The 58,418-nt window shown below is 29.6% G+C and overlaps 1 protein-coding gene across 1 annotated transcript; it reads right to left on the bottom strand.

Annotated features, from left to right (window-relative positions):
• Window positions 1–13,656: 13,656 nt before the first annotated feature.
• Window positions 13,657–58,128, bottom strand: LOC107442105 (uncharacterized). The gene is made up of 4 exons (XM_016055576.4): window positions 57,936–58,128; window positions 36,272–38,039; window positions 17,401–17,524; window positions 13,657–14,870 (listed from the first exon to the last, which is right to left on the bottom strand). Exons 2-4 carry the CDS (start codon window positions 37,786–37,788, stop codon window positions 14,784–14,786), a joined length of 1,728 nt encoding a protein of 575 aa, XP_015911062.1. The 5' UTR covers window positions 37,789–38,039; window positions 57,936–58,128; the 3' UTR covers window positions 13,657–14,783.
• Between the last annotated feature and the right edge of the window lie 290 nt (window positions 58,129–58,418).

Below are 58,418 nucleotides of genomic sequence, written 5' to 3'. Positions count from 1 at the left end.
AACATTTACTTACCATGCACCTCCTCCTTAACTCTAGATTGCCCAAGGAAGTCATTTTGACTGCTTTTTAATTTCAATTAGAAAAACAAAGATGCATCAATGACACAATTTCTTAGAATTTGTGACTTTTTGTACCACATAAGATTTTTTTATTGTTAATATTTACTAATAACTTGTTATATAACTATAAATAGTATAAAAAATATTAAAAATAAATTGTAAACAAATTTCTTTACACATTAGTCATTCTTTCACAATCCAGTCATTTTGACTGCTTTTGGGCAATATAGTAGGTATACAGTGGCTCTCACGTACTTAAGGACTGTGTTTTCAAAATAAATGCGTCATTATATTGGATGAATATTATGTTTTAATCAAGATACCTATAATGACGAATTCAACCTTAGTTGAACTTCAATCCTCAAATAATTCATTCATGTTCAAAAGTGTTTCATAAAAGTTTATTTAAAAAATATAGTATTTTGTTAAGTTTCTTATACTTAAGGACAGTTTGTCTAATCATGAGTTATTGAATGATTACAATCAATTTATCGATCAATATAAGTGTTATTTACTACATTATCTTTGTTTGATGCTTTAAAACATTATATTAATACTTTTTATTCCTTTTTTTAGTACAAATTTCAACATTATGAGTAAAGGAAAAAATGTTAGCAATGAACAGAGATGTCGAATAGATACTCTGAGAAAAGAAAGTTTAACTATTAGAGAAATTGGTAGGCAGTTAAAATTATCAAAAACAGCAGTTTTCCAAGCATTGAAATCTATTCAAGTGACCAAAAGTATTGAAAAAGCATCCCGAAAACCACGTCCTCGCAAAACTACCGAACGAGAAGATCGAATTATTCATCGAATTTCTGAAGCTGATTGTCACAAAACCGCCCCGGACATCAGAAATGAATTCGCTGAATTAACAGGCGAGAACGTAAGCAATAATACCATCAAACGGCGTTTAAATGAGTTTCGGCTTATGGGTCGCGTATGTACGAAAAAACCGTTGATGTCAAAGAAGAATATAGCACAGCTCGCACTTTTTGCAGAAGCTCGATTAGCTTCTGCAAAAAGACACCGAAACTGGACATCGGCTGACTGGAATCGAGTTATATTTACAGACGAATCGAAGTTCAACAGAATAGGCTCAGATGGCAAAAGTTATGTGAGGCGTCGAGTCGGTGAAGATGTACGGTGTACAATGTACGGTGTGCAAAATCAACTGTTAAAGGTGGAGGTGGCTCGGTGAGGGTGTAGGGTGCCAAGACACTTTCAGGATGTGGTCCAATTCACAAAATCGAAAGCATCATGGATCAGCGTGTGTATGTGGACATTATCAAGACTGTTTTTCTGCCTTATTACAGGAAACTTCGCTCAAGAAAACCAATCATGCAAACCGATAATGATCCAAAGCACACGAGCAAAACTGCGAAGGCCTTCTTGTCAAGCAAGAAAATTGAGGTTTTGCAGGGGCCTTCTCAATCACGAGATGTCAACCCGATCGAGATGCTGTGGATAGATGTGGATAAATATGTGAAACAGCAAAAACCAAAAAATTTAGGTGATTTATGGAAATGTGTCCAAGAAGGCTGGGCAGCTATACCTCCTGAGCGATGTCAAAGATTAGTAGATTCGATGCCTCGTAGATTTGAAGCAGTAATTGCCGCAAATAGCTTACCGACTAAATACTAGCTCCAAATCTTTATTTCTTGTTACATTTTTTACATTGTTATTAATTTTATTAACGATTAAGAAATATTTACTTTGTTGTCCTTAAGTATGCGGAATGCATTTTTTTTCTAAAATGTTACATAATTTAAATATAACAGTTAGATAAATGATTTTCATTGTGAAAATATATTAAAAATATGCTATTTGTTCCAATACATAATTATCAATTCAATAAACTTACGCGTGAACATTAAATTTTGGAATTTCAATTTACTTTTCATAAAGACATGTCCTTAAGTACGTGAGCGCCACTGTATACTGAGTTTCAGTCTTTCTAGTGCTAAATCAGTCAAACAGGGTCGGTCCGAAATATAAGCCTACTAAGCAGCTGCGTAGAGCGCCGAGTAAGCCAGGAGACGGAGTCAAGTAAGGCTAGATTTAAAAAAAAAGAAACTTTGTACGGTTCTTTTCCGTTCTAAAACCTTTTTTTTCCTCTTGCTTGTTGCTGTTGTTGACGTATGCCTGTTTAGGCAGAAGGGGTGCGATTGTTCTTGTTTTCCAGTGGCGCCATCTATGGCCAAGAATTCGACTTCTGCCACACCATACGTCACACCAGTTTATAAGGCGGACCCATTCATACATCCATTCATTCATCTACAGATCGTAATTTTGACCTGAATCAGAAAACGATCGATCTCCAATCCAGTACCCCCAGACGTATTGATTTGTTATGGGAACATGGAGGACTTTTGAGACTCGACAGATTTTGCGTGCATCAGTCACTTCACTACATGGGGAGTCTTCGGCCGGCGGGGTTCGAACCCACGAACTCTCAGTCATGGGCCCAGCGCCCTACCGACCAGGCTATCCCGGCCTTCTTGCTTGTTGAAAAATAAAAGTTAAAATTATATTTTTTCCTAAAATACATGTTATTGCATGATATTTGATTCCTGCTCCAGTAAATCATCGTATTTGGGGAGAATCACCCAATTTTGTACTTACATAGGAAAACTTTTCTGTGTTCATAGTAAAGCAGTTTTTGAAATATTTAAATTAAACATTCTTTGGTATTATGGTTATGATGAATTTGATCTATGAAAGCAGCATGAAACATAAGTTTCAATTGAATGAAAATCCAAATTCACCAGGTTTAAAAGAAAATTCAACTGGCTGTATTCTGGTCAAATTTTATCTACCTTAAAAGTTTCCTGAAATATAGGACTGAGTTCATTCCTAAAAATTGTTAAAGCCAGTGTCCATTACATTGATGATATTAGATTTAATTAAATTAGTTAAAAATGTTTTAAGATTTTTTTTTTTCTGTTTGTATGCTTTTGCAAAACGATTGTCAGTGTAAAAATATAATTCGAATCACCCTAGAAGTAATTATTATTGAGGGCTTCAAAACTAAAAACCGGTTTGATAGCCTAATGAAACTTGTAACAGTTTTTAACCCATTAATACACAGCCACAAAGAGTGGTCAGTTCATGAAAAATTTCTGCATGTAAAAAGTGGTCGAATATATGTTGTAATACCAAATGGAAATTTCTTTCTGTTACACACCTCTTAAGCTTTTAAAAACATTTTACCTTGACGTAAGATCCAAATATAAATATTCTTACAATTAATAAATTATGGTAGGCGGAACTATCTTGTTTTAGCATAATAAATTCTGTAGTTCCTTTGCAAAAAAAAAAAAAAAAAAAAAAAAAAAAAAGAATTAAAATATTTTTATTAAATTACATCTATTTTTCGGAGATCTTCTCTCTTATTAATATACAAAAATCATTTCTTTTCTCCGTATTTTACTCTAACAGAAGGTTTAAAGTGCATACAAAGTATGAATCACTTTTACAATATGAATAATTTTTTTTTCTGCACGATTAATATATCTCAGAACGGTAGTAATTACTATCTTTCAGAGATATATTGGGCATTAAATGGCACATTAATGGTATACTATTTAATGGCTCCCAAGTGAATTTTAATTGTCAACTTAGTTTCCATGACCACTTAAAAAAGCTAAACTGATTAGGCCATTGAATGCAAAGGAGTTTCATACCATAGGCGATGTTCCATCATGCTCTCTGCTAAAAAAACATCGTTTCGTCTCTTTCTTAGGTTATGCCAAAACAATAGCAGCCTGGAACACTTAAATTGCATTGTTTTTTCACTGCTGAACAACATATCAATCCATTCATAGTTGCATGATGCATACTTGTGTGTGCGGGGCTCAATCTAACGCTTGTTTATGATGTATTTTAAGATAAAGAATTGGCCATCTTGGATTGTTTGCTGTATCTGATTTCATGATTTTGTCTATGGATGAGATCTTATGAAACAACATTGTCCATTTGATATTTGATGAAAATTTTGAATTTGAAAATTTTTGAAGTTGAATTTTGACATTTTCTTTTTTTCTCTGTAATGTCTTTCGTGGTTTTTCGCATCATAATTATGGTTTATAATTCTGACCATGATTTGAAATTCTGCATATATCTCGCCTGGAGTGATTCATTTAAACTAGGATTTCTGAGATAAACATTAATCTTAAATCTCCAAATTATAAAATTTCTTCATGCAGGAACTGCTTTGATCTTGCATTTGTTAATACAATTTAAAAGTAACCTCAAGGATCCATAATGACAACTGAATATGAAATAACTTTCTAACTTGGCTTTATTTGTTTAAAACCTGAATATATACACTCTTATGTCTAAACTTTTGGGACAGGTAAAATTTGTTTGCTTTATTTGTTTAAAACCTGAATATATCTACTCTTGTGTCTAAACTTTTGGGGCAGGTAAAATTTGTTTGATTTAGTTGTTTAAAACCTGAATATATCTACTCTTGTGTCTAAACTTTTGGGGCAGGTAAAATTTGAGCTTAATTTTTTCTCTTTTAATTTTTTAGCTATTGCTTTCATTTCACTTCGAATCTTCTCATATTTGTTTATTACACTCACGGTAAAATTATTGGAGAAAATCTGTATTATTTTTAAGCTGATTGAAGATTTCCAGATGTGCCTAAACTTTTGTGGCGTACTGTACAAGGTCAGGACTATATCAGGGATGTGACATTATTTTCCTTCCAAGTTCCAGTAAGTTCATACTGGTTGCTAAAGATGCGTGAAACTTTGCATTGTCGTGGAGGAACACCATTCGTATGCGATTTCCGTATCCCCATATTAGCTCGGCTCCGTACAGCTAAGAATGAAATGATTTTTGCTATTTCGTGTATGCCTATTACATATATTAGCTTTCACACATATATCCCGTTACGCATATTAGCTTTTAGCTCTGACCTGCATGGATATGTACATACCCTCCAACTGCTACGGAATTTCCGTAGTTTCAGAAATCTTCTTTTCAGACGGTAGCAAAATTAATGTCTTAATGTTTAAAAAAAATTAATTTTAGCGTAACTTGTCCACTATTACTTATAAAAGTGCAGGCCATATGGGGATATGTATATAAATAAGTAAGGAAAGAAGTAGTTAAAATATTTTAACGTTCACATAAGTTTAGATAGAATTTTAAAGTAGTCGGAGTTTAAATAGCTTTTTTAAAATAATGAGACTTGAAATTTAATTTGAAAGTAAGCGTAGTTTAAATTTAATTTTAGAGTAATCGGAGTGAAAGTTGAGAGCTTGAAAATGACGCCGCTTTTGACCTGAGGCATTACTAAATCAGTACCAGGAAAAAAGAGAAAAAGAAACTGGTCGTAATCTTATTTCATTTCTAGATCTTTTAAAAATTAAAGTAACAGCTATTTTAGTTTTTAATTATAAACAATCCTCATGATTTACTTTTTTTCCAAACTAGAGAAAGTCCTGTGAAAACGTTATAACTATAAAGAAATCTCGGTAATCAAGTATGTTTTATCCTTCCTAAAATAAATATGAATAACAAGATGTTTTATAATATAAATAGTATAAACTGATTTTATGTATATAAACTGATATTTACTCATTTTTTTCTTTTTCGGGGTAAAAACAGACCAATTGGATACGTATAAGAGTGAGTGTTATCAATTTATAAGGTAATAGCCACTAACAGAGGCCTTTTTGTCTATAAATCAGTTAATAATTTCAAATTTGATTTTTAGTAACTAAATAATTACAAATTTCTTGGTTTAAATTTTATTATTTTTAATACATTTCATTTTATTCATTCATTGTAAACATTATTACGCAATTTTAAATGTTTTATTCGCATTTTAAACAAAAAGCATTAAAATTTGTAATTTCTTAGAGTTTTCGAACAGCACAATAAATAAGCATAAAACAGCATCAAAAATAATAAATAAGTACTGATTGCCTATACAATTACGTTAAATTGATTGCCCATAAATTTAAGTGAAATTGAAAACATTCATGAGAAAAGCAATAAACAGTGGTCTTGCTGAGCCTAAATAATTTTTTTTTGTTAAAATACAAAAGGGTATGAAAATGTTCTATTTATGTTTCAAATATGTTTCTTGGAGTATATATATATATATATATATATATATATATATATATATATATATATATATATATATATATATATATATATATATATCTTTATATAGAATTTATGAATCGAATACTTTTGACTCAATTCACGAATATTGATTACTCTGCCTCGTAAGGCAAAGGTCTAGTATTGGCCCTGCTAATTGTTTTCGCTTCTTTTTAGCTCAATTGTTTACTAAAATCACAGCTCTCCATGTAAGTCGCGGCTTACATATATAATTGGTTGTAGTCCACGAGCTCCTCCACCCTGCAATATATAATATTTCGCAGTTCTCTTGGTAATATATAGAAAACATACCACCAAATACTATTTTTTATTGCATTTTATTGAAATTTCGAGTTTTGATAATCAACGGTAATTTTTTTTTTACAAGATGGGTATGCATTTTCTTGAGGACCACAATAGATATTTGATCCATGAACTGCGAATAACCGAAATCGGTGATTGTTGACTTCCAAAGGGGAATGTGTTGACAATCACATAGTCGCTTTGGTATAGATATACTAAGCCTAGTTAAGTGCCACTGCCTGGTATAAATTCGCTCGGTATGCCCTTTATCAATACTTTTTTAAGGTTCAGTACCACTGCCCGGTATACATTTGCCCAGTAAGCTCTACATCAATGTCTTTGAAGGTCAAGTGAACAGAATGCATTTAACCGGTACTCCGAACACTGATGTTTCTCCTAATCTATTCTCATCAGATATGAAAACACCGAATAAATATAATAGTATCAACGAATAAATTAATATCTAATCGGATATAACAAATATTTCGGACATTCACCAAAGCGACTAAGTGATTGTTGACATTCACCACCAGTAAAAGTCGGCATGCTCTTGATTTTGGTCATGCACGGTAACATATACACATCAAAGGTGCTTAACTGGTTAAATAAAGGGAGGCGCAACCACTCCTACCAAAATAGGAGAGTTAGTGCAGCTGCTGCTTATGAACAGATGAGGTATTGTTCATATGTTAAGAGAGATTATGCAGTGTTTAGACAAACTTATTAGAGGTTTACAAAAGTATAACACTTAATAAATAAAAAAAACAAACAAACAATAAAACAATCTATTCCGATAACAGCTAGCTCTCCTTTCTTTTTCTCCAATTGACATTCTTTTTATTTTATTTGGTTATCTCTTAAACATTAAGTTAAAACATTCTTTACTTAAACCATTCAAATATTATAATATTTGTTTACAAAAGTTTCGCAGCATTTAAATTGATAAAATTTTAATTTTCAGCTATTATTACTAATAACACTGGGGGGGGGGGAGGGCAATTTTTTTTCTTCTGCTGCAGCAAATTTTTTAACAGATCTTAGATACGTTTGAATCACTGATTTCAAATCTGTAATCAATCTCTTTCTACTACAGTTATTATGCAATTTATTGGTGTAGTAGTCCAAACGAGGATTTTCTTAAGTCTCAATTTCTTGGGTAAGTAGGGAAAGGTAGGAGGAAAGCGATAAAACATTTCAGTTTATGATGCGATAACTTAAGCTTTAACATATATGATTTTTGTCTTTAGGGCAGCGTTTCTCAACCTTTCAGTATTCGCTGTCCAGTTTTCAATCATAATTTTCATCGCGCCCCCCACTTGCAGTAAAATGTATGCAACAATAATGTATATTGAGTATTTTTAATTCCGTCTTTAAATTATTTTTAACTAACTACCAAAACAAACGTAAAGTAAAAATGAGCAGCAATTGAGATTGTAGAAACTATGTTTGGAGTTAATTTTTCAAAACAATTACAGTCCATACCTCTTTCAAATGATACTGTTGCTCGTCGAATTGGTGATACAGCTGAAACTGTTGTGTCAGCTTTTCTCGATGTTGCGTGACAAAATGTTTTCATTAAACTTTGAAACAAGAGATATTAATAAAGATGCTCATTTCATTGCCTATGTTTGATTTTGTGATAATATGTCAGTAGTAGAACTACTTTTCTGCAAATCAGTAGAACTCAAAACAACAGCGCTAGCATTATTTGCTATTTTAAATGATTCATAACATTTTAAATGATGTTATGAAGCACAGAATGCAAAAATTGCATCGGAATATGCACTGGAATATGCATCGGAATATGCTTGTTCAATATCCGGAAGGTTCGAAAGTATACAAACACTAGTAAAACAAAAATCGCCTCAATGCGTCTGGACACATTGCATGATCCACAGAGAAGCTTTGGGTTCGAAAGAAATAGGTCCTGGATTAAATATTGTATTAACTGCGGTTGTAACCATTTTAAATTATATAAAAATGAGAACCTTTTTGAGAAGGGTGATCGAGAATCTTTTCTGCTCTTTGTAATGACATGGGTTCAGTACATTCGGAGTTACTATTTAAATGTGAGGCAAGATGTTTATCACGTGAGAAATTTTTGCAACGTGCTCATGAATTAAGAGAAGAAATCGTCATTTTCTTAGAAGATAACAGACCGGAAACCGGGAATTTACACTATTGTTTATTTGTGATGAAATTGAGATACTTGGTCGTCATATTCGAGAAATTAAATAACTTGAATCTTAAACTCCAAGGAGCAAATACACATATGTTGGATACGAATGATGAAGTTAATGCTTTTTGTAGAAAACTAGAATTGTGGGGCAGAAATGTAAAGCAAAAAAACCTAACAATGCTTGCAAATGTGGATAATTGTACTAAAACTTATAAGGCTGAAGAAGAATATATGAAAGTTACGTTTGTAACCATTGAAAATCATTTAGCCATGCTGGCAAAGAATTTTAAAAAGTATTTTCCTGCTCATGACAAACTGCTATCAAGTTACGAGTGGGTTCGGAATCCATTTCATAAGACTCCCGATGGACTCTCAATTGATGAGGAAGAAAACTTCATAGACTTCACGACAAGTGGCGAAACTGAAATGCAATTTAGTAATAAATCACTATTTGAATTTTGGTAGGAGGAGGATTTTTCTGCACTGAAACAAAGGGCATTTCGCATTCTATTACCGTTTTCAATATCCTACTTTTGTGAAACTGGATTTTCTGCTGTGGCTTCTTTGAAGACACAATATAGATCACGGCTAAATATAGAAACAGGACTGACAGTGGCTATTTCTAATATTAAGCCTAACCTCAAAAAACTTTGCTCTGCAGGACAGACCCAAGGAAGTCACTAAAAATTATTAATTTTTTTAAAAAATTTAGTATGTTTGATTAAGTAAGGTGGGTAAGCCAAAGGTGGCCAGTGCTCCTAACGTAGCCCCCCCCCCAAAGTAAAATGAAATTTATTTTGAATCATAAGATGTCCCTTCTGCATTGTAAATCTTGTATCTGAGGTGCACGAGGCTGAATTGGAAGATATTTCCTTGAATGGCCTCCATTGTATGAAGTGATTTAATTATTTGCAGTTGTTCTAATTTCCAGGTGAGAAGATAATGTGTTTAAATTCTTAGAACTTTGAGTTATAATATGTTTTCTGAAAGTTTATTTCTTTTTCTTTAACCACATTACTTTAATTCGAATTAATCTATCAGATTAATAGTTTTATGTCGTGCAAATGGTAAGAGAGACCTTATGTATGTTCCCAAGTGGAGCGACACTCGGGCCACCTTCGGAAGCAAACGTGAAATCTATAAATGAGTTAATTATAAATCATTACGTAGCATATTATTTCTCAAAAAGGAATGCTTGAATTAAATGCCAATTGATTTATTTCATTTTAAGCAAATGTGGAACTTTGATATTTTTAAAATTTTTATAATATTTTGACGTTCTCTGCACTTTAGTAGACTTTGCGATATTTTGTTTCAAGTTTTTTGTTTTGTTCGCATTTTAAAGTCATTTTTCAGGTATTTTTTTATTTTTGTGGTAGTTATGAGTGTTTTTGTGGTCGATTCTGGTATTTTCTTGCAAATTTGGGTATTTTTAGATTAGTTATGGGTTTAGTTAGTTAACTCTAGTATGGTTATTTAACTCTCACTTGTTGGCTAATCCTTCTGAAAAAATTTACTCAATAATTCTTGATTAATTCTAATGAATGAACTCAAAAGAATCGCTAGTGACTTCACACAAGAACTATCAAAGTAAAATCAATAAACAAATTATACACTCTGAAAGCAAATATCTTTTTCAAAGTCGGGAAACTTGTTCCTACCAGCAAGACACTTAAAGTGCCTTTTTAAAAGAAGTTTGCCAGTCCAAGTGTTTTTTCTAAAGATAATTTGAGTAAGTGAAAAAGTGATTTCAAAACATGGCTCACCTTTGGAACCTGTGCGAAACCTTAGGTGCAGAAGCTAAAATTTTAAAATTGTACTAAACTGCTGTTTGTAGAAAATGCAACACCATGAAAGAATCATCAGAATCAAATGAAATTTAATGCAGAAACGACTTGTACTGATACAAATAAATGATGAAAATTTCAAAACAAAAGAAACAAATTAAGCGTCCGAAATCAGTATTTGGTGCAGCCACCACGCGCTGCAATAAGTGCTGCTATACGACGTGGCATGGAGTCAAACAGATGTTGAATATCTGCTTGAGGAAGAGAATTCCATATCGCTTGTATGCGCAACCAAAGTTCGTCTTTGGAAACTGCAGGACGCGGATCACGAGTGAGACACCGACCAACCATATCCCACACGTGCTCAATAGGCGACATATCCGGCGAATAAGCAGGCCAAGGAAGAAGTTGCATGCGTTGTGCTGAACAGAAGTCTCTAACAGTCCGCGCAACATGTGGGCGTGCATTATCCTGCTGAAAGATAGCTCCAGGGATGCCTTGAAGGAAAGGAACGACTTCGGGCTGTAGCACTTCACGGACGTATCTGTTGCTATTGAGATTACCCTCAATTCGTATCAAATTGGATCGTCCATGATACGAAATCGCACCCCAGACCATAACTCCGGGTGTTCGACCACTATGTCGTTCAATAATACACTCAGGAAGGCAGCGTTGACCGGCATAACGTCTAACACGAACACGGCCATCATGGGTTCACAAATTGAAGCGTGATTCATCTGAAAAGACAACTTGGTGCCAATCAGCTCGCCAGTCTCTGTGCTCAAGAGCCCACTGCCGACGCAGCCGTCGATGATCCGCCGTGAGGGGAATCCTGTATAATGGCACCCTTGCACGCAATCCACGGCGCAGCAGACGAAAACGAATTGACGAAGCCGACAATTGTACACCTGTAGCAGTAGACCAATGTGCTGCCAGCTGCCTGGAGGAAGCTGTGCGATCATTCACCGCCATGCGGAGCAGGTGTCGATCATCGCGCTCTGACGTCACCTTCTGTCGTCCAGTGCCTGTTTTTCGAGTTGTTCGGTGCTCGTCGGTCCACTGCTTCCAAACTCGCATCACTGTGGAACTGTTCCGCTGCATACGAGCTGCTATTGCGCGATAGGAAAATCCTCCTTCTCGAAGGCCGATTATCCTCCCTCGTTCAAACTCCGTAAGTTGCTTGAATTTCTTATTCTTCCGTCGTGGAGGCATACTCAGGTCTCACTAAACGTTTGCCACTAACAAATAATCATAGACTATTTTCAACGTCCCGCTACAGCACTTTATTTATACGCTTTCAGCATCAATTCAGAGGGCGCTGCGCGCGCCACGCACGCGCGATGGCTCTGAAACTTTATTAATTTGCATAATATCCTATAATTGACATTTGCTGCGAATTTCATTTGATTCTGATGATTCCTTCATGGTGTTGCATTTTCTACAAACAGCAGTTTATAAAATAAATGAAATTTTGTTTTACAATTAAAAATATACGTGATATATATTAGAGATAGGTGTAAGATGCTACAGAAAAAATTCAGATACACAGACTTAATCAGAAAATTATAAAAAAATCCTTAAGGCCAAGCCACCCTTGGCTCCCCACCTTAAATTTTGATTTAATAAGTTGTTTCACTTTAATAAGTTATTAAATATGTCAAAATGCATTTTGTTTTCTATGTATATGTGTGCTTTCCTTTCATCCAATTAATCAATTTTTTTAAATAATATTTTCTCTTGAATATTCTCGCGCCACCCCTCTGGTGTGCTTGCGCCCCCCTAGGGGGACGCGCCCCACAGGTTGAGAATCGCCGCTTTAGGGTTATTTTCAAAGTAGCTGACAAGTGTGTGGGTGAATATATATATATATATACATATATATATATATTATATATATTTTGGCTTCAACTTATACATTAATTAACATTTTTAATTTCCCCCTTTCGTGGAATAGTGAGAAAGACTTTTTCCCTCAACCTATTTGATAGACCAATTATAACTATTAAGATTCCCTTTATTCCCTAAAACGAAACATTTTATGGATCTATTTTGCAAGATATTCCCTAACTTTTATTCAGAAGCACTTCGACTTTGTGTCACTTGGATGTTACTCTTCCTGAATATGTCTTAAATAATAATTAGGTATAGCCTGGTGCCTGAAACCTGCTTATTTCCTCCTCTCGGTGACGACCTGATTTATATACATTCTATAAAACTTGTATATTTAGACAAAAACAAAATAAACTAAAACCATTATTTTGGAGAACAAAAATCTGTAGCTTATGGAAAAAAACTAATTTAAGATTTGAAATCTTCACAGCCAAATCAGGTAAGATTAAGTACTTGCATAAATGCACTACTTTACCTATATCCAGGTAAGTTCGGATCGATAGAATTGAGCGTTGGAAGTTAATAACTTCTTTCTAGCTTTAAAATCAACAATTTTGAAATCATCCACTAGGAGTTTAATACTTATATAAGAATGCTGTTTTAATTAGCTATTAACTTCTTGAGCTAATTTTTACAGTTGAAAATTTTTCATGGTTAAAAAATACATCATTTCTAAAAGTTTCAAGCATGATCTTTCAAATGATGTCAACAATTTTGCCATATAAATAGTTTTAAAGAATTTACTGGTAAAAAAAAAATTGGAGATAGTGTAGAAGTGTTGGAGATAGTGTAGAAGTGTTGGAGATAGTGTAGAAGTGTTTCCATTATTTTGATCAAAACCTGTATTAATGAAATCAACTTGCTTGTTCACTTCGCTAGAAGTAGATAATTTAAGTACTGTCCTTTCAAATATGAAATTTCATTTGTTTAGGGTTTCAAAAAATGATTAATAAAATTATTCAAGAAAAGTTTTTAAGAATTAGTATAAAGAAAGCATTTTAAAAATATCAGAAAATTGAGGAGTGATAAAAAATATTTTTTTGAAATCTAGGATCCCCACAATGTTTTACAAATAAAAGAATTTTTTTCTATTAGCATCAAAAGCGTAGGGAATTTTCACGATATCAAACATTTCGTGTTATCGAAGTTCGTGATATCGAGACTTGACTGTAAATTAAAGAATTGATTATCATAAACAATTATTATCTTTTTTTTGTACTTGACAATAGTAGTTATACTTAATGGCCGAAACAAATTGACTTTAAAATACCTAAAAAATGACATCTACAACGAAAATAAAATATTTTTAAGTAAACATCCCACAAATTATTCATTTATTAAAAAATACAGTATTTTTCAATCATGCTCGATGCATTTCGCAAAACTTTGGTAAGCCAATGTAATGTGATATATCAATATATTTGAAATACAAATGGGATTTTTGAATTGTGTGAAAACATACTGAATAACAAACAAAACAATGGATTACAATAAATACAACTTAATACAAATAAACAAAATACAAGCTTATTACAAAACGCATCATTTAAGTTTATCGAGAAAAACAAATAAAATAGTAAAGCCTAGAACAAAATATAGTTTAAATGTAATGCTTAATGATACAATAAAGTTAATAACATTACCGTTAATATAATTACCGTGTCTCCAAAAAATAACCCAGGATTTGAATGACCCATGACAATCAAAAAAGTTTGAAAAAGTTAGAAAAGAATGATTTGCTGCATTCCTCTTAAAAAAACTAGAAATTTTCTTCCCAAATTTTAATATTCGTTGCAGAATTCGTTAACAGATGGTGCTGCTGACTGAGAAGATCTGTAAAAGAATTTTTTTTTAAAGTAATCACCATTTGTAGCAAAAACTTGGCGTTGTCTGAGGACAAAATTAAACAAACGTCTGGCAAATACCTTAGAATTTTCCGATAGAGTTAGCGAAAAGATGGCGCTGCTGACTGAGAAGAACTATAAAACAATGTTTTTAAAATAACTACCATTCACAGTAACGACATGGCGTTGTTGGAGAAATAAAGCAATAGATCCCGATTAATATTTGAGTTTGAATGGTTTGACAGAGTTCATGAACATTTGGCGTTGTTGACGGTGAAGAACTATAAAATAATAATTATAATTTACAGTAAAAACTTAGTGTAATCTGTGTACAAACAAACAGACACTCGTGCTAATACTATAGTTGGAATGTGGAACAGGCATTATAATGCCATCTATGGGTGAAATTTGACAATGATTATGAAACTTGATGAAAATAAATAATCTGGTTTCATTGGCAGAATGCAGCAAACTGTTCATATATATATCCCTTTCAGTTCTTTTTAAAAAATATTTTTCAATTCGTGGGTCGTTTTCGGGACTTCCGGTTTAAGTTCAAAAATTATTAATGTAAAATGGCAATGAATGGCGAATTCACACTTGTACTCCAAAACTTTTAATTCTTCTTTCCCATTCTTCAATCAAGGCACTTTTTCTTCTTGTACTACTCGTGGCTGTTTCCTAAAATAAATATATATAATTATATAATTTGAAAAAGTGCTTGGAGAGCAATCAACTGACATGAATCAGTTACAATTAAAAGCAGCGTAGGTCACATTTCTGGGGTGTTTAGACGTGGAAAAAGTCAAAAATTGGTTGGTAAGGTTTCTCACGGCTATTAAAATTTGCTTAAATTTCGGTACCATTTGAGTACCACAAGAATATTCCGGAGTTTCTCACATCTATATATACAGTAAAAGTCCTTCCAAAGGTAATTCAATGCAAAAAATAAATTGTAGTAAATATTTACTATTTTTTATATTATTTTATTTAATAACAGTCATAAAGCTTTTGAATTGTAAGGTATATAAATCTTTACATAATTTTAAAGTATTGAACTTAACATGGAAAAATACAAAATTTGCGTGAAATTGGTTGGATAGTTCCTGAGAAATCAAATTTTCAACTTACGACTTTTTTGAAATTCGATTTCTCAGAAACTATTCAACCGATTTCGCTCAAAGTTTGTATTTTTCCATGTGAAACTAGATACTTTAAAATGATTTTAAAAAAAATCGCACACCTTGCAATTCAAAATTTTTTCGACTTTTGCTAAATAAAATCATAAAAAATAATAAATATTTACTAAAACTTACTTTTTGCGTGCATTTATTTTTGGATAAACAAATTATATAATTGCCTGAAAGTTTTTTTCAATTCGTTTTAAAAGTTCTCGAGATATGGCGAAATACATAAAAAATAAAATTGAAATTAGGAGGTTCAAACTTTGGATCACTCTCTTGACCATATTTCCCAGATTGCGGCCACCATCTTAATTTTGGAGGTCAAAATCCCGGTATTCAAACGAAGAAAAAAAAGTGTGTTCATTCAGAAAAAGTATGTTTCTGTGTCTTTATTTGTAACTTAAAATATCGTCTGCACCAATTAATTAGCATATTTGAGATCACCCCCTGAAACCATTACGAGGGAGCCCTAGAACTTGAAGACCCGATCATTAGATCAAAAGTTATTCAAGGTAGTAATTTTTTTATTTTGCACACTGAACATTAACGTTTGTGAAAATATCATAGCTATGAAGGAACCGTTAGAAACTAATGAAATTAATTCAACTTATTACTAATATAACATAATTAATATAACATATTACATAGTAGTATTACTAATAAACATGCGCACTTGAAAATTAAATAAACTGTTAGCTAAAACAATTAACGTGATTCCACTCCCGAAATAATTTTTTTTTCCATGCTATGCTACGCTTTTGCAGTAAGGCAAATGTATGTATATCTATATATTTATAAATATATATTAAAAATATTGAGTTACAGCACTCTAATAATGAAGGACACAATTCTTGGTTTGAATTTTGTTATTTATTAAGTTTGCATTTGAGAATCATTCGCCTCTTGTGACACTAAACTGCTATGCATACCTGTAATTAAGCTATTAAGTTACCTGATTATTTTCATTTCTTTATACTTTAATTTCGTTATTAAGTATGTATTAGTGACTTGTACTTATGACCAAGTTCTTAACATGCAAGGTTATTTCCTTTTCTTTAGGTTTTAGATTTCGTTACTTATTATGCATTTGAGGCTCTTACTTGGACAATGACATATGCACCACTAAGTTTTCAAAATTAATTTTCTTCATAGGTTTGGATTTTGCTATTTATTAAGTATGCATTTGAGACTCCTAACTTGCCAGAGACATATACGCCACTAGGTTTGCAAAATTAGTTCATTTTTTACAGGAATAGATTTCGTTATTTCATATTATTTATTTATTTATTTTTGTAGTTCTGGATATTGTTAGTAAGTATGTATTTGAAATTCTTTCTATAAAGATCCCAATTATTAATCTTGGATTATTATTTCTCAACATAGAAAATTATTAATTTTCAAATATTATGCTTGGCTCTTTGATTCTTAAGTTTGAATTTTGTTACCAGATATGCATTTTAGACTTTTTTTAATTAATATGCTTGCTTTGATTGGTAGGTACTTTATTTACGTTGCACTAGAGCTGCACAATAGGCTATTGGTGATGGTTTGGGAAGCATTCCTAAGGATGATCCGAAGACATGCCATCGCAATTTTGATCCTCTGAAGAGGGGATGGCTCCCCTTTTTTGGTAGCCCGACAACCACCTCGAAATCTAGCACTTTACGGTAGAACAGTTTACGAGGACCAATACCTCGCACCCTCGGTCCCTACGCAGGCTGATCAAAGTGGTCACTCACCCGCTTACTGACCGCAGCCAGTAATGCTTGACTTCGGTGTTCTACTGGGAACTGTGTCCTTACGATCGGTTCAGTACTGGACTTGCTTTGCAATCCAATTTTAAAAAACATGAATTAATAGATGTTACATGAATCTAAAGTAAAACGTAATAAATTTTATTGTTCACTTATTTGGCAGTTATAAGTGTTAGTGTTTGTAAATATCAGCTGATGGAATCAATATTATACCTGCTTATTAAGTATAATTTGGTCCTAAGGAGAGAAAGAATAATTAAAGAACTAATCTACCTCTTTTTCATTTTCGGGAGAAATTTTTCCCTCCTCTGAAATATCTGAACTTGAACATATATCCTTCGATGTTTCTGACGAGGAGTCACAATTCGCTCCATTTAATAGTTGAGCTCTTTCTTTTCTGAAAAACATAATGGATTTGTTAGTATACTCAACCCATTTGAACGGCTTCTTTTTTTTTAAAGAGAAAAAAGTTATAAGATTATTGAGATGTTTTTTTTTTTTTTTTTAACATACACAAGATATTTCTGAATACTATATATTAATAGTATTAAGAGCTTAAATTTGGACGTTTTTCTTGACTATTTAAAGTGGAGATTAAGAGTTGTAATGTATGCATTACAACTCTTCTTACATCATTTTAAAGAATTTTCTTACATCATTTTAAAGAATATAATATGGCAAAATACAAAGTTTGAGCGAAATCGGTTGAAAACTTCCTGAGAAAATTCAATTTCTCAGGAACTTTTCAACCGATTTTGCTCAAATTTTTGGTCAAATTTGAGGTCAGCCTCTCGGGTCATTAAGATTGAGTCCTAGAAAGAAAGGGTCTGTTCATTAGATCAAAAGATATTCAGGGTGATCCGTAATTTGTTTGGTGCGTTGTGCATTTTTTAGTTGGTAGTTGAAAGATTTCTTATAATAATTGATATCAAAACTCTTTTTATCGAGAATTTTATTTCTTGAATGTTTAAGGCGACAAAGGGCTTTCAAATTTTTTTTTTGAAATTATAAAGGGATTTGCTTGAAATTTTCAGGATACATTTATATTGCTAAAAACAACTTTTATACAAAATTTCAAAAAAATATTTCAAAATTTAAGAAATTAAAAAATTTAAATTTTTAAATTTTTTATGTTTTTTTATATTACTCCTCGCGTCTGAAATTTTGTCAAAATGACAAAATTCTTTTAAAATATTGCATATTAGGTAATATTGAAAAAATTGTTGGAAGTACTTTTTTTATTTTTTATTATAGAAACAAATAACATTAAAAAAACAGTAAAAAACCTACATTTTTAGGAAAAAATCAGGATACCTCTATAAAATATCATGTATAAAAAAAAATACTATTCACTTAATTCAAAAAACTTTTCCAACAAAATGTTAATAATATTCATAAATATATAGCATTAAATTCTCAGGTCAATAGAATGAAAATTCATTACGCTGGAACAGTTTGAAAATTGTAATTTTCTCAAAAAAGACATTTTGAGAAAAATGACTTTTAGTACTTATTCATTGCAAATTTTACATCTGAACAAATATTTCTTGTTTTTAATATAAATACCTATAAATATTGTCTAATGAACTAGTTTAATAATTATATACTTTAAATTTTTTTTAAAAAATTAACAAAATATTTATCTAATTTTAAATTAATTTTAAACTAAACTAATTTTAACAGTTACCTGCAGACAAAAAAAGGTAAAAATAGGGGCGTGGTCAAAACTGAAATGGTCATAACTTCATCAATTTTGCTCTTATTCCAGAAATTTTTTTTAAAAAAATGTTCAGTTGAATGCCTAAATTTCAGAAATATAAAATGTAAAATATCGATTTTTTGACAAATTTTTGCCTCTTTGAAAGTCCCTTGTCACCTTAAAGTAATAGCAAATATTACTTTTTGCTATTTCTTTTTAATATAATAAAATTGATTTACAATGATTTGGTTATATCGATGCACAAACAATTAAAACAAATATACAAGTATACAAGCATTGTAAGTTGCAATTTCTGTCTCGATAACTATGTAAATATTGCCTCAATGTCCTTAAAAAACTTCAATAGGGCCACCAAAATAAGTCAAAGTACGATCTTTTAATAAATTTATGACCCCCACTCTATGCATCAGATTGTAAAGTCTATACATCATCTCTATGCACTTATGCAAAGAGAACATATTTGTATGAGAAATGGGCCTACCAGATTTTTAAAATTTAAAGTGGTATCTTTCATTAACATAAATTTACTATCACTATAAGAAATCTGTAATTACTGACATGTTCACAGTAGTGCTACACCTATGTGCACACATTAACACCGTGGTAAATTCCTTTAAATTGATTATTGGTTAATTGAAAAAAAACGATAAATCAAATGTGATTAGTAAAATGTTTAATAAACCTATTTATTCATAACATGATATCTCTTATTGTTAGAAACGATGAATAAAAATAATTTAAAGTAGCAGTTAAAGTTAAAAACTAAATAAAAAAATTTGTACCATAAAATCCTTGTTTTTTAGTTTGCTAATTAACAATCTAGTATTTCGTTTTTTTACTACATTAAAAGTGTAACACTTTATTGCTATTCTGCCAAAATTTATATAAGATAATTAACTGATAAATAACAAAAATATTCCATTTGTCCACTCTTGTCCCATGTGTTCCTATGTATGTAATATATAGAGACACATGTATAATTCACATATGGAGACAAATGTAGTATATATAGAAATGGAACCCTTTCTCTTATATGTAATACAACTTTCAAAATGACAGTAAAGTTATTAGATTGACTTATTTTTTTTAAAAAATAGTCCATAGTCCCGAATTTTCTGTATCACGAAATTTCAATTGTCTCCTTTTGAGCTCGTAATATCGAGGTTTGACTATATTTCCTTTAAAGGAGATATTTTCAAACATATAAATGAATTACAAATTTCACAACAAACTCACAGTTCTTTTATCATTTCATTGTAATTCATCCGAAAAAAAATTGTAAAGATAACTTTGAGCACATTGAGTGTCAACTTAGATATAAAAGTTGCATTTCAAAATCTGACCTAGGCCTATTTTTTTTTCAAGTTTGAATGAAAAAATATAAAGTTTTTAAAGAAACTGATACATAAAAGAATCAGTGTCTGTAAAACAATCTCTTTTGAAGAAAGAAGAGACTTTTGTTTATTGCTTTGCGTGAGTAATTACTATGAAATGCAGACATTGCCTAAGGATAACTGATGACCTTTTCTTTCTTCTCAATTAGAAGAGTGTTTGGAAATCAAATGAAGCGCGAGAAATTTCTACATTTTTCAACATGATAAAAAAGATGTGCAAAGGTGCTTTTCCAAGCTCTTTCGTCAAAGAAAATATAGTTTAAAAAAAAGTCACAGTTTAAGAGGACAATATACCGTAGGAGAAAAATTTCATGTCAAATTCTGTTACACTTCTATTGCTACTTTTTTAATTTAAAGTTAAGAGCAGTGGTTCACAATTTATTTTCGGAACCCTAAATGGTTCTTTTGACAGAGTCTCGGAATTATATTATATATATATATATATATATATATATATATATATATATATATATATATATATATATATATATATATGTAACATAAAAAGCTTCAATTAATCTTTTTATGTTAGTTTCTTTGTTATAAAACTTCATCCTAATTAACTATTCTAATCGAAATACTTTCTCACACTTTTAAAAGCCACATCCTGTTCTTAAATCTATTTTTGGCTATGTATGCATTTAATTAAAAGCAGGACAGTTTTCCCTTTCCTCTCTGTGGGAAACGCTCTATCTATTTCATAAACCAATAGTAACTACTAAGATTTCCCTCTTTCCCTAAATTAAGACATTTTACGGATTTTACTTTGCAAGCTTTTCCCTAATATATAACCAAGGAGCGCAACTTTTCATGTTCACTTTTACACACTCTCACGACTGCTCTGTCCTAATAATTAATAAATAAATTTTGTACCCTCCTTCCCGACCTAAGACCTGTTTTAATCCTTCCACTCGGCAACAACGTTATATATATATATATATATATATATATATATATATATATATATATATATATATATATATATATATATATATATATATATGTAATCAATGGCGGCAGCTGTGAGTATACTAACCAATTGAAAAAAAGACTACTAATAATTTTGATAATATTTAATGCGAAGAATGAAATATATGAATTTCTGTACGCACATGCTGAAATTCAATATCATAAGCTGAATTACGCTTTTCATGAAAGAACTGTTGCAAACGTTGACAATCGTTATCAATGTGTAACATAATTATTTATTCTTAAACCTGGTTATATTATTTTGAATTGAAAAGATCTATGAAATATACTAATTTAATTTTTTATCAATGCATATTTTTCATAATTTATTCAATAAATTTTTATTGAAAAGAAATAAATTTTTTTGCTTGATTTTTTCGTTGTCATTATACATTTACAATTTCATAAGAACAACTAAAATATTAAAATTACGAAGCATTAGTTGGATGTAACTATATGATCATTACTGGTTAAAATCAAAATCCTAATCCTAGGAACTGCTGTGATTTTACCACGTAATACAAATTGGGTATCACTGATTTAGAGAAATGATAGTTTAAGTAAAAGTTTCATGAAGTTTCAAATGCACAAAGTGATTTTTCAAAATATCAAAACGCAAACGAATAATTACAGAATTACTTCCCCACTATATGTTATTCTAAGTTCACCTATAATAATATGTCTGCATTTCAATATTTTGAAAAAGTTTTACAGCATTTGTAACTTCATACTTTACTCTAGCTTTGCCTGAACTCATTATTTGTGTACTTAAACATTAAAATTACTAACGTAAAGGAAGGCAAATTTGAGATAGAGGGTTTTTCCTGTGGTATAGTGTCCTCTTAACAGTTTAACCCTTTTAGAACATTAGAACGTAGCTCAAATCTCAGTGCGCTTGTGGGATTTTTGAGACATATAATGGGGTAATATGTGAAGTGGGAGTGGAATTGGGGGGAGAGGGGGTCCCAAGTACCAAATAGTAAGGTCATGAGTGGGAAACCAGTCGGTTGAACATATGATGCAATCAATTGAAAATTAAACATAATTGAGATTAAACTAAATTAGAATATAATAATATTTACAGGGGTCAGAATAAAATTAATATTTACACTGGTTTTATAAAATAGAAAATAATAGAGAAAATATATACTACTATTTACATATTTACACGAGATTGACAAAAATCTATCAAAGACAAAGGAAAAGTTATATAAGCGATAGATAGTCAGACAATTACCTTGTCTGCTACTGTGTTATAGTGATGACCAGGGCGTCCTGGTAATACTACTCGTTTCTGGGTAGCTCATCACTCTTAAGTTACCAATCATCGTTCCTACGGCTGCGGCCCATTTGGGATGATCGCATACCGCGGCGTCGATGAATCACCGTGTATTAAACTGGTGGCTCAGTTAACTCAACAAAATGATTCAAATTAATAAAATCATGTTTTAAATTAACAAAAATAAGTAAAAACGAATATACAATATCAAAATACTTATTAAAAACTACTATGCACTTAATTTCATCGCTTTGCATTTTTTAGAAAAATTTCTTAAAATTATAAATTTTTTTTTCTTATCTAATATAGAAGCGTTTATTTTCCGTCATTTTTAAAGGTATAGTTTAGTCAAATGGTACTCTATCACCAAAAGTTTGTTTAATAATAATTTTAAAAAAAATCATGAAGAAAAATTTCACAAATTCAACCCAAGAAATATAATATCTATGTAGGTAACCTACTTGTGTATGTACAAAAATACATGCATAGGAAAGCATGCATCCACCTACATGCAATGTAGGTGTGTACATACAATGTACGAATACATTTATGTACGTAGATTTTCATACAATGATTAAAACAATAGAACATTTTTAGACGCAGAGATTTACACATTTTGATAAAAAGTAATCAATTTCCAACAATCTCGATAACAATGTAATCAAAACCTCTAGAAATTATGATTACATTTAACAGTGCTGTATTTATTACAATTATTTGCATTTAAGATTATTTGTAATCGCTGGATTATGATAACTGTTAAACGTGTTATTACTGTTATTTGTAATCATAATTACCTTTTATCGCTTCTACAAATAATCTTAATCGATTTTTATTTAAAAGAATTATTACTTGTAACTGCTACTACTTATAAACGCGATTACAAGTAGCACTTTTTATGTATTAGTTAATATATAAGTTATTTATATAAGTTAAAAATATGGAGAATAGTAAAGATTAAAAGAGAAGAAGAAAAATTATTAAAATGAAATATTTTTAAAGTCATATATATACAATATATATATATATATATATATATATATATATATATATATATATATATATATATATATATATATATATATATATATATATATATATATATATATATATATATATATATATATATATATATATATATATATATATATATATATATATATATTATATATATATATATATATATATATATATATATATATATATATATATATATATATATATATATATATATATATATATATATATATATATATATATATATATATATATATATATATATATATATATATATATATATAATATATATATATATATATATATATATATGTATATATATATATATATATATATATATATATATATATATATATATATATATATATATATATATATATATATATATATATATATATATATATATATATATATATATATATATATATACTTAAACCCCGGTATAGTAAACCCTCAAGGAACCGAAATTTTCGTTCTTTATAACCAGGAGTTCATTATATCCATACTGCAAACAATTTTAACTAATTCTTTCGAAATGCTCCCTTTTATTGCACATTATTTAAATAAATGACCAATAAAAAGAAATAAAAAATGATTAAACAATGCGTAGTAACAAAAAATGTGCTAACTTTTATTTTTTATTACTCTTCGTCTTGCGTACAAAAAATTTAGGGATGACCTTTATTTAAAAATAGGAAACTGAGATAGAAGAAGCAAACAAGAAAAAATGCTTATGGCTACATTTCACTCAATAGATGGTTTTAAAAATCAGTATATGGTAGAAGTATGGTCAGTATGGTTTAGGTAGAAATTTCAAAATTACCAAAAAATAAAGAAAAAAAATCAGTCGAAGACAGAAAAAAGTTCTTTATAACGAATTTCCTCTCTTCTTTTGGCTCACTATATCCGGAAGCTCACCATAAACCATGTTCACAATTGCATGGTTTGATTGTGTATATATATATCTATATCTATCTATATATATATACATATATAACTGCTTTTTGCCCCTGAAACAGTGGATTTCGTTGAATAGTTAAAAGAAAAAAATATATTTAATCCCCCCAATAACCGAAATGCTTTTACTGCTAGCGTTTCTTCCTTTCCGTCTCACTTTCAAACCCGAACTAAAGTTTTTTAATTTATCAACTGTATCCAAGAAAGAAAAAAAATGATTCGAATCTTCGCTTTGCATGACGAAATGATCGATTGCTTCGTCCTAAGCATCCTCCAGAGGAAAGTAAACCAAAGTATTCCCTTGTGAAATTTAAGAAAAATTAAGCTTCACATGTTTTCACCTGTTGAAATGCAATTCAACAATATCGATTTCTTAGAACAACCTATGACTGTCTGGGACTATCTATACAAAACAAAACATCAAAATAGGTGGTCTTTTCTTAGGAAAACATGCTTCATTACAGCTTGCTCATGAAGTCTTCCCATGAGGTGAAAGGAAACTCTTTTTATATTTGAGTACAAAAGGGCCTATGTAGTTTCCCGTAGCTCCTTCCCTCAACAGAATCAATTCATGCAAATCCTTTATTTGACTGCTGGAATTTTGCAATTATCAACCCTATAATAACGCATCTAAAAAACCTACTCTTATAGATATAAAACCGTGAGTGATCAGTTTTTGTAACTGTCAGGGGGAAATAAATTTTCTGTTCACATGAAGAAATTTTTTTTTGCATGGGTAATAAAATTAGAATTGATCATAAAATATTTTTTATATTAAGCATGTTCACGTTGGAAGTATTTTAAGGGCAGCGGTTGCCAATTTTTTTCAGTTTCGATACCTTAAATAAACGATCGAACTTTCGGTAATGAAATTAGAATTCATAATATTTTAAATTAAGCGTGTTTACGGTGAAAGTATTTTGAAAGCAGCGTTTGGCAATTTTTTTCAGCAACGATACCTTAAACCAGTGTTTCCCAAAGTGTGGTACGCGTACCCCCAGAGGTACGGGAACAGTTTAGTGGGGGTACGCGTTCTTATGCGATATATCTTGCAAATAATTTATATATAACCAAATAATTTATTCAGAAACAAAGCTAGCCATGAAAATTTACTATTACGTATTTTTCTATTGGCTATTTTTGCAGAGTTAAAAGTTAATACAGTGCACTCCCGATTATCCGGGTTAATCACCGGGACGCGATATTCCACTTTGACTAACTCTGGGGCACTCCAATTGGCACTGTTTGGCGTGCGAATTCTTAACACGCCAAATCAATGAATCTCACGCTTTCTCGAATCGTACGAGATTAAACTTCAACCGCTATTATATATTTTTTTTATACGAGTGCAAGTAGTGTTTGTTTATTTAATGATCGGTGGAACTCGTATGTACAAAAAATTGTTAATTTAAATGAACAATAAAATTACTTGAGATATATAAATTGTATTTTTCGTATGTTTTAGTTTCACGTTAATTGTTTCATATAACGCAACTTCTTTTTTAATTCAAGTAACGTAAAAATTGAGCAGTAATTAATTATACAACTATATGTTTGTATTTATGTGGCGCAACGCAATTTCATTATATTGATAAATAAACGTTTCTACCATTTATGATTTTATCTATAGAATCATATTTCCGCTTGAAACTAAATGTTGAAATTTTTTTTTATAAATTTGCTACAAAAATAATTAATATCAAGAAGTTCAGCACTAAACCTAAACAATTACCATACCTTTTATAAAAAATTACGGTTAATATATCCATATTTCAATTAGTTGTTGAAAATTATTCTTGATTTCTTCTTTGCAATTTAAAAAATAACTCATCAATTTCAAAAATAAGACCTGAATTAATACGAACAATTTTATCTATGACAATTATTTAAATACTTACTTAGTCATATTAATAATAAAAAGTAATTAAAATCTAAATAAAAAATGTCTTCAAAATGAGTTAAATGCAATCCAATTTACTGTAATGGTGAATAAGGATAAACTAATACATTTAGTAATAATTTTTATTTTAATTTAATTTAAAACTCAATGCAGAAAAATAACGAATCATTTCGCTATGGTTGCGTTCAGTGTCTTAAATTTTGCCTAGTTTTTATTTTCATTTCGTCCAACGTTTTTTACCAGCAAGAAACAATGGTTGTCCTCGAAAAGAAAACCCAACGATTCTTAGTATAGTCTCACCGTTTTAATATGAAATTATCAACATTTCATTCCAGTTAATATCCTGTAAACATTCACTAAACATTTCTTCCTAAGTGAATTTGCTTAATAACTGATATTTTCTGTTTTGGGCAGTATGGTTCTCATATGTTCAAACTTGGTCAGTCACATTTATTAAATCTTTATGTGAAACATAAAATATTGTAATTATACACTAACTAGGGTGCGATCACGTTTAATTTTGTTTAAAGAGTAAAAAATTTTAAACAGAACTTGATTCACAAATAAATATGCTTAATTATATGGTGTAGTATTTAGACAACCACAAAATGTTGAGAGAAATACTAAATATGCTGCAATTCAATGAGTACATTTTATTTTAATGATTATGTACTAAAATTTAAATGAAATGGCAATTCTTTTCTTTCATGCACATGCATTTCTTTTAAAAGTGCTTTTTTTAATTTTTTTTCATTAATTTAAATTATGTTGAATTTTTAATTATAAAACATTTTTGAAATCATTTATCTTTGATTATGTTCAGTTCAGAGAAACTACAATTTTTTAAAATTTATGAAGTGAAAAAGATATGGTAAATTAGAAATAATAGTAATAATGCAAAAATTATTTTGTATCTTGCTTATTTGCCTCAAAAACCAAATATATTCGATTTGGTCGAACATAAATACATTTCGATATCAATTGATGTATTTTGAGCAACAAAATCCATGGGTTGCAGTAAAACTTGCAGGTTCTTTTCCAATTTTCATAATGTGAAATAATTTTCACACTAAACCTTTCTTGGTATAAAACAAATTTATTTAAACACCTAATTATGCTACATCACAAACAAAAAATTAAGTATATAAAAATAATTGTAAATGACATCGTCAAAAACGCTTCTCTTCTTCCCACCACATTCTAATCCTCTCTACACCACACTAAAACGAGAGAGATTCTTTTTTAATTAATTCTTAAGTTTTGTTCATATCTCGTAGCGCCATCTAGTGGTGGGTAATCTTACAGTTGTATTTATGCATAATAAATTTTAAGTGTTTATTAATTTTTAAATATAAAAGCATATTAAATTAATTAAATTTTAAATATAGTTATGAATTGGATAACCATCTGATTTCTTTTTCCGAATGTAATAATAAATATTTATTTATTGTGGGAAAAAATGTGCAAGAATGGAAAAAGAATTAGCATGGTAAAAAGTTGTTTCTAAGAGGTATATTCTCTTACGTTTTTAAAATTTAACATTTATAATAAAGTGGTAATTATACTTAATATCCTTTGGAAAACTTGCAAATAGAATACTTTAATTTAAAAAGCTGTTTAGACTATAATCAATGTATATTATTTTGGCCAAAATAAAATTTACCGAGTCGCAATTGGTTACCAAATATTTGTCTGCATCTTTTCTGCATGTATCAGGTATTCAACCAAACAATTATTATTTGCATCTTTTATCAACACTAAGCTCATATGGAAGGGGAAAATTAAATAAAAATAAATACGATAGTAAAAATAAAAACGATAATCAAGTTTAAAAAGACGATGTTCCTTGTTTACAGTGAAGGGTTGCCACAGACTCTTTCGTACATATGCGCGCATAACAATTAAGCAGTTATCGCGCAGTTTGGCGAAGAAGTGCCCCAGAGTTAGTCATAGTGGAATATCGCCACCGGGACAGGCCGCACGGACAATCGAAAAACACGGATAATACGAAAACTCCATTTGTTAAAGAAAATATCAATATCAGTACAAAAAATATAAAAATTACTGACATTTACATGCTGTATAACATCAAACTGGGAATTTTCCTTTTAAAAAATGGGTAATGCGTCTTCGTCATATATCGATACACATATTTTACGAACCGCAGTAATGTCACCGTAATCAAATCCTCCCATATAATCTAATAAAGTTTCCACAGAGCAGCAGAATGAGAAATTTTATTTCCCTCATTTACTACATCTTCTGCATCAGTTATTATCATCACTATTTTATTTGTTTTAACAACATAACGATGTCTTCATCAGTCAAATACTAGAGGCCAGGCTCACATGCATCACTTTGAAACCAATTTTCTAAATTTTCTTCATCAAAAATTTCGAAACCTTAGATTTCTTTTGCTTGTTCGAGAATACTGTTATCATATTTTTCTTGAACATCTGAAGAAGATTGTTCATCAAGCGGTATGATCTTTCTCCACGATCGTGATAACGTAGACGATTTTACCTTTGACCACACTGCTGATATTCCATATACTGCAATCCAATAACGAATATTGCTTCCAAAAATTTGGTAGTGTTATAACTTTATGAATCAAATTTTTTTTAATCTTGAAAATGTTTCTCTTTATATTTTTTGTGCAACTCCGGAATGAGCACGGATAATCCGTTCACGGATAATCGAGAGTGTACTGTAATTAGTGGTATCAACAGCGAGTTGTGATATTTAACTTTTGTGCAATTCTTTTTATAGTAAAAAATACATTCATTTTTTTTATTAGTGGTACACAGGGTTACGAAAAATTTAGAAAGGGTACACGAGAGTCATAAGTTTAGGAAACACTGCCTTAAACGATCGAATTTTCGGTAATGAAATTAGAATTCACCTTAAAATATATTTTACATTAAGCGTGTAAACACGCTTAATGTAAAAGTTGAAAGTATTTTAAAACCAGCGTTTGCCAAATTTTGTTTCAGCTGCGATTATCTAAACGATAGAATTTCTTTTCGTGAAAACCTGACTTTTAAAAAGCGTTCATTACCAGTTGTAAATATTCAAACGAAAAAAAAAGAAAAAAACAAACTTCAAAGTAATTCAGAAACATTTAATGTGAATGAAGTTTTTTTCACTGTTTCATCAATAAGTCTTTAAATTTGGTATTATGTTAGGCAGTTGAATTAACAAGTATGCAAAGGCTATGTTTTTTGCTGTATAAGTGCTTTTCTAGTATTTTCAGTCATTTTAGTTGAAATTGAATAAAATAAGCTGAATTATAATTTTTGAAAATGAACTGTTATAAATTGTGCGAAAGGTTATCAAAGAAAAGCAATTCTTTATTCTTGAATTCGGTTATTTTACTTTGAATTTCAAATTTCTAAGATAGATACTGATGCAATAATTTGTATATGTATATCGATTAGCAATTTATTTAATGCATTGTTATAGGGAAAAAAATTCAATTTTATTGCAATTTTACATACATAATTTTGTTAAAGTAGCTTTAATATTAAATAAATAATGAATTACTGATTTGATACAAACCTATAACAGGTTTCAAAAAAATAATATCTGGTTTAAAAAAAAGTCCTAACTTATGGAGCTTGTGTGACCTTCTTGCGGAACTCTAGGGTTACGCGGAACACCATTTGGGAACCCCTGCTTTAAGGTATTATATCCTTATAGGATTTCACAGGGAATTAAAAATTAGTTTACGTTAAAAGAAATTTACGTTACGCTTGTTCACGTTAACGATTTTCAACTGTATTTCTTTTGTATAAAATAATCCCTGAAATAGAACGAAAACAATTTAGGAGATAAAGAATTGGAAAATTATGCATTCTTAAATCTCCTATAATTAAGTTAAATTTATTTTTCGCCATTTTTAATTTTCTAAAACCACACTCATCTTCGGTAGCGATACCGGTCAGAAATGTGAAGTCGAAAGTTGAAATGTTCGACTCTATTATAGTGTTGAATTATCAAGACTATAGCAAAACATTAAAAAAAAAACAATAATTAATTTTCTTACCAGTTAGAGAGGTAATAAATCTTCTGTTCACATAAAAAGTCAAATTTTTTCCATGGGAATAAAATTCGATTTCTCCTTGCATACATTAAACGTGTTCAATTTTAAAGCTTTTTAATGTATAATATCCGTTATACGATTTAGAGGGGAATCGAAAATTAGTTCACGTTAAAAGAAATTCATGTTAAGCATGTTCACGATAACCCTTTGATGCAGGTGGGACACCGGTGTCATATTTATATTTATATTTCTTTTCACATTTTAATTACAAGCAAAAATATATTTCCTTATTTTTTAATCATAAAAAATAGTGTAATAGTTTGTAAAAATTTTTTTTTAAATTACAGGAGTTAAGTTTGTACTAATATATAAAATCCAAAAAAAAGTAGTTCGAAAATTTCTTTTTTGATTTATATTCACAAATTTATCAATAATTCGTTTTGTAAATTAAAAAAATTCCAATGATGAATAACTGTTTCTTTTAAATTTAAATAGTTTCATATAAGTTCAAATTTCAAAAATTATTGCTCGAAAGATTTTACCTCAATCGCAGAAAAAAAATAAAGGTGTTTCCTGCTGTATTTCATCATCATAAGTTATTCAAATGCGAAACATAATATTTTTCTCCAATTTTTAACTTAAATTGAAACAAAATAATGAAAAAAAGTATGAAAATATGATTAAAAAAAATTCTGTGTCAAAAGGTTGAGAAGTTTCGACTGAATATATACTGCACACATAAAATATCCGCTATAATTAAACGAATTTAATTTAGAAGATTAAGAATCGGTAAATTGTTCATTCTCTCATCCCCTATAATTAATTGAATATTAGTTTTTACCATTTTTAATTTTCTAAAAATGCGCTCATCTTTGGTAGCAATGCCAGACAGAAATGTGGAGTCGACAGTTGGAATGTTCTTTTCCAATTCAAGACTTTTCCAAGACTCCGATTTTTACTCTATTAAAATTTTCACTGAATGCTCGGAAAAATATCAATGCCACAAAAACATGAGCTTTTTTAATTTATTGAAATGATTTTTGACAAAACAGGAATTGTTATTAATTTACTTTGTTTTTCTTAATAGCAATTTATATCACTCGAATGAATAGCGTCACCACTTCTCTGCTACACAGGGAGTGGAACGGAGAAGACGGTTACACATTTCAATTTCTGATGCGATTCATTAAGGGCAGATGATTTTTTGCCTTAAATGTCATTTTCAGAGGAGCAGATAAGTGCATTTATCGTTCAAAAGACCAGACAAGTGTAATTTATAAGAGTATTTATACGTTCTTTATAAACTTGTACACTCAGACAAAAAAATAAACTAATCATTAAAAAATACCATTCAGTAAAAAATCTGTAGCTTTAACAAAACTAATTTCAGGTATGAAATCCCCTTACTCGAACAAGGTAAGATCAAGTATTTGTATAAAAGCAAAAAAAAAATTTTTCCCCAATTTAATTATTTACGAAAATCGCCTTTCTAAAGTAGACAGAAATAGCTGTTTTCATAATTTAATTAATTTGGTGAGTAACTTGATACTGAATAATTCCATTATTATAAAGGAATAATCATTAATTATTCAATATTTCTATTATTATTCTTGGACTAACAATTAATTATGTTAAAACTACAACCTAGTGACGTTAAAAATTATAATTTGAAATATAATGTTTAACTTATTTTGATTTGCAACTACCCCACGTTGTAGACATACTTTATTTAGTCTTCTTAGAGATTCGAGGTTTACATGCCTAGAGTAAGTAAAAGGGGAAGAAAACATTGCCTAGGTTTGTTACATACATTATTTTTCATGTTCCACAAAAACAAAAAAATTGTTTGCTGTCAGTATAAGGGTTAAAACTCTAATGTGATGCAAGCCCTGCAAAAAGAAGTTATACTTCTAAATGGAAATTCAATGTTTCATTTTTATTTTTTAAACTAACACTGCTCTAATGATTTTTTTAAAGAGGAGATATTTCGAATATTGAACTAGTTTAAATTTGGGTCATTCTAAAATAATTTTAAGAGTTTTGAGTGATAAGACCAAAAAGGTTAAACAGAAAGGTTAAATAAAAAATTTCAGGCATCGGTTCAAAAATTTTTGTTGTTGATATTTTTGAGGAAATACCAGTAAAAAAAAGAAGGAATTTTGCCAGAATTATAAATTTTAATCATATATGAATACTATATACACTATGCATTCCCACTTGAATAGCATTAAAAAAGTTATACCCTTTTGCTATGATATAGCATAAAATTTTCAAATATATAGCAAACATATTGCAGGCATGGCGAAAAAGTAAAAGATTTCGTTATAATTCTTTAAATTTTATTTTACTACAGGCGTCGAACCTCAGACTCATTTTTGGATTTACGGCTATCAATGTTGACCTAAATAGCCTCGTAGTTTTGAACACAATCCAGAGTACAAGGGAACTCCTGGATCGGGTATTAGGATAAACTTCCCTTTTTTTAGTGACTTTTTGATGGAATTAACTTACATTTGCGTTACATGGAAAATAAAACCACACCAGCTTCCCACGGTTAGCCCTATGGCAAGGAGTTTCTAACTAGCCTCTGAATCCCACAGTAAATCTGAATTAGATTGGATTATTCCACTTCTTTTGCAGGTAAAAAGGGTAGAATTTCATGCTCAGAAACTTCGTGGCTCTTTAGACTACACAGAGAATCAATTTCAAAATATCCTTTGCAACCATATTAGCTCTTATTACTTATTCTCTGCCCCCATAAAGGAGACTTTTGAAATGAAAATGATGGCGCCATCTACCAATTTAAGTTTTAAACATATACCGTATTAAAACATTTCTGATACGTTCTAAATTAGACGCATATTTTTAAAAATAATATTTTTTACATTCAAGTTACATTTTTTAAAATCATAATTAAGTTCAGATAGCATCTAAATATTTTTTCATATCACTTCATGCATTTTAAACTGAAGAAAAAAAATTAAAATTAGAGCTAAAGAAATCTATTTTTAATTATGTGTATGATTAATCATTATGTAGAATTTACTTACAATTAAAATTTAATAATTCACTAAAAGTTCATTTGACAGATTATGTTTCTGTTTATTGATTAATCATAAGTTTTCTTAAAAAAATAGTCATAAAATCTAATATATTTCTTAAATTTATTTTCATTTGACAGATTATGTGTCTGATTATTAATTTATCCTAAAAGAAAAATTATTAAAAAATATCTGTTATAATTTATTCTTTAAACTTTAATCTATTTTTCTTTATCAATAACTGGAAAGAAATGCATTTAGTTAAGTTTTATTTAAAATTTGTATAAATTTTTAATTATGTATAAATGCTTTTTCATTGTCTCTATTTTCATTTGATAAACTTTATTTCTGTTAATAGATAAATCATGACCATTCTACAAAAAACAGTCATAATCAGTTTTATCTATTTCTAATAAATAATTGTAAAAAAGAGCATGTAGCAACTTGAGGAAATATTTATTTAATTATTATTTTCAGTATAGATAAACAGAGTATTTTAATAGCAGTTACAAAAATAATTACTTTGATGTAATAAACAATACAGTTGATGGCATGTGCAGTGCTTATTACCTTCTCAGCCTACGAAAGAAATGGAATAATCCACACTCATTCGGATTCACTGTGGGATTCAGGGACTTGTGAGATACTAACCTATGATCCGTCCACAACTGAACATGCTTTATATCATGTTCAGTTGTGGACGTACTGTGGAAACGTACAGTGTGGACGCACAGAGTGGAAATACAGTGGTTGGCGAAGCGGGAGCAGAATTTGCGTCAAAATGTAAGAAAGAATGAAAAAGAAAGACGAATTTTTAAAGTGAATATACTGTCCATTGCAGTCCATTATCTTTTGCCATCTTTCTGTAGCATGATTCCTCGCTGATAAAACTTTGTCTATGACTTGTCACTCAACTAAACAATGAATATCTTGATTAAATCTGACAATTTCCAGATCAAACAGTTAAGAGCTCTAACAGGTCCTCGAATTTTACCTCACTCTTCCCTATGTATGAAATTTACAGATACTTTTTGAAAATCTTTTTATTCTAAACCTGTATAATACCATTATTAAAATCTAAAGTTTAAAAAAAAATTAGATAAAGTCGTCAATTTTCAGTTGCTTATATGAAACGAAGATTATTAGATTCGCACTAAAACCCTAATCTACACGAATGGCTTCAGTTATAAATAAAATTTACTATTGAATTTTAGTTGTACTCCATTTGATTGCAATTTTATTATTGTAGTATCTAAAACTTCCTAACTACTAGTCCCATCATTTCGTGTTTGATCTCATTGGAAAAAATACTTTATTCGTTTAAATTGCTACTAGATGGCAATGTCAAATTCGTAAATAGTGCATACTATACATAAGCGGCTCTGCAACTTCTGAGGGATTAGACTGACACTTGTTTGATTTCAGTTGATTCAGTGTAAATATATATATATATATATATATATATATATACATACATAAAATACAATACCTCAATTGTGCTTTGTAGATAGCAATTTCAAATATTTAAATATGTTACATTATACCTTTCCTACCGAAAACTTCCAAACTAACAGTCTCTTCATTTCGTCTTCATGCAATCTCATTAGATTCAGCAGGACAAAGAACGCATTTGAAAACAATATTTTATTTGTCTTATATTGCAACTAGATAGCAAAGACAAATTCGTTAATAAGTGCAATTTTTTAGCACATCTTATACAGTAAATTCCTTTAAACTTCTTAAGGATTAGTTCTGTTGATCTCTGTTGACTCAGTGTAAAAAAATTTACAAAAAAGAAAAAAAAAACAAAAGACAATACCTCAAATGTCTAGATAGCAATTCCAAGTGCGTAAACAGACGCAAGCATAAAATTGTACTTTTTGCTCATTAAATCCTTTTATTTTCCTATCTAAAAGTACTATCGTATCGATTTTTTTCTGATCCGATTCATTAAAAAAAACTTTATAACATTTATAAAAAAACAATACTTTCAATGAAACAGACGCAAGTATTAAATTGCTCTTTTTGTTCATTAAATCCTTTTATTTTCCTATCTACTAGTACTATCGTATCGGGTTTTTTTCTGATCCGATTCCACATAAAAAACTTCATATCATTTACAAAAAAATAATACCTTCAACGTCAAGTATGTAAGCAGACGCAAGTAATAAATTGTACTTCTTGTTCATCAAATCCTTTTATTTTCTTAACTATTAGACCTATCGTATTGTGTTTTTCTGACCTGATTCCACATAAAAAACTTCATAACATTTATAAAAAAATAATACTTCAAATGTCTAGATAGCAATGTCAAGTGCGTAAACAGACACAAGCATAAAATTGTACTTTGTGTTCATTAAATCCTTTGATTTTCCTATCTATTAGTACTATCGTATCTGTTTTTTTTTTCCTGATCCGATTCCACAGAAAATACTTCATCAGGAACGTTATTTCATTAGTCTAAATATCGTTATTAAAGTTTTCTTCCTATTTTGCCCCCTATCCCACCGAAGCCAGTTATGTTTTATGGGATTCTCATGTGAGGCTATCTGAGACCTCTTCAGATAAATTCCAATGGGTCTCGCCCTTAAAGGGTCGTGCCATTTTCTTTTAAATGTGCTATTTGAAAATTACAAAAAATTAAATTGCTTATGACTAACTAGAACTTATATTATTTTCTGGGAGGGGATAATGAATAAACACATAAAAGTCTATTTGAAGCACGTAGTTTGATAAAATAACTTTGAATTTTGATATTAAAGTCAAGAACAGTTTAACAGTTTTTTTCGCATACTTAATAAAATTTAAGTAAAAAAAAAACTTACTTTAGTTCATCTTCCCTCTCTTTCATTTCTTGCAATTCACTTTGAATTTTAGATGCAGCTGATTGGAATTTTCGTTGTGACATCTGATCACCTTTTTTGATCTGTGGCGGTTTTATTTCAAAATACTGATTGCCAGTAACTGAATTTACGGGACTTTTAAACGCAATTTCTCTTCCCTTGCTGGCAATGAATCTTTCCATGTTCACATTTTTACCTTGAGAAGAAGTCATAGCTTTTTGAGGATAAAATGGTGAACTTTTAGAGATGGAAGAACTACTAGAAGAATCAGGAGATGGAGATCTCATGAAGGGATCCTTAGATTGAGAAAATGTTTTTTGCAAAACGTTAATGTTTTCACTTTGAGAAATGTTTGATGAATTTGAATAAATGGCATTGAGTTTGTTGTTTAAACTTACTGGAGAGGCATCATAAAGCGATGATGCTTTTGGCTCAGAATCTAACGAGGAATCGCTGCACATGCTTACAGACGTTAAATTGTCCAAAGTGCCATCTTTTTCATCTTCGCTATATTCAGCGCTTTGTTGGCAGGTTTCCATTTGATATTTCATCTTTAAAGCTAATTCTCTTTCTTTTTTTAGTTCTTCTTCTCGTTGCCTGGCCATTCTAATATCACGATCAATGGGAGATTCGAATGTCGATGAAGGTTGTGAACACGCTTTTGTCAGACTTGATGGATCTTTACGTTTAGTTGCGAACACGCTAGCAATATTGTAGCTCTGTCCACCAGTCACAATCTTTGGGGATGAGGGAGTGCATTTAATTTTTTCTGTATGAATGGGCACCTGAGGAGGTTTTACAACTTCAGGTGTAATTATTGGGGCTGTAAATAAGGGCTTTTCCTTCGTCATCATTTCTCTCATTTTTCTAATTTCCTCTTCCCTTTGTTTCATTTCTTTAATTTCCTGCGCTATTTTGCTTTCTACTGTGAAACCATTACTTTCTCTCGGGTCTTTCTTCATTCCAGTAGCAGCGCATTTTCTTGTTCCTGATACACTAGAGCTTTGAGCTACGTCATCAGAAGTTCCTGGATCATTCTCATTTTCAATGGAACCGGTATCTTTCTTCGCTAACTTTTTTGATCTTGGAAATTCCCTTAAAGATTCTTTGCTGCGCACTTCGTACATTTTGACTTCCATCGTATTTGATTCATCTCCCGTTAGAAGATCTTTCACGGTTGAATTTTGTGTGGTAGAGACAACACATTCTTGATCTTCATTCATTTTGACTTCAACATCAGCAACGTAAGAAAATTCGGAAGGAAAGTCATCAGCGCATTGGAAGGTCATCAACTCAACTGTGGAATTTTGTGGGGATATTCTGATATCGATTGTTTCAGTTATGCTGTCAGTTTCCAGAGCTTCCGTTTCTTCAACAATTTCCAAGCAATTATATTGTGATGTACTAGAAACTTCATCAGATTCCTGCATTTCACTGGAAAAAAGACTGTCAGAGTCAATATCACTGGTAGAGCTATCTGGTTTCTTGTTACCGTTCATTTTATCGTCAATTATTGGATCAGGAAACTCTTTTATATCAATATCTGTACTTTCAGAATCAGGTAATGTCTCACAAGAATATTGGCGTTGAGTTTCTAAAGATTCAAAAGAATTTGCGTTTTCATACTGGAAATTTTTATTTTCTGTATTCTCGGTTTTAAATCCAAGCCATTCAAAATCAGAAGTTACCCGATATTTTCCAATTATTTGGACCAGCTCATCCTGTTCCTTCAAACTGCAATTCTTTTGTCCTGAAAGAAATAACAATGATCAGTGACATGATGTTAAAATAGAAATAAAAGAGATAATTTTAGATTTTTGATCAGAATTTTCAAGGAAGAAAAACATTTTTATGTTATTAAATGTCTCGGTACGTACAAAATTTTTGGGTTAGGTTTATCAACAGAGTACTACGGGTCTTTCAAAAACAAACGCAATTTAAAATATGCAAATTTCAAATATTAAAGTTATTATTTTTCTCCTAAAAATATTCAAGTTATTTTTCTTTAGATTTAACACATGAATCAAAATGTAGCGCGGAAAAAATAAATTTTCCCAATACTTTTTTAATTGAATCATGAATTACCATATAATAATGATATCAATTCTCAATTTTGGCGCATATTCATTAAGGTGTTAAATGGAATCCAATTATCACACTTTACAAGCTTGATTACATGATACTAGGGTTTTACCCTTACAAAAACATGATTTAATTTAACAACTTATAAAAGTTGCAGTCAAATTAAATGATATTATGGTTCGGCTTTAACAAAAACATGGCTTAGTTTAACACTTATTAAAGTTGTGACAGAATTGAGTGATTGTTATTCGTTATTGTTCAAAAAGCTCCAAATTTTTAAAATTATTTTGTGGATTTCTTTCATTTTTGCCGTGAAATTTGTCTCAAGCAAAAGTTAAACAGTTAATTTTTACTCTAACAAATTTGGTTTTGAATGTGTATGACTAACAGAATACAAAAATAATATATGCGTATATACACCGAAGAGCTATTACATTATGATTACCCTGCTAATAACATGTAGGGCCACCTTTAGCCCTCAAAACTGCTAGCACCTGCCGTGGCATTGATTCCACAAGGTGCTGATAGGTAGTCTGAGGTATCTGGTACCAAGCGCTCACCAACTGGTCCTGCAATTCCCTCACATTGCGGGGGGGGGAGGGTAGCGTGGCAGCACGAATTTGGTTTTCCAAGTGGGACCACAAATGCTCTATTGGATTAAGGTCAGGTGAATTTGGGGGCCAATACATGACTTGAAAGTCACTGGAATGTTCCTCGACGATTCGACCCTTATGACATAGGGCATTATCCTGTTGGTGAACACCATCCCTCGCAGGAAAAACTGATGCCATGAATCGGTGAACCTGGTCTGCAACTATGTTCAAGTAGCTTACAGATGTCAGGGATTGTTCTATGAGGATTATGGGTCCTAATGAGCCCCATGAAAACATTGTTCGTGGGCGAAAAGCCATGAAAACCTGGGCGAACCCATTGTTATAGATGGAGGGTGGTCATAATGTAATGGCTCTTCGGTGTATAACTACTTATGTACATAATCTTGCCAAGAAGAATTATCTGGGTTTCAGAACAAATAAATTACTGAAATATTTTAAAAGTTATAAAACTTTTTTAAAAATCGCCAATTAGGTGACATATTTTCACCTAGATAAAATTTATCAAAATCAGTGTCTAATTCTCAGTTTTTGCAAATTTTTATGAGCCCAGGTGATGTAGCATTGGAGTAAGTTTTTAAATATTAAATAAATTAGACCACAAACGCTTTTCTTTTTCACAAAACTGTAGCTTTTCTGTATATTGACATTTTGCGCCATTTTTAAAATTAGCGTAGACAACGCTGGTTTTAGATTGGTTACACTTGATCTAACAGTCATGAGTAACAGTTGCAAACTCACAGCAGTTCCAAAAATGGCATATTATTCACAAAAAAGCATAAATAAAAGCATATTATTCACAAAAAAGCATAAATAAAAACATATTATTCACAAAAAAGCATAAATAAAAGCACATTACTCCCAAAAAAGCATAATTTCATATTACGACTGAGCCTTCGAAAAACAGCCTCCTTTTTCGCGAATAACTTCAATCATTTCTCCCCGATGGTATTTTCTGGTACATTTTCAAATGAATTGATATTATTTGCTAAAAAAATTAGACAAAACTGTCGTAACTGTCTAGATAAATCAGGGCAATATTTTTTTTCATGATTTGCTTGCTGATGAGAGAAATGCATTAGTCTGAGTATAGCAAATAATAAAAATTCTAAGAAGATATATATCGAAAACTATGTCTCTTAGTTTAAGAGAAAATTAGTAACTAATACGAAAAACAGGGTGCCATTAAGTATATAATGATGCAAGCCACGATCATTTATAATACAGTTAAACCCCGCTATAATGAACCTTCAAGGGACCGAAATTTCGGTTTACTATAACCGGAAGTTCACTATATCAGTACTGCAAACAATTTTAACTAATTTTTCCGAGCTGCTCCCTTATATTACACATTATTTAAATAAATGACCAATAAAAAGAAATACAATAATGATTAAAAAATAATGTGTAGTAACAAAATATGTGTTAACTTTTATTTTTTATTAGGGGAGAGGTGTCAATTGTAACATTTTTTACTTAACTATTTTTAACTAACAAAAAATCCAATATATTATTAGTATTAATTGACAGACGAGTAAAGTAGACTATCCTCTACTAGAAAAAAAATTAAATACCTGATTTTAAATATTATTATATTAGTTATTAACAATTTTTGACAGTCGTGCACTTGTTACAATTGTCCCCACTTACGGGGTCAATTGTAACAGTTCATAAATTCAACTAAAACATAGTTAATTATACATATTATCATAGTTGTGATACATTTTTTTATTGATCAAAATAGTAGTGATATTTTAGGAGTAAAAATAATAATGAGCATTGACCTAAAGGGTTAAACTTTTAACTTTAAGGGATTAAAAATTTTAATTTATGCTGTGAAAGGTGACAAATAAAATAATGCACATGCAACATAATATAAATGCTATAGGAAACTATTGGTGGTTCTTAAAGAGTTAAGTAATGGTTTGTAAACATAAGATTATTTATTTTCAGCTGTTGCAATCGTCCCTTTACTTATTGTTACAATTGTCCCCAAGACGCCATTTCAGCTTCATTTGTTAAAAACAATGCTAGTTAATTAGCAAAACTAATCTTTTTTTTATTGAAATGTTAATTAAGGTGTCCACTTACATATTCGGTTACTAATTTTTATTTGTTTAAACAAAATTACTTTGTTACAATAAAATATTCTAATACCAAAAAAAGTACTTGCGTGACGTGAAAATATCTTTTGTGTTGTAACTCTTTCAAAAGTACATAAAAATGGTTGCCATCAGGGGTGTACATGTAGATTTGTTAAATACACCTTGTGCACCACCTAGGAACCAAATCTAGAACCCGACACTCGAAATTTTTGCTCTGTTACAATCGTACCCTGTTATAATTGACCCCACTCTCCCCTACTCTTCGTCTTGCGGGGAAAAAATTTAGGGATGGGAAACTGAGATAAAAGAAGCAAACAAAAAATAAATGCTTATGGCTACATTCCACTCAATAAATGATTTTAAAAATCGGTATATGTATTTTGTGCAAAAATTTCAAAATTACCAAAAAAAGAAAAAAAATCAGTCGAAGACGGAAAAAAGTTCATAATATCCGATTTCCTCTCTTCTTTCGGTTCACTATATCCACAAAAAAAAATAATATTACATTTGTATAGCAAGGCACGAGAGCGAGCATTTCGTTCACTATATCCGGGTGTTCACTATAAACCATGTTCACTATAACGGGGTTTGACTGTATTTTCAATCACCATTGCATGTTATTTCGGAACGGAAATAAATCAATATGAGAACTTCACCTAACAAGACCTATAAATGCTGAAGTGGTATCTTAAAAAAAATTTCTGTTTGAATTAACGGATTTTTATTTGCAATTTTAATCCCCTTATCACTCCAAGAATTTGATGCGCTGGTTTTCAAGTAACTCCAGGATGAAAAAAAATTAGCAAAAGAACATTGCCTTCATCTTTTTCTTAGGGTAAATAGAGAGGCACGAAATTTTCCTTGACTACTATAATTTACTATCATATTTATAACATGTATATTTGTTGATAAGAAATTTCTCAAATATATCCCCTCCAGTATTTGAGGTTAACTGCAAATTAGCTTTCCCGTAATAGTGTTCTATATTGGAAATTTATGAAACAATTGTAATTTTTATGAAAGATTTTCACCAGAACTTTAGAATAATATCATTTCGCAAAATAATATATCTGTTTAAATTGTCCATCTATAGTGGCGGTCAAAATTCTTTTAATTCTTATTTATTAAAATATTATTACATAACCTTTACTACCATTAATAGAAATCTTTTCTAAAACTACGGAATTTCCATATTGGCTGGAGGATATATAAGCATTCATACTTTTAAAATTGGGAAAAGAAATGATAGAAATGAAATTTGCTTTCTATACGATTTCTATCTCTTCCTTCTTTTAAAAAAATGATCTCTACAAGATTAGTAGTACATCTGTGACAATGACGGTTGACAATATTTCGGCTGACTGATCTGATAAGGGTCAATAATGTAAATATACAAATTTTGATTTGAAATTATGCTTGCGGTATTTTTAACCACAGATGATATCCAATATCAATTACTATAATATATTTTTCTGAAAAACTAATACTATACTATCACTTACAATTTCATATACATTTCTAACAAACCAATACAGTTGTGACGTTTACTATAATGTATTTTTCTAACGAACCAATACTATAATATCGATCTCTATAACAAACTTTTCAATAAAGCCACTACTATCATATCGTTTTCTATAATATACTTTTCTAATAAATCAATGAGATTATATCGTTTACTATAATATACTTTTCTAACAAACCGATATTATAATATCGTTTACAAAATATACTTTCCTAGCAAACCAATACAGTAATATCGCTAACTAAAATATACTTTTCTATCAAACCAATAATATAACATAGCTCACTATAATATAGTTTTCTAGGAAACCAATGTATAAAATCGCTTACCCATTGTTTGCTTTCAAGTTGAAGTTTAGGCTAAAAATGACGGTAAGTAGTTGTTTGAATGTGCACTGGAATTTACGCTCAATGACCCGTTAAAAAGAAGAAACCGAAAACAGTTCGATGATTAATTTGCTCCCGGGCTTTGCTCACGGGATTGTTTATCATTAAAATGCATAAAATTTGCCATAATAATCTTAAAATTCTAGGCTGTAAAAGTTCTAGAATATTTTTTTAAACTAAATAAATGCTGTTATTATTATTATATCGAACGAAATCTCTACTTCCTCATCATAAAAGTAGAAGCAGTAGCTATGTGAATTTTTTTGTAACAATCTTCATATACAAAAAGGACAATCTTTAACTCTTTCATATAGGATCTTTCATATATATATATATATATATATATAATTTATATTTTATATATATATTATATATAATTATATATTATATATAATATATAATATATATAATATATAATATATTATTATATATAATATATTATTATATATTATATATATAATATATAATATATTATTATATATAATATATTATTATATATTATATAATATATATATATATATTATATAATATATATATATTATATAATATATATATATATATATATATATATATATATATATATATATATATATATATATATATATATATATATATATATATATATAATTACGAGCGGAAAATAGCGTTTTTGAAAATCCTAAGCCGAAAAATGTATTAAACATGCATTTGTAAAGTATTAGTAACCTGCAACAATTATTTTGGTTATTATATGTAATAATTACACAAAGTTTCGTAAGCCTTGCTTAAATATTTATGGAGACATGAGTATTTTTAAAAGAAAACTAAGTTTTTTTGTCTTACTTCTTTTTGCTATAAATTTAAAAGAATTCAATAAAATTAAACAAAATTTTTAGAGCATTTAAAATTAATTATAAAATTTTTGCTTTAAAATTTAAAAAACAATTCGTTGAAAACTGTGCAAATATAAGTAATTAAAGTAGTTCTTTTATACAGCACATGCGTGGAAGAAATTTAAAATTTTTTATAATAGTTTTGTAGTGAATCGTATTTGGCAACTAATGCAAAAAAGTCTGATTTGAATATCTCAAAAACTTACGAATTTTTAAGCAATTTTCTTAGTAGTTTTTGTACTTCTTAAAAGAAACTCAAAGTGATATTCTACATATATTATTTTGTATCAGAAAACAAAATTAAGTAACAAATAATACCTTAAATGTACCTTACGATAAACGTTTATACACCAAAATATGATTGTATAAGGAAAGAAAACAAATGAAAAAAAGATACTTTTATGGGGGAGAACCCCAACAATGTTGGTGTCATTTCAAATAAATCTTGCTTAATAGTAGAAAAAAAAACTTGTGAAACACCCTTATTATCTTGAGCTTTTCTTTTTACAAAGTACTTAAATTGCTTGAAACTTTTTAAATTTTCAAGATATTCAAATCGAACTTTTTTTATTAGTTTTCAAATACGATTCACTACAAAATTAAGATAAAGCAATATTAAATTTTCCCCGCACATGCGCAGTATAAAAGAACTACTTTAATACTCATATCTTGCGCAGTTTTAAACAAATTTCTCTCAAATTTAAACAAAGCAATAATTTTGAATTCAATTTTAATATGCTCCAAAAGTTTGTTTAATTTCATTGAATATCTTTAAATTTATCGCTAAAAAAGTAAGATGAAAAATTTTTTTTTTCTTCATACAAATGTCCATATTTCCAGATATATTTAAGGTAGGTTCACGAAATTCAGTGGAATTATCGCACATAATAACGCACAAAATAATTGTTACAAGTTATTAATTTATTGCTATATTTCTTGGTTAATATATTACATGCACTTACATCATCAATGATATCTAATTATTAATAAAAATTTCGATTTTAACCTTACTTTTCTTTAAAGTCTTCAAGATTTAACGTGTAAACAGATTTAAAAATATTCTAAAAACTTTTAATAGAGTTTCCAACGTCATAAAATCAGAAAGCTGCACTTCCAAATAAAATAGTGGAAAAATAATAGATAAATAAGTTACTTTTAATGAATTGAAAAAATAGAACACCTGGTGCAAAAGAGGTGTCAACTCAAAATACTATGTTCACTTTATATCATTGATGATATCGAATTATTGATAAAACTTTTGATTTTAATCTTACTCTTCATTACAGTTTTCCAGATTTAACGTTAAAAAGGATTAAATAATATTCATAAAAGACTTTTAATAGAGTTTCCAGCGTTATAAAATCAGAATGCTCTACTTCCAAATAAAATAATAGGCAAATAATAGATAAATAAGTTACTTTTATTGCATTGGAAAAATTGATCACCAAGAATAATTACAAGAATAATAATCTACTTAAAATATTACATACACTTTATGTCATTAATGATATCGAATAATTAATAAAACTTTTGATTTTAACCTTACTCTTCATAATTTTCTAGATTTAACGTTTAAACCGATTTAATAATATTGTAAAGTTTCAACGTTATAAAATCAGAATGCTCTACTTCCAAATAAAATAATAGACAAAAACAGGGAAAACTTTCGTAATTGAGAAGAAAAAAGACATTAAGACTATTATAAAATCCATTATTCTGAAACAATCGCCATTGAGACAATCACATCAAAGAAAAATCTTGTTTCAAGTTTCAAAAGTATTCTGTTTCTAATTTTAGGCCAGTTATTAACCCTTTGAAATCCAAATAGTATGAAATGCTATTTACACTATGTTCCAAAGCTGTAAGTCATCGTATTTAAATCAAGTTTTTTCATATCATCGAAAAATAATTTCATAAAAATATCAGAAAGATTTTTAAAACTTTGAAATATTTGTTACAGAAAAAAAAAAAACTTTTGAAAGCATTTTTTTTTCGACATTTGCGACCACCACTTCATGTTGATTTCTAAATAAGATATATAAACATTCAGCCCTGCAAGATCTTGAAAAGTTAAAATGATACCTTGAAAAAAATTCAAAATAATTCTTATTTGCTGTAACGTAAATTTCTGTTCGCTTTTCAAGTTTTGTAAGGCCCGTGTGAACCCTGTATAACTGGTTAGTGGCATATTTAAATAGGAAAGTTTCATTTACCAAAAACATAAATTAGTAGAACAAATATTGCGGTACTTTCGTTTGTTTAAAATTCTTAGCTACCACTATGTATTAAGTATTTAGGAGGTAACCTGTAACTAGATCTGGAATTCTAAAGAACTGAAATTTTTTTTCAAAAGGTAGCTAATAGTAAAAAATCGCCTCATATCACATAATATATCACTTTCTGTATTATTTCATTAGAAAAAGTCGAAATAAAACGGATAGAAACATCAACTCCTTCATCAGAAAGCCTCCACATGGTTTTTATAAGTAGTCTGCGCAGACTGTTTAAAAAGTGAACCAGTTGTGCGCTTAAACCGAAATTCTATACTTGAGAGAAATTTATCATCTACATTTGAGGATTGAATCAGTAGTGGTTGACAAGTAAATAAGACAAACCAATCATATTCATAAATGAAACAAATTTTTAGACATACATTTGCTACCACTATCTTATTTTTACTAGATTTTCTATTAAACGGCTCTTTCTTAAACTGGTTTATCATCATAGTGGTCGGATCGGACTACCTATAGCTATAAGTAACCATGTGGAAGCTTTCAGTTATAGGAGGCGTTGGTTGAACGGATGCCTCCTTAAATGGATGCCTCCTTTAACCCAGGCGTTCTAAAATGTTCTTTTTTCCGATATTATGAATTATTTTTCAAAAAGTTCAGTAATGTCACCGTCAACTACAAATGTAAAAAGTGGTAGAAACTCAATTCATATTTATTTATTTTATTATTCAATCGTAATTATCACTTTGATTTCCTTACAAATTGTTCATATTTAAAGCAAAAACTTCTTTATAATCACCTTCAATAGTGAACTTGAAAAATAATGTTAGAAAATGTTGATGATTTTAATCACTATTGATAGGTTTTTGCAACTAATTACTTACCTCTTTTAACAATTTTAGTCTCCTATGTCATCCCTAAAAAAATTAGATAGTTCTGTTAGCCATAATCAGGGCTCATATGGCCTTTGAAAAATTCAAAAAATTGTAGCAAAAGTACGAAAAAATGAGATTCAGTTTAATAAATTTGTTTTCAACACTGCGCTGAAGACATGAAAATAAATATTTCTCGTTCGAAATCATGGGCTCCGTATGTTATGGGTTTCAAATAATAGAAAATTACACGGTTTCGTTTTCAATTTTAAATTGAAAGCTTAAGAAAAGATATTTGTACTTATTTTATTACAACGTTTAAACAACTATTTAATTTTTTTTAAGAACCGTATGAGGCCTGGTAATAAAATAAGTTTACAGGAAAGCTTTGTTTGTGAAGGTAAATGTCCCATACAAAAGTCCCATCCAAAATTTATCTTAAAAATAAAAAAGTGGTAAAGGATTTTCTTTTGAATGTTTAAATATAAAGAGACACATGGAGATAAATTTTTTTTCACCACAACGCTTAATACATCAAAATAAATATTTCTAGTTCAAAATCATGGGTTTCGTTTATTATGGGTTTCGAATCTTAGGAAATCGCATGTTTTCGTTTTCAATTTTAAAATGAAAGCTAGTGAAAAGAAATTTGTACTTATTTTTATTACAATATTTAAACCACTATTTAATTTGTTTAAGAATCGTACGAGTCTTGATAATATAATAAGTCTACAGGAAAAATACATGTTTTTAAAAATACACGTCCCATATTTCAGTGATGCAAAAGTTATCCTTAAAATAAAAAGTGGTTAGGGATTTACCCTTAAATGTATAAATATAAAGAGACAAAATCATATATGGTTAAAAAAAACGCACATACGTATTTAAATTTGAAACAAAATTACATATTACAACATATGAATTATAATATATTATATATTATACAAAATTATATATTATGAAATATAATGTGCTTATTTTTTTATTATTTATGTTGTGGTGGTGAAAATATTTTTTAAAACAGATTTTTCAAACCATTAGAATTGAGTCATGAAGGCTCAGAGGATAGAGCTTTTGCCTTCCAATGAGGTGAAACGGGTTCGAATCTCGAATGGCTGGTTGATACGAATTCCACATCCAGCTTGCACCGACCACAAGGCTAACGTGAATTATGGTAGTCGGATCATGGGTTAGAGTTCCCTTGCAGTCAGGCTAACTGTGAGAGGTTCTCGTGGTCTTTCTCTCTATGTAACTCCATGAAGACAAATTTCTTCCAATATTTCATTCAGGAGTGTCCTTGTCTTCTGGATTGGGTTCAAAATTACAATGCTTCGTAGTTAAACACTGGTAGTCGCAAACCCGAAGATAGGGTCGGCTGTTCAACGACGGTTATAAAATAAAAAAATAAAAAAACTATTGGAATTCTATTAGCACGTTGAATGCCACGCTAATTTTTCATGGCTTGCCCGTCTTGCCAAACTATAAATAACTACAAACTAAATTTGCAAATATTAGACAGATTTTGCCAGTTTTTTAAAAGGTTTAGCATGGCATATCTGAAAAAAAAATGGTGAATTATATAAGCCTACGAATTTTTAGAAATAATGGTGGATAAAAATCTACTGAATTGAATTTATTAGACCAAGAATCACAATTAATAAACTACCACTTGGAAATATTTATTCGCTGTCCGGCATCGCTGTCCGGCATTCGAGTTGGCATCTCTGTGTATATAAATAAAACTATTTTTGTGTGTTCTGTATTGCATTAATTTCTTCAAACCATTTTTGAAAACGATAATAATATAAAATAAGCATTAATTTAGTAACGATAATAATATAAACTCGAATTTTGTGTTTCTAATAATCTTGGCTTCGCCGGTCACCGGTGACCCCCATGGCATTTAATGTGTTAAAGCGTAAAAGTGGCTATCTCTTGAAAATATTCATAAAAATCGTAAAAGTTGGCTAGTACTAATATGCCACCCTATACATACACTTTGTATAAACAAATTTGTATTTCATATGTAGATCACTTTTTGCGGCTGGACCTTAATGAGTTAAGAACAGTTCCAAACACATTCCGGTTCTAATTTAATAACTGTTACTTTAAATAACGGCCATCTTTAATCTTATCTTTCTGCTTAAAAAAACATCCGTTATTATCTATGAATGGGAAATTTCCTTAGGAAGAAGAGTATCACGCACGCTCGAGTAATATCGACATTTTTAAAATACACAATATAACGTGATCGTGTTTCTAATTATATATTCATGTCACGAGATACTCTTCCCCCCAGAACAGGATTTTTGCAGACACAACGTTTTGAAACTTTTTTTCTAGAACCAGAAATGCAAAGTGTAAAGAACACGCCTTGCGGAAAAAAGACTTGTGCATTGAACCTGACTAACCAGAGTAAGCAAGAATAAAAGCCTTCGGTGAAGATATTGGAATTTAATCTTTCGAAATAGTTAAGATTTACTTTTATAAGAACGATTTAAAAAAAATTTTCCAACTTTACCAATAGGAATGTTCAGGCTGCCCGATCATTTAAAATCCTGTTTCCCTCAATGAACTTTAGCCTTTTTAGAACTGTGATATTAAATGCATTAAAAATCGAAAAAAGAAATGCCTTCAAGCCTCAGGAACAAATCGCTCTTTTGACCGAAACAAACAAATCCTTTCTCTCCTGATTAGAGTAAATCCCGTAGGTATTTAAGAAGCTTATATAAGAAAAGTGTTAAATGTATTTATCTGAGTAAAACGAAGAGTTAAGAAGAAGAGAAAATTATATTATGGAAAAACGTCTAGAGAAATCCTTAACCGAGCCCTTTAAAATGATGTTTGTTCCGTATTCTCCATTTTTATAAATATATTTTCAAAATTTTTGAAAACTTCAGGTATTTTTTCTTAATTTTCAATTTGAAGAAATTAAAATCGAAAAAGAAATTTCTTCAAGCCACAGGAACAAATCTCTCTTTCAACGTGTGAATTATATTTATCTGAGTAAAACGAAGAGTTAAGAAGAAGATAAAATTATATTATGGAAAAACGTGTATAGAAATCCTTGACCGAGCCCTTTAAAATGTTGGCTGTTTCATATTCTCCGTTTTTATAAATATAGTTTAAAAATTTTTGAAAACTTTAGGCATTTTTTTCTTAATTTTCAATTTTGAAAAATAAAAATCGAAAAAGAAGTGTCTTCAAGCCACAGAGAACCAATCTTTCTTTCAACGTGTGAATTATATTTATCTGAGTAAAACGAAGAGTTAAGAAGAAAAGAAAATTATATTATGGAAAAACGTCTATAGAAATCCTTGACCGAGTCCTTTAAAATATTGGTTGCTTCGTATTCTCCGTTTCTATAAATATAGTTTCAAAATTTCTTAAGGTATTTTTTTCTCGATTTTTAATTTTGAAAAATAAAAATCGAAACAGATATAGCTTCAAGGTACAGGAACTAATCTCTCTTTTAACCGAAGCTAACAAAACTAAACGTTTTCTCTTCTGATAACAATAAATCATGTATTTATTTACGAAGGAGAAAAAAAGAAAACGTATAAAATGCATTTATCTGAGAAGATTGAATTAAAACGGATAAAAATGTAACCTGAAAAATCTTTTGACCAAATCCTTAATTGAGTGTGTTTTGTAACTTTAGGCATTTCTTTTTTTAATTGTAAACATTGAAAAATAAATATCGAAAGGAAATAATTTATGTAACAGGAACAAATCTCTCTTTTGATGTGTGAAATGCATTTATCTGAGTAAAAAAAAGATTTAATAAGAATAGATAAAAATTTATCATGAAAAAAGTTTGAACAAAATTCTTGACCAAGCCAGAAAAAATGTTGAGTGTTCCACATTCAACATGATGAAGAAAATTTTGAAAATTTAAAAAGCTTATGGTATTTCTTTGTTCGATTTTTAATTTGAAAAATAAAAATTGAAACAGAAATACATGCAAGCCACTGGAACAAATCTCTCTTTTAACAGAAGCAAACAAAACTACGTTTTTTCTTCTGATTATAACGAATCCTGTATTTATTTACAAAGCTTAGTTTAAAAAAAAAACGTGTAAAATGCATTTATCTGAGTAAAAAGAATATTTAATAAGAAGAGATAAAAATATAACCTGAAAAAACTTCCGACGAAATCCTTGATTGAGAGTGTTTTGTATTTACAGCTCTAATGAATTTTTGAAAGATTTGAAAACTTTAGGCACTTTTTTTATTTTAAATATTGAAGATAAAATTTAATCAATTCACGATAAAATTTAATCAATTCTTATTAAAGAATGTTTAATAAGAATTGATCAAATTTTATCATGAAAAAAATTTCAACAAAATTCTCGACCGAGATGATAAAATGTTAAGTGATCCGCCTTCAAGATGACGAGGAAGTTTTTGAAAATTTTTAGAAACTTATGGTATTTCTTTGTTTGATTTTAAATTTTACAAAAAATAAAAATCGAAATAGAAATGCTTTCAAACTAAAGGAACAAATATTATGATGAATGAGAATAGGGCCACTAGTTTCCCCAGACACTCAGTTAAAAAATCAGATAACAATGGAAATGTGTTAACATTTTAATAAATTAGAATTAAAATACTTTTGCTTATGACAACCCAGGTTCTAATCCCGGAGCTGGTTGGTAGATACGAATTCTCCATGCTCCCACCGACTCTAGTGATGACATCAAATATCCTGAGTGGTAGACGACTGATGGGTTGGAATCCCCTTGCTGTCACAGGCTAACCATGAGAGGTTTTCGTGGATTTTCTGCTGTTAGTTGCAAAATCCTCTGACTAAAGAAAGTTGATTTGTCTCAATTCTTAATCTAGGAGTTTCTTAGACTTCTGGATTGGATTCAAAATCACAAGACTACGGAGTTGAATCTTGATAATCGCAAACTTAGATTTGGGTCGGCTACTTATTGCCACTTATAAAATGAAATGTAACAAAAATAAATTAAGCCGTAATGGATCAAGGGATAGAGTGCTTGCCTTCCATTGATGAGATCCAATTTCGAATCCCAGTCTCGACTGATCGATATAAATTCCGCTTCAGGTTTGCACCGAATGCAGTACTAAATATTCTCAGTGGTAGATAGATCATGGGCTATATTTGTGTCGGAGATATTTAAACACATTTTCGCTCAATTTTGGGATATCCTTTTTTTTACAGTGAACAATTTTTTTTAAATTAATCTTTTTTAAAAAGATATTAAAATCAGCAATTCTTTTGACAAGGCTGTCACAATTTCCTATGAATTTATAATAGTGGCTTTAAATTGACCTAGCGTGAATTTAGATTTTTTAAATTTACTTCATCGTTCAGTGTTTTGAATTCAAAGAGATGCCTTAAAAATTTAATCTGCAATTAACCTTGCCACCCCTACCCCCAGGGTGGCGACTTTGCCGCATAAAGATGAAAGGTACAGTATTATTATTATTTATTTATTTATTTATTTTGCTGCATCTATTCTCTTAAACACTCATTTAAAGCTGCGTCCAGAGTGAAAAAAAAAACCTACCGACAATGTCTAACCTTTTAATATAGTGAACATTGGAACGTAGCTCAAATCTTAGTACGCTGCCACGAAGAGTAATAGAAAAAGTGTAATCCAACCAGTGTAGTAAAAAAATAAACGGAATCCAAATAAAAGAAAAAAGTTTTCGTCATTAATCTTGCGGAATTGAAAAATAATAAATCGCAAATGTTTTCTGTTCTTACTGCTTCAAGTGGCAGCAGCACTTTACCAATTAGAAACTACACGACGATGATTCAAGAAGTTAACAATTTTTCAAATTATCAAAAAAGGCAAAAAGAATATAGAAAAATGAGAAGATGGTAAAAAACTTAAAACTGTTATGTCTTATGCATAATTTAAAACAAAGGTTCATATTTTAACTTAAATAAACCTAGATACGTTCAAAATTGTGCTTAGTAAATTACTTTGGAAAATTTATAAATACTGTCTTCATTATAAACAATTTAAATTATTTAATTCCTTTACTTATTAATTTATATCTGTTTTTCAATAATTTTAGCTAAAAGAAATTTCAGGGGCCGAGATAATTTGGTAGGTTGGAAGGACGTTAGGCTCATGTTCGGGAGAACGTGAGTTCAAATCAAACCGGCCGAAGAATCCTGGTATAATAAATGGTGACTGGTGTAGATTAAATCTGTTGGGATCACAAAGTCCTCCAAGTTCCCTTAACAAATCCCTAACTATGAGGGTACTGAATTGGCGATTGATGGTACTGGGGTTCAGATCAAAATTACGATCTGTGTGTGAATGAATGGAGTATGATCGGATCCTCCCTGTAAAACGGGCTGTGACATGAGTGTGGCTGGTTACTAATAAAACCATTGGTTACTAATAAAATTGACCATTGATATGGTTACTAATAAAATTTTTGTATAAATATATATCGTTAAAGTTTAAATGGATCGAAAGAGATTAAATAGGTAAAATGCTTGTGTTTAGTGATAAATGTTTTTCTTTAATTAGCATTTAATTATTTTATGATTTTAAAAAGAAAAATCTTAAATTTAATGGTTACAATTAAGTGAATTTTAAATAAAATGCGGTTAGATAAAAAACTTTCGATAAATTATTACCCTATTTGTTATTACCAACTTTTGCTTAAAAAAGCAACTTGCTTATATTTCAGATCCGAATATAAGTATGTTTATAATTTGTATATTATTGTACCATAATAACGAAACACTTGTGCTACCACTTTTTTTTTCTTTATTAAAAGAATCCTCCTAATATAATAAAAGTTGTACCATATTTAGTTTATATTTCAATTTGTATACAATTGGAAAATACAATAATTATTCTTGGTATATGATGAAATAATATGAATGAATGATATGGCATGATATTATATGAATGATAAGATCTTGAAATGACGTAAATGATGTCAGCCAGATAATAACAATAAGCAAATAAAAATTCCTAGTTTCAATTCATAAAATATTGTGCATTTCGATCATTTTGTGAGGTTGACTAAGTCAAATTTTAGTTTTATCTTCTGGTAAATTAAATCATTAAAATAAATTATATGTCGGACCTCTATTTAACGAACTTCCATTTTGCGAATTTCTCTATTTTGCAATTTTTTTCGAGGAACCAAGAACATTTTAGAAATTTCTTTGTAAAATAACTTTCCAATTATTTAACGAACTTTTGTTTGAGATCCACTTTCCTTATTTCCCAAAAATTTTCAGAACATTTCAAACTTGTAAATGCATTTTATGGGGATTGAACTTGAATTGATTTTTGAAGCCATTTACCTTTTAGAGAAAGCAGTATAATTCTTTTCCCTTTTTGTTTGCATTTCAAACGAAAACTAAGACAAAATCAACGGATTTTATCAGTAGCAATTAAACCTAAGAACACATGTAGTAATATCTGCTTAAAATTACTTTTATAATAAAAGCAGTAATAATTATATACATAAATTTAGCTTTTTTTTAAGTTGAAAATGTATGTAGCATTGTAGTGTAACACTGGATAATGTTTTGCTCTATTCTCGCTAACCATGCAGATTTCTTTTATGGTTAAGATTTATAAAATAAATAACAGATACTAGTTTACAAGATAAAGGTGCATCCATTGCTATTTTAATTATGTCTAGTGATTATGAATTTAGAACTTGTTTTGTGATGTTTAAGTGTTTCAAAAGGGGATTCTCTATTTAACGAATTTTCCATGTAACGAACTCATTATCGGGATATATATATATATATATATATATATATATATATATATATATATATATATATATATATATATATATATATATATATATATATATATATATATATAATATATATATATATATATATATATATATATATATATATATATATATACAGTCAAACCCCGCTATAGTGAACCTTCAAGGGACCGAAATTTCGGTTCACTATAACCGGGAGTTCACTATATCCGTTACGCAGGCAATTTCACTAATGGTTCCCAAACTCCTCCCTTTTATTACATTATATTCACATAAATGACAGAAAAATATTATGTAGTGGCAAAAAATGTGTTATTTCTCATCACTCTTCGTCTTGCGTACAAAAAAAAATTTGTAATCTTCAGCTGATGAGCAATTCTCAACATCAGATATGAAAACACTTCCCGACTCTCAGATAATTTTTCCTGAATTTCTGTTATTCCGTTTTTTGAACCTGTCTAACCTGCCATTCGAGCACATAAAAGTAGTTTCTATAGATGGTTTTAAAAATCGGTATATATATTTATTTTGAAGTAGAAATTTCGAAATTATTTGCAAAGAAAATGGGGGGGGGGTGGGAAATAAGTCAAAGACAGAAAAAAGTTCATTATATCCAACTTCCTCACTTTTTTGGTTCACTATATCCACTAAAAATAACATTATACGTGTATAGCAAGGCACGGGACCGAGCATTTCGTTCACTATATCCGGGAGTTCACTATAAGCCGTGTTCACTATAGCGGGGTTTGACTGTATATATATATATATATATATATATATATATATATATATATATATATATATATATATATATATATATATATATATGACTGACCTAACAAACATTCTCCGGTGTCCCAGGGTTACCTGAGAATGTTAGGTCAGTCCTTCCTATAATTTTTTATAGAATAAATTTTTCTACGGAACTATATTGAATCAAAGTCAAAGGCATGAAAACAAAGCGATGTTAAAATTAATGAACCGAGCAGCATCCCTCCCGATTAATGTTTAAGTTCAAGGACAAAGGTCCCTCAAAACTGGAAGGAAAAAAAAAAGAAAACTATTTCTACGGAAAATAATATTTGATTCGTATTTACAAATTGTGAACAAAACGTAAAACAAATTTCCTCTTGTAGATATGGACTAGATCAATTAAAAAGAAATTTTCTGCTTAAGAAACATAAATGTTATAAACATAAAGCGTATTATAAACATAAACATGAAACATAAAATGCATAATAAACATAAAACTAGTTCAAAAAAGTTTAAAAGTTCTAATAAATATTGTAAATCAAGTACTGCATTAACTACTGAAGATTTTTAACATTTTCGTGAAAACAAGAAAAGTTCATTTTTTGGGGAGGGGGTCTTATTCAATTGCCTCACTCCTAGTCCGACCAAGAGAAATTGGTTAAGATAAATAAATAAGTCAAAATAATATACGCCAAAATAATATAATAATACTAGGAAACATTTTTTTTCTCGTTTCTCAAAATTTTGAATGAATCTTAGATATTTTCGAGTCCTTGATTTTAAATCAGCAATCAGTTTCTCTTTACAATCTTAAGAGTTTTATGAAATTCAATAATATATTCCATATCGGAATTTTTAGAAATTCACTCGAGTGAATGCTAAAAGACCCCACTTCTCAGCTACGTAGGAATTGGTAGGAAGTAGGAGATAAAACACAGTATTCGATATGGTGCAATATGTTAAGGTCATATGTTTTTTGACCTCAGTTTTTATTTTGAAAATGAGCATACAAGTATATATGTTTCTAAATAAACCTATACATTCTTTATAAATTTAACATTAGATAAAAATAAAATAAAATGAATCATTTAATAAAAATTATAGCTTTCCGAACAAAACTAAGTTCATACACGTGTTAGGTAAGGTCAAGAACTTCTATAAATGTAACAAAAAATTTGTTTCCCAGCGTGTGACATAGTTTATACATAATTTGTGACATTTTGCATTAAAAACTCAAAGGGCGTACTGATGACCTAATAGCCCTTTTGATAACTAATTTTTTTTTAATAGTAAAATACGTTACAACAAAATGTAGCTTTTCCTTGTAATACCTTCTACTTACTGTTACTGTTTTATACTTTGATAAAAACACTAAGTGTTTTAGGTAATTTAATTGAGATCGTTTAAAGCTAAAAATAACAAAGCTAATTTACTTAAATGTAGGTAATTTACGTTGAAACAATGTTATGAAAACATTGAATAACGTTGTCTCCATAAACTACTGTAAAAAGACACTTATAACCAACAGTTCCCAAAAGGTGCCCCGCGGAATTCTAGGATTTTGCGGAAGAATCACTATTACTTTCTTTTAAAACCCATTATCATTTTTAAATCTTTATTTTCCCTTTTTCCAATCAATAATTCGTCAATTACTTAAAATTTATTTATTTTTAAGAAATTAATTATATAAAATACAAGAGGAAAGAAACAGAATTTAAAAAAAAAAAACAATACTATTTCTGATAACAATATATTGAATACATTTTGAAAAAAAATATTCATTGATGTAGAAAAAATTTTAATTAAATATTTTTTATCAAACTTTTTAATTAAATCCGTTTTAGTTCAGTAAAAAAACTAAAAGACGAAATATAACTATAAAAAAATTATGTTAACTATTCAAAATGTTTATAGGAGTTCTTTTTTTTTTATTTCAACAAAAGCCATAATTTAGCCTCTTTCACATTAATCCATAACTATTAGTAAGCCATAATTATTAAGCTTAATAATTTAGCCATAAAAAAAAATCATTTTTAGATTATGTATATACACTAAAGCTAAAAATTAACTAGACTAGATACATTTCCAACGAATTCAACTGTGTGACATAACATTTAACTTTAAAAACGTTATTAAAACAATTAAAAAATTTCATTTTTCACATTAATTACCTGACTTAGATTTATTTTTTCACAACTGATAATGAATTTTAAATATATATATATATATATATATATATATAAATAGTATTCACCTTTATAATTGAAAACATTGCTAAAAATTCCTCATGTAGAGCAGTCCGTTGAGATGTTGACACAAAACAAACAAACAAATGGAACGACATTCACTTTTACTTGATAAATATTGGAACTACTTTTTCGACATTTATAGGATAGATTTCTTACCGACTAAAGAATTGTATCAAATAGATGTGTTATTTAAAGTGAAAACTCACCGTTTTAGATGGAAGGTCACAGTTAATGTTGCATCCTCGTAGATCACCGGCCAACATCTGATGGAGTTCCACTTGGCCCAACAGATAGGTCGGCGACCGGCTCGTCCAGTTTAACTTCTACCTCCTCCCGCCGCCCTACCCACGGGCTGCCCTGATATTCTACAATGTCAAATGATGGAGCTAGGGTCAGTCCGGTTTGACTCCCCTGCTAAAGAAAATTTTCTTCATCCTCTTCTCCCTCATATTTCTGCATCATTTAAACTTGTACGCTTTCATGATTAACGAGCTTAAGAATTCCACTACATTTTATTCATGCAGTGTTTCCCAAACTTTTGACTTTAGTGTACCCCTCTCTAAATTTTTCGTAACGCTGTGTACCACTAATAAAAATAAGAATGTATTTTTTACTAGGAAAAAAATTGCACAAAAGTTAAACATCGCAACTGGCTGTTGACACCACCAATTATTAACTGTTAACTATGC

The sequence above is a fragment of the Parasteatoda tepidariorum genome, chromosome 12 (assembly GCF_982258835.1).
Source record: "Parasteatoda tepidariorum strain Cologne lab strain chromosome 12, Ptep-v5.0, whole genome shotgun sequence".
Classification (NCBI taxonomy): Eukaryota; Metazoa; Arthropoda; class Arachnida; order Araneae; family Theridiidae; genus Parasteatoda; species Parasteatoda tepidariorum.
This window is presented reverse-complemented; position numbering and strand designations above follow the sequence as displayed.

What these genes read in the sequence shown, in the direction of transcription:
- LOC107442105 (XM_016055576.4), bottom strand. Translation starts at nt 37,788, where the DNA reads ATGAACGGTAACAAGAAACCAGATAGCTCTACCAGTGATATTGACTCT. An exon ending in GAGAGGGAAGATGAACTAAA is followed by an intron (nt 17,525 to 36,271) that starts GTAAGTTTTTTT and finishes TATGTTTTTCAG; the next exon opens with AAAAGAAAGAGCTCAACTAT. An exon ending in CTCCCGAAAATGAAAAAGAG is followed by an intron (nt 14,871 to 17,400) that starts GTAGATTAGTTC and finishes TATTTATTTTAG; the next exon opens with GAAACAGCCACGAGTAGTAC.